The sequence below is a fragment of the Camelus dromedarius genome, chromosome 17, assembly GCF_036321535.1.
Source record: "Camelus dromedarius isolate mCamDro1 chromosome 17, mCamDro1.pat, whole genome shotgun sequence".
Classification (NCBI taxonomy): domain Eukaryota; kingdom Metazoa; phylum Chordata; class Mammalia; order Artiodactyla; family Camelidae; genus Camelus; species Camelus dromedarius.
This window is the reverse complement of record NC_087452.1, coordinates 42,584,153-42,652,422: the sequence shown is the minus strand read 5'-3', so window position 1 is coordinate 42,652,422 and position 68,270 is coordinate 42,584,153. Positions and strand designations below refer to the sequence as shown.

General features: G+C 44.3%; 1 protein-coding gene across 1 annotated transcript; it reads right to left on the bottom strand.

Annotated features, from left to right (window-relative positions):
* Positions 1-38,948: 38,948 nt before the first annotated feature.
* Positions 38,949-64,333, bottom strand: DCLK3 (doublecortin like kinase 3). The gene is made up of 4 exons (XM_031469900.2): positions 62,479-64,333; positions 45,649-45,781; positions 41,929-42,096; positions 38,949-39,542 (listed from the first exon to the last, which is right to left on the bottom strand). The coding sequence occupies exons 1-4, from the start codon at positions 63,913-63,915 to the stop codon at positions 39,349-39,351; spliced, it is 1,932 nt and encodes a 643-aa protein (XP_031325760.1). The 5' UTR covers positions 63,916-64,333; the 3' UTR covers positions 38,949-39,348.
* Positions 64,334-68,270: the final 3,937 nt, after the last annotated feature.

The window sequence follows — 68,270 nt, the reverse complement described above, 5'->3', positions numbered from 1 at the left end:
ATGATTTTAAATCTCAAGTTACGAGCGATGTTAAAAGTAGTATGTATTGAGTAAGTCTGTGTCTTGGATTAGCTGTAAGGCTTGCGTTGGCACCCAGAAGAAGGAACTGAGAACTTTTCTCCCAGATGTTCCCACAAACTCTCCGGTCCCCAGGCGGCACACTGATGGGTGGGAGCTCTGCACTCAGGCGAGCAGGGTTCCTGTCTGACTCGGTACTCACCAGCTGTGAAACTTACAGCACATTTCCTCAGCCACAAAATAAATACCACATAATGCCCATCTCTTGGGGTTGTTTGGAGAATTCAATAGAAAGATACCAGCATAGGTTTCGGGACATAGTAGGTACTCAATAAAACATATCTGTAAATATACATCATGCATGTGGCAAGAATAACCCTCTCTGAACCTACAACCCATCATAATTAATGTCTCTCTGGCTTTCTATGCCTTGCCAGGACTTCCAAGCTCATTCTGCTTTGTAAACCAGGTGATTGTTTGTTCTTACTAGATTACAAGCAATCTAGGGGAAGAGACGAATCTTTCTCATAATTTCAGCAGCACACTTTTCTGGACTGTTTAGCTGAATCTGTTTCCCTTGTACCCCGTCCAGTACTCTACGTGTAGTGAATATTTAATAACTGCTTTTTCAGATTTAACTAAATTTGTCTCCAAAACAGAGACACCATCTGGGGTCTTTTCAACCCTTGAAATCTAGGGAGAATAACTTGGGAGCCTTAAATCCACAGTCTGGAAAAGTCTAACGCCTTCATCACACAGATCATAAACTTGTGCAGCCACTATGGAAAGCAGTATCGAAGTTCCCCCAAAAAACGAAAAATAGAACTACTGTATCATCCAGCAATCCTACTTCTGGATATATACCAAAAGGAGATGAAAACAGGATACAGAAGAAAGATCTGCATTCCCATGTTCACTGAAGCATATTCGCAACAGTCAAGATTTGGCACCAACCCAAGTATACGTCAATGGCCGAATATATAAAAGAAGATAAGGTACCTCTGCACACACACGACGGACTATTGTTCAGCATGTGAAATGAAATATCTTGCCATTTGTGACAACATGGATGGAGCCTGAAGGCATGATGCTAAGTGAAATAAGACAGAGAAAGACAAATACTTTCACTTATAGGGGGTGGAATCTTAAAGAAGTCAAACTCATAGAAACAGAGGTCACCAGGGGCTGGGGTGGGGGCACTAGGGAGAGGTCAGTAAAAGGGTGCAAACTTACAGCTCTAAGATGAATAAATCTAAGGATCAATGTATAACACGGTGACTAGAGTGGGTAACACTGTATTATATAATTGAAATGTACTAAGAGAACTTAAATGTTCTCACGCACACAAAAAAAGATGAAAAGATATATATGTGAGGTAATGGATGTAATAACTAACTAGATAGGTAGAATCATTTCACCATGTACACCCATATCAAATCATCATGATGGACATTTTAAATATCTTACAATTTTGTAAATTATATCTCAATAAAGCTGGAAACAAAATTTAAGAATTTTTAAAAAGAGAATCATGTAGCCCGTCCTGGTTACTATGTTTTATTCATCTTATCCCATCTCACATTAATTAACTCTACCACACTACACTCTAGAAATTCCTTAAGACTTCTGATCTCCTGGACCCCCTTGGACTCCCTGTTTCTATCCTCTTTCAAGACACAGAAAGACAAAGAAAGGCTGTTTCTGTCTCTGCAAAACCTCACACTGGATGCAAAACTCAGTCTTTCCACCACTGTTTACAAGAATCCACTCCCATAAATCTTGTACTGAGTTTAGACCTCACCTGATGATGTCAGCAGGAGATCCAAGGAGGAGTCCCCGCACATAACTTTTCATCAGCTCCCTGTGCCCACCCCCGCCCCCTCCTTCTTCCCTGCTCCTCTCTGCTTTCTTCTGCCCCAGGAGCTCCAAATTCACCTCATTCCTCTAACTATTTCTCTCCAGCTCCTTTCCTCACTTTGCACAGCCAAATGCATCCCAATGCTCAACAGGGCAACGGGTCTTCCTTTTGACGAGACCTACTCTCTGTAGAAGGACTTAGATGACAGTTAAAATTGTAAACAATACAAATACCATCTTTAGTTACCAGGAAAGCCTCCATTTACAACACTATATTAGAGCAGCTGCATGCGTTTGTCCCCTCCAGGCCCCAGTACCTGACCTAGAGGACCAGGTCCACCCTCAGTATCTCAGATGGACACTTCAGACCCTCTCAGTCTGTGCAGTGGGGCCGAGCCAACCGGCCTTTCTCTCCACTGTTTGTGGCTTCATGTCACCTTCCTAACACCTACTTCTCAAAGTCTCACTATTTCAGCTCCTCTGCTGACTGTCGACGTGAGTGAAACACATGCTTATTTGTTTATCAATGTCTTCCCTTCATGCTGAACACAAAATGATTTTTCTTGGGTTTCTGATTTGAAATTTGGATAATTACAGCACGTAGACTACTTTCGGAAAGTCACCTTTCCAAACATACTGCAGACGAGAAACAATGAGGGATTCTTGGTGATGGTTTACTCTTGGAGAAACAGACATTACACCCCTGACCTAACAGCACAAGTGGGATGGCCTGAAATATCACTGCACAACAGTTCCTCCCCGGAACTGGATGTACTTGGCCTTCCCATCACAAGAATGCAGCTGGTACTAGTTCTCTACTTACACAATCTTTTTTCAAGGAGTATAATCTGTGTCACAAATGCACAGGAATAGTGACATGATTTGCCTTTGTATAAGTCTAAATGTACTAATAATCTAATTATATATTATACTGTTATTATTGATACTAGCATTAGACTAATAACTAATAATAATTGCATACTCTAAATTATAGTGGTAGTCCTTAAAAGATTGTTTTATCTTTACTTACAGTACCACCTCATCATGAAGAGAACAGAAACAGTAAATGCTTATCATTAATAGAGCTGCTGACCTAGAAGACAACTGTCAGTGTTTGATCAGATAGTAAGAAGAGCATGGATTTTTTTTTTTAAATATAGCCTAGATTGGAACCCTGATTTAGTTCCTTAGTAGCTTGTGGCCTTGGACAAATTAATTTTCTGAGCCTCAGAGATAATACTACTCACCTGGAAAACTATTGAGAGAATTAAAGGAAATATTTCTATGAACATGAATAGTGTAGTGACAAGCTCACAGAAGGCTCAAAAATATCGACTATTGTCCCCCAAGAGTGGTATCATCCTATTAAGAGGCTGCTGCCCAATTATAACCTGGTGACTAAAAAATAATATTCTATTCCATGGTAAATACTTTCCGAGTATCTTTGTTCCGTACATGAATGGTTAATAGTTAATAAACCAGCCAAGTATATACTGAGCCCCGATTCTCCACTTGTCCTGACACAGCATAAACAGAGCATACGGAGGACTGGCCCAGCCCCTGCTGATCGACCGCAGCCTCCTTCAAGAGCTATGGACAAAATTCTTTATGCTTATATGGTCCCTATGACTGATACACTCAGAGCATTTTTCTGGAGATTAAATCAGGGCTTTCATATGACCCTGGTTAATAAATGTCAGGTCTCCAGGGTGAAACCTCAGAATGCCCTTTTGAGGAAGGTGGCTGACAACCTTATCTTCCACACAAATAAACTGAGGGATGGAGAGGATAAATCAGAGGGCTTTTTACAGATTCTCCACCCTTGCTCACTTTTAGTTTACACATGAAGACCAGTGCTTCACAGAGAGGCGCTGAGTGTCAGCAGGGATCCAGAGAGCACGGTTGTGGTTTCTCGGAGGAAGACGGCCCCCATTCTCCTAGCATGGCTGGGAGGTCATGGGACCTGATGGGGCAGGGTGCTGCTGGGACAGGGGACGCTCTGACTGGGTAGAGAGTCTGAGTCAGTGACATCACACAAGCAGACCAGCCAGAACTCCAAAGGTGGCCAGTTGTGGCATCTGTTGTCCTAAAAACAAAGTTCCCACTTTGCACTGAGTTCCTGTGGCTACAGTCAGCCTCTTCTCAGGAGGAAAGAAGAGCTCAAGGGGAGCTAGGAAGGAGGAATTTTGTGCGTCTGGAGGGGGCAGAGTGCTCTGGGCAGCTGGAGAGGACGGAAGTCCCACCTGCCAGGTTGGGACAATGTCAGTAACTAAGAAGAAGAAAGCTATACTTCAATTTAAAAATAAAAATAATAATAGACCTCAAAAAGTGTATGAGACTCGGCACCTGATACAAAAACTCTGCTTCCCTTGCATCCCTGCAGAAGACAACAGTGTGGGCCCAGAGGAGAAATGTACACTCAGCAGAACATGGACGAAGGAAGACAAGGAAGACCAGACTGAACGACCAGAGAGAATATGCCTTTGAGAAAATCTAACTGGCCAAGGATTCAAACCAAAGTTTAAGTGGAAAAGCAACCAGAAATTAGTATATGAGCCTCATTACCAAGTACCCATAGTTGTTGCACTACTTAACTAATTCTTTCCAAAAGTCTATACGGTTTTTACTCTGTATGTGGCTTCAGTTGTTCTCCAAGGCTTTTTAATCTCTCCTAAAATCCATTAAATAACCCCTTCAGAGACCATTAAGGACGGATGTTAGCAGTACTATTACAATAGTCAAGACATGGAAACAACCTAAATGTCCATTGACAGATGACTGGATAAAGAAGCTGTGGTATATTTATACAGTGGAGTACTACTCAGCCATAAAAAAAGAATAAAATAATGCCATTTGCAGCAGCATGGATGGACCTGGAGATTGTCATTCTAAGTAAGCCAGAAAGAGAAAGAAAAATACCATATGATATCACTTATATGTGGAATCTATATAAAAAAAAAAAAGACACAATTTAACTTATTTCCAAAACAGTGACAAACTCACAGACACAGAAAACAAACTTATGGTTACCAAAGAAGGAGGGAGGAGGGATAAACTGGGAGTCAGATTAACAGATACAAACTACTACATACAGAATAGATGAACAACAAGGTCCTACTGTATAGCACAGGGAACTGTATTCAATACCTTGTAGTGACTTATGGTGAAAAAGAATATGAAAACGAGTATATGCATGCTCACATATAACGGAAGCACTGTGCTGTACACCAGAAACTGACAGAGCATTGTAAACTGACTATAAAATTTATGTATTTTTTTAAAGGATGGCTATTACAATAGGAAGGACCTTGCCAGCTATCGCATTCAAGATTCTGTGCCCAGAGTGGACCAAATGGGTGAGCAGTCTGTCTTACGTCAACGTCCCTAGAGGCAGAGTCTGAGACAAGAATCTGGATACACAAGGTTTCCTGGGAAAGCACCCTCAGAATTAATCTGTGAAGGGAGGAGGGTAGCTGGGTGGGGCAAGTGGAAGGAGCTGAGCAAGGATGTGGTCTCAGGCATAGTCTGGCCCTGTCCTGAACTACAGAGCAGCTATGAAGCAGAATCCATACCCCAGAGGTGTCGCTGCTTCAAGTAAAGGAGCTTGTACTCCCATATTCGTCACACCCGCAGCCCTTCAGGCCAGGGATCTTCCTTCATCCCAAGACAGTTTTCCAGCTGGGAAACACTAGCAGCCAACACAAAGCTCCGAGGATAGTACACCAGCTCAATATAGGAGATCCTGGAGAGATACCACAGCCCCTTTGCAGAGTATTGTTTTGCTTGACCTCATTTTTGTCCAACAAAACTCCATAAACAGCAATGCTGGCAAACCTTATTCCAGCACCTTCAGGCTTCTGTAAGGCCTTTGGGGAATAGTCCTTCTACGCGGAATGAGTCTCCAAAGCCCCAGTTCTGAAGTGCATGCCAACATAGAAACAAAACCTGTGATAGAGCAGTTTAGATTGCTGCTATCAGATCAGTCTTGATAAACTAGAGATTCACACTAGGACTTGTCCCTGGGCCCTGGGGATTAGGGAGAGGGAAGCCAAGGGATAGCAGGACAGGAGCACAGACCCTGGCAATTCCAAAATCAGAAAAATCGTATCTTCTGGAGTCTGACATATCCAGTTAGATTCCAAGGCCCGGAGAGTTTCTGATACTCTCAGACCCATAGTCTCCCCATCAGTTAAAATGCAGTAATAATTTGCACCGTGCATATTTGCTGGAGGAGGAGATGTTCCAGAAGGCCCCTAATGGAGTGCTCATTGGGTGCATAGCTCAATAAACAGAAATTTACTGCAATGACACGTATCTATGCTTTCCATTCCCACCCACTGAACTTCATTTCCCAACTCCAAACAGCCAGATTATATTTACCCACTGCAGAATCCAAATGAAAACCACAAACACTCAAATACTAACCAAAAAAGCCATGGGGCAGAGCACTGAGTTGTGTTCTTATAGAGCCATTTTCTCGGTCTGAAAGATAATATTAAAAGACACCAGGCACTGGAAAAAGTGGGGAGGAAAACAGCCCTGGTGGAATAGAGAGGGAGAAATGGGAGAGTTTGCAAAGCACAGCCTGAGTGTGAATCAGCTCAACACTGTAACACCAGTAATGAGTTTTGATTAAGCCAAGAAGGCACTAAGTTGTGGTCCTTTCCATTGCCTTTTGAGAAGGATCATGAACTGCCTGCAGCCAACCCATTACTCTTTGTCATCACCTGTGGAAATAATCCTGGAGATTCTGTCCAGCCCCCATCCAAACAACCCCACAAGGGCAACCACCATCTGATGACTGGGTCCCACCTAAGTCTTGCTCACATGGACAGTGAGGATGGGCACTGGGCACTATGAAGGCATGAAGAGAAAATATAAACCACCCTCCCCCCACAGGCTCTTCTGTTTTGCCTATGGTTGGTCCTTTTGACTTTCACAGTTACTCAACGAGACTCCAAGAAGCATCAGATGCTGTCTAAGGTTGCACAAGTCCACCACCCAGGGGGAACTCAGCCAAGGTGCCAATTCTATTCTGCCCACAGAGTCGTTTGGGAGAAAAGCCGTGGGCTGTGATAATTTACACTTTGATTTTTATTTGTTTAGAATTTGGTGTCCCCTTCCATGTCTCCTCCCTCTCTTTTCATCCCAGCTCCAATTAGAAAATTCCATTGTACAGAATTCTAGTCCACAGGAACCTATATCAAATTTAGGAAGCCATTGGTGTACACAAAAACCTTCATTTCAAGAGGGTAGGACAGAGTGTGCCATGTAATCAAAGGCAATTAAAGACATTCATGCAGTTGTGAGTATACATCCTTTGCATACACAATTATGAAGAATTGTTCAGAAAGCTTACACACTGTGGTGCTGGATGGTTTTCAAGGGCACTTAAGGCATAAGAAGCACTTATTTGGAGCTTGCAAACATGAGTTTTGTTTGTGCTCTTATGCATGTTTGGCAAACACAATGCAGGCTCTGCTTTCAGAATATTTGGCCCTAAATAAAAAGAAATGTGTCAGCAAATCCACCAAGAAGTACACTAAACCCAAAATGTCTTCTGTTGGATCCAGAAAGAGGCTGAGGTAGACCCTGTGCCCTAGCTAAAGGCAACATCTGGATGCAACTGCCAAGAGTTCTGGCTGCTTGGGCCACGTCTAGCAGAGATGCAGAAAGCCTTACCAAAGGCCCAGTGTGTTTTTCATGAAGCTACCCAAAGCTTTAGCACACCTGGAGCCAATCAGGAGGGCAAAATGTCCATGTAAGCAGGATGAGCTCACCCCATGCCTCGCAATGATCTCCAATATTTGCCATCTACTCCGGGACACGTGAAGTACCACCTACATGTGTATTAGATTTCTTGGATGGGGTGGGAGATGGGGAAGAGAATATGTTTCTACCATCTTTATTTAGTAAATAAGAAACAAGTCAAGACTTTACAGTCCATCTACCAGGCTGAAGTGCCAGCTCAGCTTGTTCTGTGACTAAGCATGGTACATAATATCGGCCTCACTCTTCTCCTTGGTAAAAGAAAAATAATAGTACCTGCCTCATGAAACTGTTGAGGACTAAGATGGTGGTCAGTGTCAAGTGACCACACCGAGTAATCTTGCAAAGAATGCAGGCTAAAAGTGTTCAATTTCTCTACTGCAGTCCCCCTGGGTCTTCTCTGACTTCTATGCAGAAAAGTCTCCTCCATTCAAAATGTTAAAACTTCATCTACGATTCCCCCTCACAATTCACCACATCTCCATTTCCTTAAATGCCAAGTCTCTTAAAAGAGGAGTCTGCGTGCGTGGTCCTGCCTCTTCCCTCCCCTCGGCGCTCACCACCTGCTCCCTCCCACACAATAAACGATGGAGATCACTTATCAACAGCCTGTACCACCTGACTCTGAGTGCTTCCCGGCTCCCCCACCGACACGCTGGACACGTGACTGGAGTGAGGGAGAAGAATGCGGACAAACACGATATTTGCCACCTGTGAGCAGAAACTTTGAATGTGTTCATTCCTTTCTCTCTGGCCTCTAGCATTCTCGCCTTCTTCCACGAGAACAGCATGGAAAAGAAAGGCTATTGCTTTAGCCTGAGTCCTGGAACGAGAAGATGCCTTGAGCCCTGGAAAGCCGTCCAAGAATCACAGCCAACTCGCAGGCTTCATTTAATTTCAGAACGCAATGAGTGTTTTATTCTGCCGAGAACTGGGTAGTCTGTTACTGCAGCTAAAGCTGACCAATATCTATTCTCTGCTCCTCTGCCTACCTAAGCATCCCCACGATAATGATCAATAAGGGATGATCTGCCAAGGACCTCCCCCCTTCTTCATCCAACTCCCCCACTTCCTCCACCCACCACTCTGATGCATGAGTCCCCAGGGTCTGCCATGTTTGTAACTGCCGGCTCCTCTGACTACCAATCGTTGGCTCCTAGGTGGTATCTGATCCAGTCTGCAGTGGGAGAAAAGCATGAAGCGACCACACACACAGAAGCAGAATGAGAGGCAACTTCCGACGGGGCTTGAGTCAACGGCTAAAGTTGTTGTTTCTGCTGCTAAATGCTTACACCTGGGAAAAAGACGTGCTGGCTGGCTGACGGGGGCATGGCCAGGGGGAACACACACAGGCAGGAGAGCGGTCCTCTGTTCGGACAGGAGGGGACTTACCGAAAGCCATCTGGTGGCTGGTGAACAGCAGCGTGAAGAGTCAGGTCCCGAGGGAACAGTCTGGTGTTGAAGTCGTTTCGAGCCACGTCTCCCCGTTCAGACACGGTCTTGACCGCCGCCGGGAGGAGCCGAGCAGATTCCTCCGCGTGGTGACGGGAGCCCTGAAGGGCGAACGCAAGGGCCTGAGCGAGGCTGACAGAACCTCGGGGCCGGGTAGACCGGGGCCACCAGACGGGCGGCGAGAGCTCGGGTCTGACAGGCCACCCCAGGAGGGTGACTGGAGGCTTCCACCCCCGCCAGCAGCCTCTCCCAGCCAGCCTGCAGCCCAGCTTGCAACTCATTTCCGGCGCAGCCTCACGTGCTGGGACCTCCCACGCTCAGAGGTCACAGGAGGAAGCTTCCAGAACAAGCAGACGTGTTTTCTGGGTTCAAGGGTAAGACACTCCTGCACTCCACACCTCAGCTGTGTTCTAAGTGAGGCGAGAAAGAGGAGTCTGCGCCAACGAAGGAAAGGACTCCGCAAACACCACCTTTGTCCTTTCACAGAGACAAGCGGAAGCGGGCAGAGCAGCCCCCACCAGGCGGACCCTTCGCAGGGGGTCCCGGCAGAAAGCGCCGGGCGCCGGGGTGCGCAGGGGCCGGGCCGTTCTCGCGTTGGCTCGGTCCCTGCTGCCTGACGCCGGGCCGCGGTGCACCCAGGGCGGTTCCCAACCCACAGTCCCTCCCAGGGCTCCGGGACACCCGGGCTCAGCGCGGAGCCGGCTGCGCGCCTACGGAAGCCGGCTTGCTGGGGGAGCAAGGAGCCCTGCCCAGCATTTACGGAGTAAAGGCAATAGTGACTACAGCTGAGTGGGTTACAGGTCCTAAAGCAGCCCAGAAAATAGTAATAGCCAACAGCGGCTGGGTGCTGCGTGCTAACCGATGATCTAAACACGCAAACAGATGGCTTATTTTAAGCCTCATAACATCCCCACCAGGCAGATGCTCTTAAAAGTCCCATTTTACAGATGAGAAAACTGAAGCATGAGACAGTTTAATTAACTTCTCTAAGATTAAGGGAGATTTGTTGCGGGAGCTTTAAATTAAGGGAGAGTTGTAATGGGAGAATGTAAACATTTAGACACAGGGATGTTCTTACAGCACGGTTTTTAATAACGGTAAGTTTTGCATAGTGACACTGTAGACAAACTTAAATGTCCAGCAATAAGGAATAGGTGAAATAAATTATAGTACACCCATACAACATTACAAATTATCCTCTAGCTGTGTGTGGATTGGAAATGAAAATTGGTTGATTAGGTGTTATTCAGCAAAAAAAATCAGGGCACAAAATAAATTAAGGCATAATACCATATGTTAGTAATTATACACATATACGCTTTTTTAAGCGCTGAAAGAATATGCATCCAGGTGTTAATAATCTGCAAATGATAAGGTTGTGGATGCTTTTGGTCACTCATCCATTTTTGTAAATCTTCTAATAAAAATTGTTTTTGCATAAAAGAAAAGTTAGATTACTTTTTAAAATAATGAAGCAGAACGGAGGATTATCTGAGCATCCTGATCAGGTGTGCGGAGGGTGTTCAGTTCCATGGACACTGACTACAAGGCCCCGGGGGCAAGGGGAATTAGTGTAATCAAGCATTTCCCAAAAGTATGTTGCTTTAAAAAAAAAAAAAAAGGTGCTTCTTGGTCAAATAAATTGGAAAATTCTGTCACTCCTCTCGAAGATTCACAATGCATACGTTCTGTTAAAAAGAAAAGAAACAGGAAAAGCCTGTTTTGCTTAGCGTCCGCCAGCTTCTCCCAGTCTTACTCCCAGAGCTCCTTCACATGTGATGCTTGTTTGTAGTTCAAGAAGCACTCACACGTTTTGGAGGCGGTGGTATTCTGTATCCCTCTGCCCACTGCTAATGCCCTCCCCTCTTCAGCAGGTGTTGTTCCCAAGAGAATCTCCCAGAAAACCTTCTACTTTCAAATCACCACCTCAGAGTCTGTTCCAAACAATGACGTTTGAAAGGATTAAATAAAAAGAAGAAAAGACAGATAACGGCAAGTTAGAAAAAATAAGAATCATGCTCGCTTATTCTCATGTGCTTTAAAATTTTTTAAGTAATGTTTTAGCAAGAGCGCTAACTTGTGAAATGCTATGGGGAGAAATGGCACAGACTGATTACAGAACTGGGTCGGGGCTATTTTCTTTAAGTCTCTTAAACACAGATCTCAGCCGCGCGACCCTTCAGTCTAATATCACCACGCTTCCCACAGCACGAATGAGGGATGCTACAGAGTCGGCAGCTTATCTTTTGTTTCTGATCTTCCAAATGTTAACTAGATGGTCGTTCACTTTATTCCATCCAGTTCATGTTCAATGTATATTTGGCTGGGTGACTTTTACTTACACTAGCTAATCTAGATTGTCCAAATGGCCCATTTCATGCTCCACCTAAACCAATGAGTGGCCCTGAACACCTCGCTTTCTTGGACTCTGTGACATATCATCTCTTAGGTTTCCCCCTACATAATAGGTTCCTTCTCTGCTTCTTCTTTTTCAGGTGAAAGCTTTTTTTTTCTTTAATTGAAATATAGTTGATTTACAATATTGGGAAATGAGAAATGCTGGAGAGGGTGTAGAGGAAAGGGCACACTCCTACACTGCTGGTGGGGATGCAGTGTGGTGCAGCTACTACGGAGGACAGTACAGAGGTTCCTTTTCTGCTTTTTTGTAACTCTTCCCCCTCTACCCAAAATCTAAATGTTGGCATTCTTCAGGATGGGGTCTTTACTTCGCTCTTTTTATCCTCGTTGGATAAACTCAACAGTCCTATAGTTTTAAATAAGACCCACATATAGGTGACAACCACCTTTACATCTCCAGTGGGTATTAAACTGGACGTGCTACCGAGGATTATCTGGGAGGTATCGCAGACTTCATACATCTGAAATGGAAGACTCAAATGACACAGCAGCCACCTAGCTGCTCATAGCGGACACCTGGGAGCCACCTTCCATCCACCTTTCCCCACTGCTCCCTATGTGACTCTGAGAAACAACAGTGAAAGAAGCTGCTGTGTGATGCAAAAGAAATTTTTATAATGAATGTAACTTACATTCTCATTAAAATACAAGAATATATCAGCTCTGTTTTTTAAATGTAAAATAATTAGAAAAGTGAAAGGCTAAAGGACAGACTCAGAACGAAAACTCACTGGGAAAAAAAATGAAGTCACTGAGAAACTGTGCCAGGAACTAAAAAACACAAAAATCAGAATTGAATTCTGTTTTGATGTGCATGAAAAACAGAATCAAAACTACAGATATGCAACAGAAGGAAAACTACCCAACAGTAATAATAGTCTAGATTTATAATCCCAAACGAGAGATCAAAGAACAGGAAACAGCATAGTGAGGGGGGAAAAGGTATCAATCCTAACCCCAAGAATGACTTAAGAAGGACCGTTAGTCATTAAATTGATCATAAATTTAAAAATTGGAGAAACAGAGATTAATGTTTCAGAAAAGTGGAACAATAAGAGCAAAATGGAAAGTGTGACGTACTTAGCAAGTGACTGGGGAAATAAAAAGGGAAATGTGAGGACAAGTAAGCAGTAAAGAAAGCAGTCCAAAGGCTAAATATTCCTATTAGAACACAAATGAGGTGAATTCCTCTGTGGAAAGGGGAGAATTCTCTGACTGGTTTAAAAAGTAAAGCCAACTAACTGTATCCTGCATAGAAGGACTTCTAAAAGAAAATGGTACAGAGAGATGAAAAGTTAAAGTAAAGAATATGAAAACAAATGCATGTATATAGATGCTTGATGGGACATTATGCTGTGCACCAGAAACTGCCACATTCTAACTGACTTAAAAAAAAAAAAGTTAAACTACGGACAAGAAAAAGATATTTAATCAAGAAAAAACCCATGGTGATAATATAAATATCAAATTAAACAGAATTAAAGGCATGAAAAAAATTTTTAATTGTGAAACATTATTTGTTACTAACTTCGAGGTTTAGAAGACAGAATTTCTGTTGCTGGTGGTGTGGCAATCAGGCGGCTGTACCAGCCACCCACGTAATTCCCACCTCCCTCGGGATCTTTCTTTCTACATCTAATTGCATCCTGCAACCCCAAGACAACAACCCTGGAAGAAGAGAGGGGGTACCAACAGTCTGCTGAGGCAAGGTCCCCAAAAAGGAAACCCCTGAAGGCTCTAATAGCAGTAAATAATGGACACTAGAGATTGTCACGAACTCCATTTGTTTAAGAAAGAAAAAGACAGTGGAGATTGAAAAAAAATTCCATTTTCCCCTGCCAAGGGACCCAGGATGAACTGGGCTAGGAATTATTCACATCCACCTCCAAAGGGAATTCAGGCAGAAACTGCACGGACTTAGAGCGGGCCCAAGGGCACAAGTCCCAGCCTCGACTCGCAGTAAAGACCAAACCAGAGACCTCCTGATTCCAGCAGCCAGAAGGAAAAAAGTGGGCAGCATCTTAGAAATACTGCAGACCTAGATCTACGAGAAAGGCATAAGTGAAAGCTTACCAAAGACAAAAACAAAATCCCATGATGTCTCCTGAAAAGGAAAAAGAAAGAAAAGCGTGTGTCTCTGTGTATGTGTGTGTGTTTATTTATCTTGAAACAAACAAAGTCCCAACCTCACTCTGCCAACACTGAAGGATAATCATCTTGGTAGTCTTTCGACTCTGCGGATGGAACTAAATTAAAAAGGCAGCCCTGGGGGCTGAAACTCAGCTCTCCAGCTCACGAGCACAAGGCAATGGGTCAGACGATTTGAGGACCGTGATGCAGATCCCGCCAATTCTCCCGTGGAGTGGGTGCCTGCTGGGAGCAGGGCGCAGGATTGGGAACGGGAGATGAAAGAGACAGTAGGTGAGTTAATAAAAGAGAGGCTGTGCGGGGAGTAGGGATAATCAGGTGCTATACACACTGAGGAGTAGGTATGATCAGTCCAATTCTCCATATGGTGGAGGAAGAAAAAATGCTTCATGGGAAGCCAGGATGATGTCTCTTTTCCTCCTCACAATACCCCGAAGGACACACACATTACCCTCATTTTACAAGGAAGCAGGACAGGCACTCAGTAGTGCCCAAGCTCACTCTGCTGACAAGAGGGATGGCCTTTAATAAAAAAAGAATATGAAAATGAATATATGCATGACTGGGACATTGCACTGTACACCAGAAATGGACACATGGTAACTGACAGTACTTCAATTTAAAAAAAAAAAAAAAAAAAGAGGGATTGAAACCCTCCGTTGCTTAATTCCTCAGCCTGTGTGTCTCAAATCACAATACACTTCCTATCTCTGACGTTTATGCTGGATGCGCTGACGTACTGATACATCCTTTGTTTAGATGTCCAAGACCACAGTTATGCTATTGTAAAGGGCTTTCCTCACAGGCTGTATACATTCCTGTATCTAGTTAAATTCCCTTCGTTCTAGAAGCAGACTGCACATAGGAGTCTTCAGGAGCTAGAGGAGTCTTCTTGGTTGAGGTGTTTTTGGTGGAGTCCATGTAAACATACAGAAATACATATATATATATATATAAAACTAAGGGTCACATCCCTCAAAAAGAATATCTAGATAATTTAAGTGACTGTATTAACTCCCCCATTCCACTTCGCCTTGGTGTGCACCAACAGCTGCAGACACCCAACATACAAAGTCTTTGTCAAAAATCGTTACTGTGTCTTCTTTCAACTCACCATGGCTCTCCCGAGACATCTGAAAAGTCTCTGGGAGAGCCACAACGAGCAAACCCCGCTCCGTCTCATAAATCATGCTATTGTTCACCGATACACCATCAACATGGCCCCATTTATCTCCCCAAAGCAAGCCCAGCAAGAGTACGTTCAGAAAATATTGGTCATGTTATCTTCCCAAAAGGTTAAGAGAAGGATTTGCTTATCTATAATGATTTATGGAACTGACAAGCGGGTGCACACACGTAGCCAGGAAATGCAAAAGAACAGACAGGATGGCTCAGAACAAAATGATGGTGTCAGGGCGGCCATTCTATAATGGGACAAAAGAACCGGGATTCATAAATCACATTTGTCAGGAATAAACAAAAAGAGAACCAGACGAGGCCAGTGCCCCTGGCTGTTTCTATCTCTGTCATAACTTGTTGGCCTGCCCTGCCCTGCCTCTGTCAGAGATAAGGGCTTCTATTGCTTTCTCGCTAATCTCCAGATTAGGTCTAAACACCAATAAATAAGACACACTGGCTTCTGATAGTGTGTCCTGTTCATATCTGACTTGCCCAGTGACTGTTCAATGATTTTCCGTGACTCGGTGATTTAAGCAGTGAACAGGAGCATCTGAGCAAGACCCCATGTCAGTGCCATCCAGGGAACCAGCCCGCCTGGACTTACCTGAGTGACTCTGGACAAGTTGTCTGTTTTCTCTTCATTCATTTACAAGACTATTTTAAAAAGCACATTGTCCATCTCAAACATAGAAACCAAACTTGTGGTTACCAAAGGGGAGGGGGGGGAGGAATTAATTAGGACTTTGAGATTAACAGCAGATGCACACGACTATATATAAAATAGATAAACAGCAAGGACCTACTGGGTAGCAGAGGGAATGCTATTCAATGTCTTGTAATAACCTATAATGGAAAAGCATCTGAAAAACAACAGCTATAGATGGATAACTGAATCACTTTGCTGTTCCCCTGAAACATTGTAAATCAACTACACTTCAAAAAAACAAAACTACTTTATCCATCAGTTTGAAAAGCTGACGTAAGAATCCAGTTGAACCAAAAGAAACAAAGAAACCACAAGAAGTCATTCCAGTGGCCCAGCTCCCACGGCTATTTCATTGGCAAGCATTTAGGGGGGTGGGGGCAGCAGGTAACTATTTATAAAATTGTCTTAAAAGACGTGCCTCATGTCTCCAAGTGAAGAAATGGAATGGATGGATACAAGATTTGTCGGTAGTCTTAATTCTGAAATTGTATCACTGAACTTGTGAAAAAGAATAGCTAACCATCTGCTGATTTCTTTGACATTTTAGGACCAACTAAACTATGCTCTGGAATAAAAAATACTTTTTAACTTCCCGGTTTTTGCAAAATACTCCCTCCTTGTGTTTTATTGTGACCCTAACTAGAATTCAAAGACAAACAAACTTCAGTAGATACCCCACTCCTGCCCCCAGCAGTTCCTGCACTATTTTAAGCTCCGACTGCACAGTGGGTAGCAGTTGGTATGAGCACCTTGCCAGAAAACCTTTATTTTCATTCCCTAGAGAAGACAGCTCACCTCCAGGTGTTCTATTCAGTGGATAATGGGCATGCTGTGATTCATATGCCTTTGTTTTCATCCATTTTGAAGCCTGAGCTTGGAACAAATCTCGTTCTAAGACTGCAGGATTAAAATAGGGAAGGTATTACTAGACCAGGTTCTTCTCCTGGTCCCTCTCGCCCACTCTTCTCCTTCGTTAATGGGCCGCACCCCCACAGGGAGGCAGCCCCGGGTGCCCCACTCCTCACCCTCAAGCTTCACTTGGGTCTGTGTCGGCAGCTCCAGCCCTGCTTGACCTACCCTGGCTCCTGACTTGCTGGCTCCATGTCCAGCCTAGGGCCCACCTCCTAGGCTTGATTCAACCTCTCCCACTTGCGCTTTCTTGCTTTTCCTGGTACAAAGCCTTGCACTTGCTCTCTGGGTCCATTTTATTTTCAATGAGGTCACCTGACCAAGGCCCAGCTCTCCGCTTAGGTTACGGTGATCCTCCCAGACCTCCCAGGAGAAGAGATGTGGCAGGAGATTTATATGTGACCGTAACATCCATGCTCAGCTACGTCAGAGTATGAACACAGACCCTCCCCTTCCTCAGTCCCTCAAATCACCCAATGAATAGTTCAAGGTAATGATCATAAAGATGCTCAATGTACTCTGAAGAAGAATGAACAAACACAGTGAGAATCTGAATAATAGGTTAGAAAACAGAGCTGGAGTACAGTGACTGAAATAAAAAATACACTAAAAGGATTCAACAGTAGATCAACATGTCATTAAATTAAAACACCTGTTGTGGTCAAGCCATCAATCCTTCCCAGATTAATACATAAACTGAATACAATCAAATCAAAATTGCAGCAAAATATTTTGGAAAATTTAACCAAATGATGCCATATGGATCTGGAGGATACTCAAGAACGAGTTTTCAAAGCAGAATAATGAGGGATGTTAACATATCTATAAAACAAGGGTAGACAGACATAATCACAACTCACATGTGAACATAACACAACAGTTTACCAGATGCATTTACAGTTACTATCTCATTTGATCCATGTAATAAACTTTATAAACCAGACAGGAATTATGTACAGGAAGAAACTGAAGCTCAGAAAGATTAACGCATGCAGTTACTCAGCTCAGACTCACTCCTGGTTGTGTGCTCTGGTCCATCTCATCTTGGAGGATGGCTACAATCATTGATCAGCTATATTTTTGGAATCAGTTCCCAATTTTACATATAAAAGAGCAGGTAAAATGGAGGTTCGAATGTGAGAAATGTCCTTGCTCTATTAAACAACTGCTTTCCTTTGAGCATAGACATAGCAAGGTGTTGACATCATGACAAAACAAACCACAATCTCACAGAGTTGAGACACCAAACACCTTTGGGTTTCTAAAATCTGATATTAATCAACTACTTAGCACAGGCTTAGCTTGAAGAGTTGGTTTTCCCCCAGACAGCACCATCATGCTATAATCTCTGCTACCTGCCTTAGAACCCCCAGGATTTTTTGCGTACTTTGCACCAGCCAAATTCTGCTTGGAGTACTTACAGATCTGCCTGACTTTTACCTTCCCAATAAGGATGGCAACTGCTTAAAACTGACTCTGAGGCTGTCCAATATCTAACACAGTACTACATCAATATATAAATATGTGAGTAAACAAATTTCCTGAGTCTTTAAAATTATGATGATGGTGGTGGTGGTGGTGGTGATGGTGATGATGGTGGTGGTGATGATGGTGGTGGTGGTGGTGATATGGTGGTGATGATGGTGATGATGGTGGTGGTGGTGGTGGTGGTGATGGTGGTGGTTGTGATGATGATGATGGTGATGATGCTGGTGTTGATGATGGTGATGGTGGTGGTGATGGTGATGATGGTGTGGTGGTGGTGATGATGGTGGTGATGATGGTGGTGGTGATGATGGTGGTGGTGGTGATAGTGGTGGTGGTGGTGGTTGTGGTGATGATGGTGGTGATGGTGGTGGTGATGATGGTGGTGGTGGTGGTGATGATGGTGGTGGTGGTGGTGGTTGTGGTGATGATGATGGTGGTGATGATGGTGGTGGTGATAGTGATGATTATATTGGTGGTGGTGGTGATGAAGCCCCCATCTGCATCAGAGAGTAGCAATTTATTCTACCAGCTTCCTACAGAGTGCAAACATGGGTAACTCTACAATGTGGACTTTCCTGAACATCTTCAGGAAGTATGCTTCCTGCTCTCCAAACTTCATCCAGCCCTGAAAGAGCTGAGATTGGGTGTCTGTATAGCCAGCAGACATCTCTTACAGAGGACAGAGTGCTAACCCTGCTTCAAGACCATCAGATATTTTGGCTCAATAGGTCCCTGAAAGGTTACAGTGTCCATCTTGGAATTAACTGTTAGATTTACAATGACTGGAAATGAGAATGAAGAAGATAATTATTCACTTAGACATTCTCAGTAAGCATCAAGAAACCTAGCTACATACAAATATTTTTCTCATGCTTGTCACAAAGAGATCCCATTTTTAATTAAATGAATCCTTTAAAAGACGGCAAGATGAGGGATATAGTCATTTTCACACAGTATTATACATAGTTCTTGAATATTTTGTTTTATACTCAAAAAAAACTTACTTGTATAGTCAGTTTCATTATGTAAAATTGATAGATGCAACTTCAAAGGAGTTTCATAAAGTCATAAATTCCTCAGCCTCTGCCTGCCTCTCATTTATCCCATTTTAGTTGTCTAACCATGTTTCATTTTTAAAATAATGACAATGAGAAGGGAACCAGGCTCCTGTACAAAAACAAATCCATATTTCTCTTCTCATAAAAAAAATAAGGAATTATCTATCTCCTCGGGAGACCAAGCCATTCTAATGAATTATGAAGCTCAGAAAAATCCTGGACCTCTTTTCAACCTCCAGCTGATCATCAGTGCGTGACTCATTCACCGTAAATCTAGGCCTGAACATTTTTAGTCTTAGCCAAATGTTGCCTCATTATCCCCAAGCTGAAACTACACTGAAAGAAAGCTCAGCCGACCTCTCGCTTTCCCTTGACAACACATGCTGCCAGGAACACAGTCAATTCTGAGTAATCCTCTGTTACTCCTTGGCTAGTGATGACTTTCAACCCTCTGCTTTGAGACTGGCTTCTTCTTTAAATATTTGTTCTCCCCTCCTCTTGCTCCCCTTTCTGCTTGCTCTCACTGGCCCTTGCACCCAGCAGCGGTCCACAGTCTCGGTCCCAGTGTCATCCTTGATGCCTCCTCTGAAAACCAGACGAGTCCAGGGGCTCCCAATGGAGTTGGGAGGCCATCTTTTCCAGCTTTTGATTGTAAAGAAGGAAGCCCCTGATTTTAGGCAAAGGCTGAATGGAATCCCCTCTCCCACCAAAGGCCAGCCTACTCACCTGTCCCCCTTTGCAAACGTATCTAGGTGCCTGAGTTGTTTTGTCTTATCTAGACGTCAGAAACTGAGAGGGAAGTTCTGTTCTGGCCCCAAGAGCCTGACATACTGAGCCCTGCTTTCCCACCTCCTCCAACACAGCCCAGTATCTAGACTAGGTCCTACATCTCCTTGTTTCTGCTGTGACTACAGCCAGAACACCTGACTGATCCTCACACATCGTCGGTGCTACCCCTTCCTCAGTCCCTGGAATCAGACCCTCTTCCTGGGTCCATGCCTGGCTGCAAGGAGAGTGGCCACGTTTTTCCTGAGACAAAGCTGTGTTGGCTGATCCCCTCCTGGACCAAGGTCACTTCCATGTCCAGGTTGTCTCCACGTGTCTCCTAAGGGCACCCCCACCATCCACCCTCTTCATCTGCTCTCTGGGGCTCCGCTTTGCTCCCGATACACTTTGTAGCTGGTGTTACTATGTCACTAAGAATTACAACTGCCTCCGGGACCATCGGAGCAGGCATTTCTAAGATAGCATGTCCGAGAATATGTCTAATAAAGGAGAAATTACACCCAACTTCAGGCTGTAAACTGGGGTCCCTGACCCTTGGCAGAAGGTCATGGGTTCTCAAAGCCCAGGATAAACAGCTTCGGGCACCAATGTTACTTAATAGCAATAACATCAAACTTCTTAAATGTTAATATAAATACTGTAGAGTAAAATACAGAATGTTATTACATGTTAACTATATGTTAATGTATGCTAATTTTTAAAGATAAAACCCAGGAAACATCAGCATGGTTCCTGACCACCCCCCAACACCTCCCACCCCATCATCCTCCAGGTGTGGCCGTTCACTCTTCTTACTTATTACTGAGAACACTGGGGAGACGGGGCTCTATGATTGGTTCCCACTGTTTAAGGCGGTTCCTGTTGACTGGAGTACATTTCGCGTCTTATAGAAATGGTCCTTTCCCCTCTGGCCCTGCCCCGACCATTTCCCTGAGGCCGTTCTAGATGTTGTGCTGGAGAAAGTTTGCAGGACTGAGGTGGCTTCAGAGGGTTTTCTCCTGGACTGACATTTGAAGAGGAATCACCTTTTGTGAAGGCTACAAACAAACGGATGACTCAGTAATTACCATGGATAACTACAATTTTTCTTCTGATTATACACAGAGCTGCAATGAACATCCTTATTGACATATCTATCGACATCCTTAATTACTTCTCTGAGGATAATGGGAGAGGTGACTCTTTCAAAAAATACAAATTGGTCTAATATTTCTATATTTCCATTTATATAAACCCCAGGACTAGGGTGTGAAGACGAGACAATTCTCTTACGCCAAAAAGAGATGTGTCTGAACAGGTGAGTTTCCGCCCTGGGGGAGTTTGTGTTCTCATGAAGAAGACTGATACTAATTAAGCTATCACAGAAATAAATAGAAAACGAGAGAAAAAGAGAGAGAGAGCTATGTATCTGTGAACACCAAGGTTGTATTGAGATTTGTAAAGTGTTATCTTCAGGTCACCTGGCCACATCCAACTACAGCCTAAATCACTCAAAACATACCAAATAAATGAGAGAAAAAAAAAAGTAGGGGGGAGACAGTTGTAGTGGAAAGCCAGAACCAGATTCCAGTGCCAAGTCACTCCCCCTATGAATTCTGGCTACTCACAGAAAGCATTTTTAGCACATACATCTCAGCTCTAATGCTGAAATCCAGTAGGATTGTGTAGATAAAATGTTACTGCAGAGAGCAGTGTACTTGAGGGCCGTAAGAGCAGCTGAAATTTAACAGGCAAAATTATACCTTTCTTCTTCAAAATGAGGGTTTTAAAGAATGTGGAATGGGGGACAGGAAAACATTAAGAGTTTGGGATTAACAGATGCACACTACTCTATGTAAAATAGACAAGCAACCAGGACCTTCTGTATAGCACAGGGAACTGTACTCAATTTCTTGTAATAAGCTATAATGGAAAAGAATCTGAAAAAAATATATATGTATGTATATGTATAACAGAATCGCTTTGCTGTACACCTGAAACTAACATTGTAAATCAACTACACTTCAATAAAAAATAAAATTAAAAAAAATAAAGAGTGGGAAATAGGAAAAAAAAATTACTTATCTGATTCTTTTGATGTTCAATCTGCAAGCTTACATTCTTGGTCTGATTAGCTCTAGGCATCACCCTATCCCCACTGAAGCCAAGAGATCATGTAGTTACAGTCCAGCACCGTTTCCTTCCCTGCCCTGGGAGAACCTGTTGAATATACAGTGCTGGGGGGAGCAAGGCACTCAAACGGACATTGCTTCATGCCTGCTGATCACTTCATCCCCATCACCTCCATGAAAATTAACATTATTATCATCACCTTTCAGATGGAGACACCAAAGGTCATATGAGGCCTGAATTTGCTGAATGTATATTAAATTTGACCTGCAGTCCCAAACACAACACAGGTATGGGACTGTGGAGGCTGACATGTGGGGCCTTTCTATGTTGGTCATAAAGGAATAAATAGTGCTGAGCACAGTTAATGACCCATTGAAATAGAGATCAGTGCGGCCAGGGTTCAGAGAGGGGTCGCACTGCATTATGGGAAATGATGAGAAACCCGAGTCCATGGGCATCTCACAGATGCTCTGTCTGCAGCCTTGTTGAGGACCAAATTGTGGCTCTCAATTTCTCTGAAGAATGGTAACTCAAGTAATTTTTCAAGGTCAGTACAAGCAGCACACTGTTGTTGCCCCTGAAATGCAATAGGAAACAATTGCACCAAATCTATAGCATCTTTAGAAAATTTTTAAAATTTATGATCAGCAAAACTGAAGAGAATGTTACCCCCTCTGCTTCCCAAATCCCTCAGAAAATGCTATGGATCAGAGGAACACAACATTGCACAGAACAGGGAAATAACTCAAAACATGACTTTTTCATATTCAGGTTGATTAAAGACGTCACCTTGCCTCAACAAGCTTCAAGAACTGCCCAGATGCATCCTTTTCACTCACGACTCATAAATTACACAGTTTGCTGAATCTGTAATTCCCAGAAACATATCACGGTGTCGGCCTTGCAAATGCCAATGCCAAGCTGCCAGTCCCTTTCATTATATGCCACGGTTATGGATGGAGTGATTTCATCAACATATTGGTTGTTTCACATTTGGCATGAGGCCGTCTTAGATCTCCTACAGTCTGTCGTCGCTGTTAATGAGATATCGACCTCCTTGTAACCCAAGAAAAAAAGTTCCCCTTTGAATGTCAGCCAAGAAGAAAACCCACTAGAACCTCTGCAAACTCTGAAAACACCTCGCAAACACTGTATCTGGAATGGCCGCGGAGGGGTCAGGCCAGCAGCAAGACCAGAAGACGAAGGGCATGTGGGTACAACGTACAATGTAGACATTAATGATGCTTGGGGTCCATTCTCTCCCCAGGGGTACAAGGACCACCTTAAACAGGTGAAGCCCTTGGAGCAGTTTTCTCAAGCGGTCACTGAACACTCCCTAAAAGCAGAAAACAGTGAACTCAACACCCAGTGGTCCTGGAGGCGTGGCTGCGGGCTCCTACCAAAATTCCAAAATTACCTAGAAGACTCGTGTGACAGCTTTAAATTTTTATTGCATATCTTGCATCCTATTCCACAGTAGGTCCGGGCTGCATTTAGCACTTAAGTGAAATTGATGTTTCAGGATGTGGAACCATGTCTGTCCCAGATGTTGAGCAGGCTGTGACCTTCACCCTACAAAAGCCTCACTTAAAGATCCTCAGTCTTAGGGAGCTTTCTAAACGGAGCTGGTCTCATTTACTATTGAAAACGCAGAAATTGATAAGATGGAACATAGTTTGCATTTACAGAATAGTCTAAATGTCTCCTCTCTTCTGATTGAATTACCATTGTAATTAGTACTGAAAACAAATATCAAAACAACAAAAACATATTGCTATTTTTGAAAAATAATTATTAAACATAAAAAAAATTTTATGGGAAACATCTCTTATTAATATTAATTTTTCATTAGATCCTATATCTATGGATAAATACTTACAAAAATAAAGCAGGATTCAGTATTAATTTCTTAATTTTTATTTTTACAGATAAAAGCATTGAGAAACTTTGTTCATATAAATATGTAGAAATAGATTTTTATAGTTATGTACTCAACTCTCTGAACTCTTTCTTTGTTATACGCCAAAAATCACATGATTCACTGTTAAAAACGAATTTTAATCACCCGTATGCTGACAGCTTGATTCAGTCTACCTTCAGTTTTGCTGAAAGCAAAGAATAGGAAACATGTGTTCTTCAAAAGGTCATATTACATAGTCATTCTGTTTATTCACTTTTTTCAATTTCTAGGATGTACATGTAAGAGACTCTACGAAGACCTATTGAGTAACTATTAATTATACTTGGTTATATCTGATTCTCTCATTCATGGCCACCTTATTTAACACAACATACTCCAAAAGGGATGGGAAGAGATTTCTAATATTTAGAAAGGGCTAAACTTTTCTAAATATTTCTGACTCATGTCCCCTGACCAGTAAGCCAGTTTCTCTGCCTTGCACCAAATCTGTTAGGCTTCCAAAGAAAGCCAAGCAAATGACTGTCTCAGCCAAAAGGGGGACGTGACAGAGGGGATCCACGCCCAGCAGGACAGGGAGGAAGCAAGCCCACCCGGTCAGCTCAAGGAGACCAGGCACCACTCAGTTCCTCGCAGGTGCGGAGGCTTCAGAAGGTTGGATCTGTCATAAGAGAAATAAGTTAACTTCTCTTTCCACATCAGAATATGGTGTGAGTAAATTCGGAAGCTTCTCATACAAAGGTTCCACAGTAGTTTGAAAAGAGGAAAGTGGGGGACGAATTGGGACATCCAGTGGCCCATGGCGGTAGACTCCTAATGAACTCAGAAGCCTGCATCTTAGGGTTAGGGCTAGTGCCTAGTTTGCACTGCGAGTCACCACGTTGTGTGATCCAGCTGGACCAGCTTCTCCTGGTTTGCCTGTGAATTTCTTGATTGTAGTCCTGGAAGTCCCACGTCCCAGGAAACCCCTGGGTCCTGCGTGAATCCTGTCTCTGTGCACAGCAGCTTGTAACCCATGCATTACAAGTAAGTATGGCAGTAAATTTAAGACAGAGAAATTTAACTGGATGAGATACCCATTTAAAGCAGACTTTTAAAATGTGGTATCACTAACCTTATCTTCAAGGGAACATAGAAAGAAGCTTAATATTTCCTAACAGACACCCATTAAAATGGCTTTTTGAGAACTGCTTACTGGTAGAGTTTTTTGGCATAAGGTCTGATTTTGTATAGTAGCAAAACAAAACAAAACAAAACAAAACAAAACAAAACCTCTTCAGTTGCCCTGGAATGTCCTGGACAAGTCCTTAGGAGAATAGCCATTCTGTCTGTATTAGAATTGCATCAAGGTAGCATGCACATATGCTGGCCTGTGTTTGCTTTAGCTGCTGCAGGACCCCTGCACATCCAGAACGGTGGGGACCGGGAAGCCGGAACACCACAATGGCAGTGGCTACAAATGCATCACTGACATAAACTGTGTTGGGCAGAAGGGGAGTGTGGGGTGACTGGATCAGCCCAGCCACCTCTGTCAGTGTCCTGTCTCCTTGCAGGCAGGAAGAGCAGACGCGGGGTGAGCATGGAAAGCCTGAGGTCCTCCCTCCTCCCCCTCATCACTCCGGACAGAAAAGGAGTCACGTGTCCAATGCCTTCAGCTACTAATTTTAGCTGCTGGAATGGATCAATAATACGCCTTTGCTCTCATCATTCAAAATCAATAAGGAACTTACCGATGACATCACTGCAAATTATGACTACTTTTAGGGAAATGTGTCCTGTTTAAATGAGTCACATTAATGCAAACACCATGTAAAAGGGGTCAACGTATAATAATAACTCTTACTAACCGAGCTCATTTGAATTTTAGGCCCATTGGAGTTTAAGCGTCTCTCTTTTCACCTCCCAGTCCCCTGAAGGATGTGATAATTAAAAGTTAAAGGGTATCAAACTGCATGGATAATCAAAAAAACTAAATCCTCACCTTCAGTAAAAGCATATTTTTTGTAAATATACTTTGTATCTATTTCCAGTAAATGAATATATACTGAAACAAAAACCATGCTCATCTGCTACAGTCTTGGGCTGGGGCACAGTGACAGGCAGCCTTATGACTTTGTAAATCAAGGAAGCAGTGGACTGATGGCCTCTCTCCTGAGGAACTGGACATTTACTATATAAAATAAATGTCTTTTTTATATCAGGTATGGGGAGGAGAGGGGCACAACCTCAGATCAGGAGTGAGAGATGAAAATGGGATAGAAAGGACTGTGACAGTGTTCATCTCTGCTCTAGGTGCCTCCAACCACCATGCACTCTCAACACAGAAGACCCTAAAGGAACATCGCTGTCAGTGCTCCACCCAGACCCCGAGCCTCTCACTGGTGAGTGTGCCCCTCCTCCATCCTCTGCACACCTCACTCCCAACAGCTCACATCTGCAGATCTCTTCGGAGAACTACTCTTGGGCTCCTGGAGTTGCCTTGCCACCTGCAAGTAGACCATCAGAGGCCCCAAGGGGTTTACATCCCCCGATGTGGCTCATAGTATAAAAGCCTAGTCCCCTGCCTTGAGGCTGGACACACTCTGCTGTGTGGCTCACACTCCAGAGCCCCACTCAGAATTAGGCCTGGGCAGGGAGTCGCCCTGAACTCATACCTTTGCTTGGCCTCCCACACTCCCTCTCTGACTTCTCCTCGGAGAAGTTCCTTCACAAATCACTTGCACGTGAATCCTTGTCTTGAAGTGTCTGTTGCTGGACATCCAAGACTCTATTCTAAAGTTTTCTGGAAAAAGGCCTCTGAGGTTAAGTGTTAACAAGCCCCTGTAAACCTCAGTGGCATTTCTAATGAAAAGCAGAACTGATTGAATTTTGTGTGCAAAATTTGGGGCCCGAGGAGAAAACTTAGACATAGCCAACCAGCCGGCTGCTACCTTCCATGATGAGCTAAAGTTCTGTGTCATTCATAAATATTAAGGGGAAAAGTATCTCTCCAAGTCCAGATCATAAGGTGTTAAAAGAACCAACACTCCAATAGCCACAAGCATACCTCGTGCCCAGATCTCGGTTTCTAAAACCATTCTCCACTGAAAGGAACCAGGACTTCCTGGAGAAACGATTGATTCTAGGACTGCGGTGGGAAATACACAAGACGAGCCTGGAGCATCTTATAGTGCCAATACTTCAAACAAACACACTCACAGTGATGGAGCGTCTGAAAGGCACACAGGAGCCAACTGAGAGAGTTCCCAGTAGCCAAAGCTGGAACAATTTGAGCAACGAAATTTAGTGGTGCTGGATTACAATCCAAGTATAAAATGTCCTTTGAAAACAATTTCTCTATCTTTTGAAAATGAAGGAGTAATAAAGACTTTCCCAGAAAAATAAAAGACAAGTGACGTCGTTACCACTAGATCTGCCTTAAAAGAAACGGTAAAGGATTCCTGCAAGTTGAAATGAAAGGACAGTATATAGCAGCATAAAAGTATGTGAAGATTAAAGCTCACTGGTGAGGTAAATACACAGACAAAAACAGAATGCTGTAATACTGTCATGGTGGGGCATAATTACTTTTAATTCTGGCATAGAATTTAAAAGACAAAGCATTAAAAATAACAATAATTATAGAGGGAGGGTGTAGCTCAGCAGTAGAGTGTATGCTTAGCATACACAAGGTCCTGGGTTCCATCCCCAGTACCTCCACTAAAAATATAAAATAAGATAAAAAATTAATTAAAAATACATAAAGAAACCTAATTACCTTCTGCCCCCCCCAAAAAACAAAAACAACTATAATTATAAAACTATGTTAAATGGATACACAGTATATAAAGATGTAACCTGTAATAAATATATAATATATATAATAATAATATAATATAATAATATATAATAATAATTATAATTAATAATAATAATATAAGGTAGGAGTGAGGAGATATAAAACAGAGTTTTTGTATGTGATTGGAGTCGTTATCAGATTAAAATAGATCATTATAACTGTAAAATGTTTTATGTAAGCCCCATAGTAACCACAAAGAAAATACTTGTAGAAGATATACACACACACACACACACACACACACCCCTTCCACACCTAAAGATTTCCAAGGCTTCACAGTATGCAGGAAGGAAAAACATGTTTTCACCATATAAAGAAAATTTCTTTTGTAACAAACTGATCTTCTTCAACATGTGAAAACTCAGGTTCCTAAAGCCACAGCCAGCAGTGTGTCCTGGGCGCATTTAGCACAATTCAATTCTCCAGTTTTAACATCCTGGCTGACTCTAACGATTCTAAGAGTAAAATGGTATAGAGCTCACAACTGTCAGCAACTGTGTTATTAGGGGCAGAATGTACAATGTGAGCATTTCAATCTGAGACCTTATCTCCTCTTCATGACAGCTGGTTCCCAGCAAGATTGGGCCAAGCAGCTCCAAGCATTTATTGCTTCTCTAAGCCAGGAATTAGGGCCATTAGCTGCTGAGAAAGAGAGTTAGCTGTCCCCAGGACTGCCATTCAAATCCTAACAAACTTTCTCGTGCACAAACAGAGATTTGGGCAGAAATGAACCGAGACGGCTTTCCACCCTCAAGTGTGGTCACAGCCCCCGAGCTGGCCCCAGCCCCACCCACGGTCTGTCAGAGACTCCATCCCAGCAGGTGCTGTTCACACTGAGTCCTGGTTTATCCTGGGAGAGATGTTCCTTGTAACTGAAGCCGCCCATCAAGTGAATCAGGACATCTCAAAGCAGCCATCTGCTTTAGGACATTTGTATCCAGTCTTTGACGGCACGCGTTGCAAAGTGCGAGCATAAGCCCCTCCCCCAGCCTCGCCGGGTCCTTCGGTACCATCTGAGCCTTTTCCCATTAACAAGCCTGTCCTCTGACCCCTCAATAGCCTCAGCCCATCCCTCTCCCCAGCCCTGGTCCAAGCGCCAGCACATCCCTGGGACTGGTCCATCCATGCTCTCTCACCCTGACCTCCGGGACAGGGCGGAGCTGAGCCAGAGAAACTAGACAAGGATCGGGGGCAGGACTGCTCACTTTAGAGCTTATCCGTGAAGCTTTTTATTGCCATGAGCAAGAACATCTTGTTACAGTGACACAGTCCTTATCTTGTCTGACAGAAATATCCCATTTTGAGAGACTAAACCTAGCAGGGCAGAAAATTGAGAAAGATACCAAGCCCAGATTGTGGAGGAAAGCATTTATCAGAAGCCAATACAACTCTAATCCCTCAGGTACAGGGTCAGGAAGCGGGAGGCAGGCCCAGGCACTGCTGCATCTTGTGAAAGATCAGGTCACTCAGGAATCCGAGCCAAACTAGCTCCCTGCGGTGCCCTGCAGACAAGGAGGGATCTCCTGATAATCCCTGCCTGAACGTGAGGTTGCTGACAGCGCCACCTGGTGGCTCCTTGATGATGTGCCAGCCCGTGGAGCCTCCAGACACCCGCAAAATCTCCTCCAAACTGTTCCAAAAAGGTCAAAGCTTCGCTCTGCCTTTAATTTTTCCTCCCACCGGCTCACTCTGGTTTAATTATCAAGATTTTTCTGACCCAGGAAATGAGCGTGATAAGGAAGAACTCTACCGGACCCCAGTTCAACGTGAAATAAAGCAATTCACTCGTATTCTTTGCTGCAGTGCATTAGACATCAAACAGCCAGAACCCGTGTTGGAATGTGCCAGCCCATCATGGAAAGCAATACTGTGTGTGGTCGCCCCCATCTTTCCTCCTCTCAGTGACTTTGCAAAGGCAGGAAATGAGGAGACGGGCAATGAGAGCCTCACCTGGATGCCCGCGCCCCACCCACCTGGACCCCCATGAGAGGGTCGCCTCACCTGTGAATGTGATCTCTGAGGACTGTTCTCAGCCCAGGAAGAATATCTACAACTGCCAAATTATTCCATGGGCAGTGGCACAACTCGGAGGCTTCTGATTGCCTTTTCCAATTCTCCTTCCAATATATCAGAGCGAACCTTGCCTTATAATTAGTGCTCAACTCAGTGTTTAAACGCCGTGAGATGTTTCCATATTCCAGCTCTCCCCCCAAATCTTCCTGCAAACACCAGAATAGGGGTGGGTAACTAAGTGAGAACACCTCTGAAGACAGATGCCTCCGACACGATAAATGGTGCTGTGAGAATGTGTTCTTTTCAGCTTCACCCAGTACAGGAAGTGACTGTTTCAAGGTAAAATTACTCACTAAGCGCCTGCCATGGTAATCCGGATTATGCCAGAGAAATCACAGTAGACAAAAGGGACACAGAGTGTTCTGGAAAGTGAGCAAGAGAGAGAACTCTCAAGTCATCATAAGCAAAATAGGCCACTAGGGTATTGTAGACACTGGGCAGAATACTTTTTTCTTTTGAGATATTAACCTTTGTTTTGCTAGGCACTGTTTTGATTATCTTGGGTTTCATGCAAGTAGTCTTTGTAATTCTTTGCCTCGGGGTATTTTTTTGCAGAGCAAGATGCAGAAGCAACTTGAGGTCGGAAGGTTGGCTTTGTCCTGTCCTCTGGGGAAAATACTAGATGTATCAGCGGCAGCGTGGAAAGAGGACCCCGTGCTGACAAGGACACAGTGCAGAACAGAGCCAGGAATATCCACCAGGTCCACATCTATGACGTTGGGAATGTCTGAGTCTATGAGTCATGGGGACAGCTCTCCAATGGGTCATAAAACCTCAAAGGGACCCTAGAGTCAGGGGGCTAGACCAATGACCCCAAGCTCCTGGCCTCACCAAAGATTCTGGTGCTTGAATAGACCCGATGAGCTGGGACAATGGGTGGTCTCAGCATTAACCATGTGGACCCAGGACTCAAGACTGGAGAGGCCTCCTCTTTGTTTTATCTCTATAAATGACCCCAGGACCTTGGCACAACCCCAGGGTGGAACAATGCCCACAGTAACAACTGACAAAATTTCCTGTCAGCCCAATAGAGTGGGGCTCTAGCATCAGAAAATAAAGAAAAGCTACCCTCCCTGCACACCTAGACTGCAGACTCAGATTCACACCACTCCAAACATATTAGTAGGAACAGACTTTGCAGAAACCTGCCACTTGAATTAGCAGGACCCAGGAGGAAACACAAAATGGAGACTGAGGACAAAGACCCAGAAGTAAGGAATTAAAATCCAAGCATTTAAAACCAGGAGCTACACACAGTCCCCACAGTGGACATAGATCTGGTGTTTGACCACGTTAGTGAAGGGTGACTCCCAGATCCATAGGAAGGGCCCTGGAAGTACAAATCAGAGCCTGTGACTCACAGTTACAGCTTTTGTGTGTGGTCATCTTGTCTTTTGAGATCTCAGTAAAACTAACCACGAGCTGGGGGAGGTCCAGGAAAGCTCCCGGGGAGGCACAGCCGTGGCTTCTGCCTCTAAAAAACCCAGGAGAACTGACAGAGTCTCTGGGAGGTCAAGGTTTCTCCCTTTCCAGACACGCCTGAAGAGAGCAATTTTCTTTCCCTCAGATACAGATTGTGTTACTCCATCCCCCTTAAGACTTCAGTTTCATTCTCAAAGAGCAATTACTCGATTGTCAAGACTCATCAAACTGAACACTTAAGATCAGTGTATTTTATTGTATGTTAAGTAGACCTCGACATTAAAAAAAAAAAAAGCAATTCTTGCTATGGGTGTCCCTAAAATCTGGACGCATAGATAAATACATATGTCATCAAAGACATCTTCAAATTGTAAACTGTGGTAGACCATTGGCTTTACTTCCATAAGGACACCCTAGATTTGGGTTAGGCTACCGAAGGCTGACTATATATAATATTCTCATTCTAGAGTGGGGGCTTCAGCATTCTTGATACTAGGAATCACCCGGACAGACAGACCCAGGTGAGCAGCCCCGACACAGTGCTGGTGTGTCAGTGTGAGCAGGGTTGGAGCTACGATGGAAAAACATATCCATTGCAGGGTTTTTTTTTTTAAAAAACTGGAATGAGAGAGAAAAGATTTCAGCTCTATACCCACCCGCTGTGCAACCTTGAGCAAGTTCTCTCTGGGCATTAAGCGTTCAGCTAAAAAAAGGAGTAAGCTGGACAAGGTGATTGCTACATCTTAAATTTTATGATTGATTTTGTGTTTCATCCATCCTGCAGAATTCAGGGTGACTCTTCTTATAAAGCCTTATAGGTGAGGCATCCTGTGAGGGACTATTCTTGAAGAAGATGCTGTTATTCCAAGTTTCCGAATGGAAAACCAAGGCTTAGAGTGGTGGAGGCCATCTGGCAAGTTGAAAGGAAAGTATCTTATGATCTCCCCCCACTGACAGGAATGCATTCTGGATTTCCATGCTGCTAGAGGTCCCAGGAGCAGAGCGGGAAGGACTCACCCCTCTGCCTTGGCACCCTGCAGGTGTGGGGCTCTGGAGTAGACCAGCTTGGAGAGGCCACCTGCCTGTGCCTTGGGAGGGTAGGAAAGTCTCCCAACAGCAAGCTAAGGCTGCTAGGCTGGGTCCAGCACCGCTCTCACAACTGAGAAAAAAACCAGAACGTAGCCCAAGGACCAAACAGCAGCCCAGTCACCAGCCTGTGCTGCACTAGGCTGAACTTGGCTGAATGAGCCCAGATGAGGTTGTGCAGGGGAAGATTAAAAAACAACAAACCCACTGCAAGGCAACACCTGCAAACTGTATCCCAAGCCGATGAACGCACCCAGTACTGCAGGCCCCCGTGTGATTCTAAATGTCGTGAGCGCCACCTGCTGCCCAGACTATGAAAAGTCCGCTTTGTCTCCCCGGCAGCGCGAACAGAAAGTGCTTTAACGCTATGGGTCTCAAGCTGCAGGGGTGCGCTCAGCATCCGAAGTTCTCTCCAAGATTTGTGAGCTGTGTGTCTGTGTTTTCCTTTCTGTGATGGCCTGACAGAGTTAAAGACTGCCAGATCATCAGGCTGATCAAGGAAAGGAAAACCATCAAACCAGATCCCAGGCCTTTATTTCACATGTGCTAGGATATTGCTAGCAGGTTGCATCTGGGGCTATTTTAATTGTTGCCTCTTAGTGAAACAGCACAGAGCTGGACTGACTTCCTAAGGGAGCATTTATACTGAGAAGTAAAAACCAACGGACTCAGTTGCTGTGAGCTCCGTAGCGATGGGAGAAGTGTGGGAATTGCGTCATCAGCGGGCTCACAAAGCTATCAGCACACCTGACCCAAAGAGTCTGAGCCAGAGCAGCGAGGAGCGCGTGTGAGGCGCAAAGACAACTCGGTGGAAGCATCGCCCACCCCAGGGAGCTGATGTTGGTAATTGTAGCTTTATTTGACGTTAACTTGTCATTTTGTTTTGCTTTTACAGTTCATTACGGTTCTTGGTATGAATTAGGATAAAAAGTACGTACTTAGTATTGTTTGAAATATTCAAGTCACGTGATACAAAATGATTTACTTCTAATTTCTTCTAACTGGTCTCCCTGCTTCTAACCCTTTCCCCCCAATACACACACACCCATACAGTGTTATTTGTTGAATGAATGAATAGGTTATGTCAACAAAGGGTTTGCTAGAATTTTTTTTCTCTAAAAGGGATCCAAATATGACTCAGTATTAGACAGGTTTCGGCTGCAATAGTTTTGTTCTGTGAAACAAACAACTCCCAAATTCCACTGGCTTACAAAAACCATTTGTTTTTCTTGTCCACCAGTCTTTGGGTCAGTTAGGGCCAGTCTGCTTTGGTCTGCAGGTTTCTCAGGAAAACTTTTTTGAGACCCTGCCCCACTCCACCATAACCTGGCAATACAGTCCCTTTCCACCTGCTCATCTTCTTTGTGATAAAAGATATTTTCACATATTGAGGTATAGGGAAGTCATTCTGGCTTATATGTGAGTTAACTTGAATTTGATGTCAACTAAAACAGCCCGTTTGTGGCCTATCAAACATACATTGCACATCTGCTTTAATTATTAAGAAAAGGGCACACTGACTGGAAGTAAAGAATGTCCATGTTAAAAAATAAAGATTAAATGCCCCCCTCTCTAGGATATCAATGCTGGTCCTCCTTCGAGGATAAAACTCCCTTCCCAGGTGCCAAGGCCATATGGACTCGCCATGTCTGTGCTGGTCTGTTTTGTTTTGTTGAAAGCTTGAAGGAATGTATGCCTGACTCATTTGATGTTCTCTGTTCTGACAACATATAACACTGTGCTGAAAACCCTGCTTCTCTGGAGCAGTCCCTCAGAGTTATCACAGAGGCCGTCTTCCTGGCTATAGTCCTCAGCTGGGCTCAAATAACACTCTGTGACGGTGACGGAGCAAGGAAAACACAACCTGGGAAACAAGACGAGGGAAAGCAGCGCCCAGTCACTCAGAGCCCACAGGAGGGAAACAGAAAACACTCAGAGTGGCGACTGTGGGACAGAAGTTCTTTTCAAAGCAGCTCACCAAGCGGAGGAAATGATGTTCTACCCTCGAACTTTTTATGAAGGCTGAGAGCTCCAAGCCAGGCAGCTTGAAAACGGCAGCCTCCTGGGGACAAAGGCTGGGCGCCTCTGATTCCAAGCAGGGGAACATCTCTGCAGACTTTCCACGACCTCACAATGTTCCACGACCTCACAATGTTTCCCCGGTACTGATTGTGACCCCTGAGGGCAAGTTTGAAGGAAGAAACATGACAAAAGGAACCACCCTTGGACTTAAAGACTCAGCTCCCTGCCTTAATAAGAGGGTTGTGCTGGAGCCCTCAGGCCAAAGTCAGGCCTTTTACAAAAATCGAATCAAACTTCAATCGAATGGAGACTCTTCCAGAAAGGAGTTGTTCTGGTTTTGGTTTTTTAATGAGTGCAGAAGTGCAGAGCAGCCCAGGGCCACAGCCAGCAAGTCAGCAGTGGAGCCTCAAAGAAACAGGAAAAGGAAGCTAAGAGACAGGTCGGAGACCACGGTCATCGCAGCAGTGATGTTTCTAGCCAGCGAGGCTGTCAGCTGGTCCAGAATCAGAGCCAAAAAGCACTTTTAATTGCTGCTGATGACAGGCGGGTGAGGGAGTGGGTGTCTTCTTTTTGGTACATCTACTCATGAACCATCGCCCCTGGGAGTGACGTTAGCACAGGCAGATAGCTAGATCTGAGCAGAGAAAGGGGGACACGGCCAAATGGCAAGAAACCACACACGTAAACAACAGGAGTCCTTGAGCAGACAAGAAAAGCAGGGACCTCAGGACTGATAAGAGATCACACATTTGGGGGTGACAAGTGTCCTGGAGGCTGGCAAAGGCAAAGAAAGGTGGGAAAAGACAGGAATCTACAGTGTCCAAATGTAACCTGCTCATCAGTTGACCAAGGATATAAGACTATGGACAGCTGTACAAAGGACTCCTAGGACCTAGAGTGACAAAGGGGCCCCAGAGAAGTGGGCTGGGACGGTAGATGTGTCAGCAGTGCCCCCATGAGAACTGATCAGTAAAGGATGCTTCCCAGGACTTCATTTCACAAGACCCCAGAACAGTAGTCCAGGGTGGAGCAGATGTCTGAGATCACTGCCCACCCACCAGCCAGCAGGATGGGGGTGCACACCCCAAACTTAATTCAATGGACCGAGAATAAAAGTATGCAGTAATTGTTGCACACCTCTGGTTTCAGACTAATATTACTAATACCTGCCAGACCCAGATGGGGAAACCAAAGTCAAAGGTTAATTACACAATTTGCATCAAGATTGGATTAGAAAAAAAAAAGAGTAGATCTACATTCGATAGAGAAACATATCCATTTCAATGTGTCAAATTTTTTTGGTGGGGGGAGGGGTAACTAGGTTTACTTATCTATGTACTTATTTTTTGGAGGAGGTACTGGGGATTGAACCCAGGACTTTGTGCATACTAAGCATGTGCTCTACCACTTGAGCTATACCCTGCCCCCGCAATGTGTCAGTTTAAAATGACATCCTGAGTTTTACGAAGAATGCTTATTAAAATCACATTTTCTGTTTCCAGAGTTACCTCCGCGAAGCGCCTGCATAACTCCCTCTCTGACAAATATCTGGCAGCCTTTGTTGATGGCTGATGAGAAGTCAGCCATCTGAGAGCCATCTGTCTTCACCGCCCCCTCCCCCTCCCACCAAAGTTCTTTTGGGAAGTTGGAGCCGAGAATTTATACCACATGCTTCCTTCTATCAGATCCGGAGCAGCGAGCCGGAGATCTCGCAAGTGAAATTTACTTCCTGATCATGTTGAAGTTATTGGCTTTCTGTTGACATAAATTACATGGGTACCACAGCAGATGAAGCATCATTTTCTCTGTGCTGCACAGTTTTTATAATAACAGCTGGATTTCTCAATGTAATTTTTCTTAGGGTCAAATTTTCTTCTCCAAGTATACTCGGTGATATGAAACGTGTCAGAACAAATCTAGCTATATCTTTATGTTCTTGCATTATTCAATTCCCAGATTCCATCAGGAAGATGGACAAGGAGAAAAACAATATACCATTAACGACAAAATAGGTATCTGATGCTACCCTGTATAGCATCAGTGCAAAACCGAAAGAATTCAACCCAAGGGAAAGGGGGAAGTTTCCACGATTTACTCCGAGCACCACTGCTCTCTGGGAAACAATACAGAGTTTCTACTGCTATTTATTTCTGGATTCTAGGACACCAGCGCCGCAAGAAACACCCTTGGTTTAACAAGAGCTTTCAAGGGGAAAAGGAAACTATATTAAATACTCATCAACTGTAAAACGCAGTCCAATTAAGGAAATGCTAAAATGTGGGAAAGTATCCATCTCAGAATGAAGGGAAAGCAGCCAAGGAGATTCTGTCTCCTAGCAACTCTTGTCATTAGCACCTGCCTTAGACCGTGGCCATGGTGATCCCACACAGGAACCAAACGCAAGGTCGTAAACCTTGGGATCAAGATACAGAACAGGAGGGAGGAGCCACGCCTTGGGTGATTATGGGGTCGATCCCAGCTCTGCCATTCACTCTCTATGTGACCTGGGTCCTCAGCTTCCTTATCCGTAAGTCAGGGATTTCTTCATTCATGCAAAAGATACTTATTATGAGTCTAAAATTTTCCATGCACTGTTCTAGACACTGATGCTACCTAAGAGAACAAGACAGAGAAGGTCCCTGCCTTCCTGGAGCTTAGATTCTGGCAATGGGAATGGAGAGGGTGGGGCACACAAAGAAGTAGACAAACAGAATAAGCAAGATCACCCCACACAGAGAGAAGTGCATAGAAGGAGACTGAACAGGGGCATGGAACAGCGTCTCAGGGAGGCAGCGTCACAGCTGAGACCACAAAGGGCTGGAGGCAAATCATTCAACAGAAAGGTGCCAGCCAGTAAAAGGCCTTCAAAGATGCTCAACATTGCTAATTAGTAAAGAAATACAAATCACACAGTGAAGTAATAAAAACCACAATGAAGTATCACCTCACACCAGTCAGGATGGCCATCATCGAAAAGTCTACAAATAATAAGTGCTGGAGAGGGTGTGCAGAAAAGGGAGCCCTCCTGCACTGTTAGTGCAGCTGCTATGGAGAACACTGTGGACGTTCCTTAAAAAACTAAAAATACTGTTACCATATCATTCAGCAGTCCCACTCTTGGGCAAATATCCAGAAAAGACAAAAACCCTTATTTGAAAAGATATATGTACCCCAGTGTTCACAGCAGCATTGTTTACAACAGCCAAGACATGGAAACAACCTAAATGTCCATTGACAGATGACTGGATAAAGAAAATGTGGTGTGTGTATATGTATGTATGTATGTATGTATGTATGTATGTATGTATGTATACACACACATACATACACTGGAATATTACTCAGCCATAAATAAACCAAAATAATGCCTTTTGCAGCATGTGGATGGACCTAGAGATTATCATACTAAGTCAGCCAAAGACAAATGTCATATGATATCACTGATATGTGGAATCTAAAAATAACACAAATGAACTTACTTACAAAACAGAAACAGACTCACAGACACATAAAACAAACTTATGGTTACCAAAGGGAAGACAGAGGGGGGGATAAATTAGGAGTTTGCACTAATAGGTACACACAACTATATATAAAATAAACAGCAAGGTCCTACTGTATAGCACAGGGAACCATATTCAATATCTTATAGTAACCAATAATGGAAAAGAATCTGCAAACATATACATGTGTAACTGAATCACTTTGCTGTATACCTGAAACCAACACAATACTGTAAATCAGCTATACTTCTATTTAAAAAAAAAAAAAAAGTCCCCCAAAGAAGCAGATATCCGTGCTTGGGAAGCCATGGAAATGTGTGTGGTGACAGCAGAGCTGGCTGTAGGGAGGGGCGGGTGATGAGCCAGTAAGGTGGGAGGGCCACAGCACCGTGAGTTCGCTGGGTTCTACGTGGGACGGGAAGTCATTTTAAACTAAGGTGACATGATCACATTTTTGTTCTAAAAATTCTCTCTGGCCGTGGTCATTCATGCAAGAGATGCGGGGGTGGGATAATGATATCTATATGGTGAGGCTGTCTGGGGACCAGCACTGTGCCTGGCCACGCACGTGTGCTCCTAAAAGGCCACTCATCATTATAATACATACGAAACTTTGTGCCCATTTCCTCTTTCCATTTAATACATGGCATTACCTGATCAGCTCCAGGGCCTGTCTCCTCCACTAGACTCTGAGAGGGAGCTCTGTGAGCAGGAAGTCTGCTGGGGACTGTTCTTGGTATCGACACCTGTTGGAGAAGGAAGTGTAAATTATGCAGGACTGGGTAGCAGGAGGAGTTCACCATGATATCACTGAAGCAAAGACCTCACGTGGTCCTCCTGGGAGACATGGGATGCACCTGCAGATCTGCCCCAAGCTGAAGCAAGGGGGCTGGAGCTTTGTAACCCACAGAATCAGTCATGCGATGTGAGCTGCCCAGGAGGATGTGAGTGAGGAGAAGCAATTCAGCCAAGGCCAAGTCCAGGAGAGCTGGGGCTTCGGTCCCAGAGCAGGGCCCTCCAAGTCCACCACAGCATCCATCACATTGACGTAAAGGAACCCTGCCAGTTATTTAAGTGTCCATCAGCACCTCTATAGGTCGTCCTGGTGGTTTCAGGAGGCACGTCTGAATTATAACCCCCTGGCTCTCAACACCAGTATTAAGAAGTGATCAGACTACAGCCCACCTCAGTCATCCAGAGCACATTTTATTAACACAGATGGACCACGAATCAGTTTATTAATTTCACAGGGGGACTTTAGGCCCTGGTAAGCACCACTCATGTAGTATACCGTGAACTCAATTACAAGGAAGAAGCAAAACGTGTGATTATGATCAAAAATTCCTCACTGAGAACAGTCTCCCCCCGCCCAAAAAAATGTATTAAAGGCTTCAGATATACAAATCTAAAAATATGTTACAACATTTAACATGAAGACCCAAGTTCATTTTTTTAAAATATGCTTTAAAATATACTGAGTGTCTCTCCTTCCCTGATTCTCCAATTATGAGAGGAAGGCTTTTTCAGTGTTTTTCTCTTCGAAGGCTATCCTCTTCTCTTGTCCTCAGGCAGAACCAGGGCTGGGACTATGATGTCTGCTCAGCAGCCCGCGCCTGCTGGCTCCGCAAGTGGCCCTCGCTGCTGGGGGCCACCTCCTTTGCGGGGTTCACCCTGCTGGTCTTCCCAGCAGTTTCAATCCAGGGGTGCTGGAGGACCTGGTGGGCCGTGTAGCGCTTTTTGGGGTCGACCACCAGCAACCGGCTCACCAGATCTTTGGCAGCTGTTGGAATGAGAGAAGGACGCGAAAATGAGATGAACACAGGCGGTTCCGAGTTTCTCTTCCCTGCACAGGAAGTAAGAGTACAGACATCCAGACTTGCACACGTGCTGTACCAGAGCCACACTGTCCCACAGGACTTCCTGCCACGATGGAAACCTTCCATATCTGCAGTACCCACTGGGGACTACTGAGCATTTGAAATAGGGCTGGTGCACCTGAGGAACTGAATTCTTCTTGTATTCACTTTTTTTTTTTAGCAACATTATGTACAATAGCCAAGACATGGAAGCAATGTAAATGGCCATCGACAGATGATAGATAAAGAAGATGTGGTATATTTATACCATGGAATATTACTCAGCCATAGAAAGAATGAAACAGTGCCATTTGAAGCAACATGGATGGACCTGGGAATCATCATACTAAGTGAAGTAAGTGAGACAGAGAAAGACAGATACCATATGTATTTACTTTTAATTCGTTTACACTTACATTTAAATAGCCACTTGCAGCTAGGGGCTACCATACTGGGCTGGAGTCAAGGGATCAGGCCCACCACTAACACCCATGGCGCCGCCCAGCCCAGGAGAACACGTGGAGGCCACATACCATATGTCTACATATTTTAAATTTGTAATTCAAACTATCAGGTTGTTAAATGAAATATGTCCAATCTTCCTCCCAAATTTGGTACATGTACCCTCAGATGGACAAAACTGAAAAACATGGGCAAAGAGACCAAAGTGGTGAACAGTGCAAATTCAGAATTGATTTCATTTTCTGCCCAAGACCATGACTGATTCTAGAGAGACATGGTAAGAGTTGGTGGGCCAGGCGGCGGACGCGGAGGAGAGACTGCTCCCCGGCTTGCTGGCTCTCCCAGGCCGGCTCCCTGGGCCTCTTCCCATCACTCAAGAATGCACAGGGGGAAAACACCCACTTTTCTTTATTTTACCGGGGGATGCCTCTTACTCAAGGTCCGTGGCTCACCCACCAATCACCCCTCCTCCACACCCACTGTCCAGGTACCTCTTGAGCATGGAGACCACAGGATTTCTTCTCCCCTACCCCATTCAAGTGAGCAAATTCTGCCCACAAAGTACCCCGTTCCCACTCGCCCCCAACGTCACTCCTTCAGGGTCCTCAGAGGACTCAGGAGGTTGAGGGCCAGGTTTAAATGGAATTCCCAGACCCACATGTATGTGTGTGGACACCTGGAGCCCCCTGCCAACATGTCCACGCTCTCCCTCTGCCCCCTAAACAGCCACTCCCTGGCACCCTTGCCACAGAGGGGAAAGGCAGGGGAAAGAGGTCTCAGAAACCTTGGAAGCGGGCTGAAGCCATCTGGGCAGGAAATCCTGGGGTCCCCAGTAAGTGGTCTAGAAGGGGGAGCCTGGGCTCTCAGAGCCACATCCTTTGGTCCCCCAGTCTCCTCACTTATGGGGTTTGTAGCCAGAACAGGGTCCTCTAAGGCATGGGCCCAGGGCAAGGGCCACTGTAAGGAAATCAAGGCACAGTGCTGCACAGAACTTTCTAAAACGATTTTTAGTCCTTCGATTCCCAACCTGCCGCTGCCTCGGTCAGCTCAAGACCCTCACTCCACGTGCAGCAAGCCACCCTCTCCCCGCCTTATTTACATGGAAAACAAGAAGCTCTTCCCTTCCCTCAACCCCTAACCCCAGGTGACGGCCCCAGGGCTGAGGACAAGGGCAGTTCAATATCTTAGATGACATGTTTAGGGGAAATTGAGGGGGAAAAAAGTTATCACTCCTATTCTATTTTTTAAGCTAAAGAGATTCAAAGACTCAAAAACTCCAATTTTCTAGCTTTCAATTTCACAAGGGCAGTGAGTAGTACAGACAAATCACTAGGGACAAGGGGAGAGATTCCACTTAACCGGGCCAAAACCAAGGAGGACCACATGTGCTCCTGCTCCAGTAAAATCTGAGACCTTCACCCCGTGCCTTCCGGAGTCCCTGTGCTCCAAGTATGCCCTGCAGAACCCTGACTATTCCCATGTGAAGTAAGCAACTCCAGTCTGTCTGAGTCACAAACACTTCTATATATGAGATGGCTTTGGTCTTCCCAAGTGAGGACTACACATTTCTGATCTTGTTCAGTTCTTTGGTTCTTTAATTGGCTTCAGAAAAAGTATTTGGCAATGAGAACTGATGGTTAGCCTCTTTCATTTCATCTCAAAGCAATTCATGTTTTCAGGATGCTACGGAAAGCTACACAAACCTAGCAAGAAATACAGGATGAAGCACAGCCCGGGTACCACATGGGATCCCTGTGTGCCGTTTTATACACCTGACCTGAAAACCCAGGCAGAGGGGCCCCAACTCTCCATGCCCTTCCCTCCTGCTCAGGAGGTCCCGAGCCTCACCGTCAGAGATGTTGTCCCAGTACGGGGCCAGGAACTCGAAGCGGCCCAGCTGGATGATGTTGAAGAGCTCATCCTGGTCCCTCTCAGGGCTGCGGAACGGGGGGAAGCCACACAGCAGAATGTAGAGGATCACGCCGGCTGCCCACATGTCCACCTCCAGCCCGTACCCTGTGCAACAAAGGAAGAGGCACAAGCGAACCTGAGACCAGGCTGGGTCAAACGTGAGGAGGTCAACAGCGGAGAACCGGAGCTCAAGGTCACAGAGGACGACCTCCGCTCTTGGTAAGCAAGAGCCACTTGCAAAGACACAGGTGTGCCCCACCGCCCAACCACACCTTCCCTTGATGCCGAAGCCTACAAGCACAGGGTCTACACCAGGGTTACTCAAGGTTTGGGCCAGGACTGGCTGCCCTTTATGATCCTTTATTATTAGTCTGGGATAAAATGAGCACAGAAATGGAAAGTAAGCAACTGGAAACTCAGAGCAATTTGACATGACCAGGACACCCCACAGCATGGTCAATGGATGCCTCTGGTTCAACACTGTACAGGTCAGTCCAGGGCTTGTCCCCCACACAAGGTAACTCAAACATGGTGTGAGCTGTGTTCTGGCACCCTGTGGCAGGACCACCTGCAGGTCCATCCACACGGCTCTGGAGATTTTCCCTGGTCCTTCACCGAAGATGTCCGAGATGCCCTGGTCGACACCAGCCATGTCTACTCCCTATCCGTTCATTTCCTGCCCTCATTCAAAACACAATCATTTACTGGGTTTTTTTTTTTTAAGGACTAGAAAAAGACTGATGCTATTAGCTGTATCCTCCGTGCATGTGTACATATACACATTTATACTGTCTTCAACAGATTTGGGGGGGAGGGTATAGCTCAGTGGTAGAGCACGCACCTAGTAGGTATGAGGTCCTGGGTTCAATCCCCAGTGCTTTCATTTAAAAATAAACAAACAAATAAACCTAATCACCCCCCCTCAAAAAAATTTAGAATCATGTTGTGCATATTCTGTAGCCTATGTTGTTCATTTAATATTACACCATGGCGTTTCCTATACAGGAATTTTCTATGAAGAACAGGAAAACTATTCTTCAAAAACATGATTTTTAAAACTGTTAGTGTTTCCTTTATATAATGAAACCCCTGTGTTATTTACAACTATAAGTAATTCTGTGATGGATTAAACATTAAACATGAATATGTAATATTAGTATATATTAATACAGATTAAATATTTGTGCTCTTCTCTGATTATATTCTATTTTTTTTTCCAAGCACAAATTGCCTTTATTGGCTCACAGATCCAAACGATGGGACAGGCTGGTGTGGACATGACCTCAGGGCTGTCTTTCTGCCTCTTCCTCAGCAGGTCAGCCTCATCCCTCTGATTATAGTCTTAAAGTAACTTTCTAATAATTAAATGTGCAAAACAATATTTTGATACCTATTGCCCAATTATCCTCCCAAAAGTTTATTAACAGAGGTATATACATTTCCAAACACTTTCTAATATTTTCCCTTTGGGAAAGGAAAATACTTGGCAATTTTAATTTGGAAGTTAGATATTCAGTATTAAGCCCTTGAGTAACGTTGTCAAGGCACAAATAAGCAGAAAAATATTAAGGGAATAACTCACTAACGACTGCTTTCGGGACAACTTTAACAGTCTTTTCTTAGTTCTGACCATCTTTCACTCACTCTTGGGAATGTCTCGCTCAGCTAGACTCCCCATCCTCTTGAAATTCACCCCTCAGCCTCATCACACTTTCCTGGTCCTCTTCCTGCCTCCGGGCTGCCCAGACCTTGGCCAACCCTCCTTCTCTCTCTCATCTCCTCACTCCTGGCCCCCCCTCAAGAATCTGTCTTTGCTTTCCCTATGATCCAGCAATCCCACTCCTGGGCATGTAGCTGGAGGAAACTCTAATTTGACAAGATACATGCACCCCAATGTTCACAGCAACACTATTTACAATAGCCAAGACTTGGAACCAACCTAAATGTCCACCTACAGATGACTGGATAAAGAAGTTGTGTTATATATACACAATGGAATACTACTCAGCGATAAAAAAGAATGAAATACTGCTATTTGCGGCAACATGGATGGACCTAGAGATTATCATACTAAGTGAAGTCAGTCAGACAGAGAAAGACAAATACCATATATCATTTATATATGGAATCTTAAAAAATGACACAAATGATTTATTTACAAAACAGAAGCAGACTCACAGACATAGAAATAAAACTTATGGTTACCAGAGGGGAAAGGGATGGGAGGGAGAAATTGTGACTTTGTGATTTACAGATAAAAACCAACATATATAAAATAGATAAATGACAAGTTTATATTGTATAGCACATGGAACTATATTCATAACTTGTAATAACCTATAACAAAAAAGATGCATATATATACATATATGCATATGTGTGTGTGTATAACTGAATCACTGTGCTGTACACCAGAAACTAACACAACATCGTAAATCGACTATACTTTAATTGAAAAAAAAAAAAAAGAATCTGTCTCTGGCTGCTCTTGCTGGCTCATTCTCCCACCAGTCTGGTTGCCATCCCTGTGTTGGACAGCTCCGTGTATCCATCCTGGTGTCTCTACAAAGTCAATGTGTCCAAAACTTCATTCACTCACCCCCATATCCCAAAGGAGTTTTCCTTTCCAATCTCCTGTGTTAGCTGGTGCTAGCACTCACGTTCTGGCTTCCCAGAGTCCACAAAGACGACCTGCTTCCATTCCTCTCTTACCGAGCTCAGTAATGCTTCCATTAAAATGTCTACAGTCACTCAGGATTCTCCTGTCCCACTGTCACCACATTAGCATGACTACTATGCTGGCCGCACTGGGTCCAAACTCATTTGTGGGGAATCCAGGCTCAACCTAATCATCCAACTGAATACCCCTCTGCTCCACTGAGCTTAATCTTCTCAACGTCTCCACCAGCCCAGCTCCGTGCATGTTCTAGTCTCTGCATCTTACCTTCCCTGATGCTCCTGCTACTGGGATAAAATCACTCCCTTCTCCCTACCACCAACCTGACAACACATCCAGACCTTTCCCACCTGTAGCCATCACAGGTGATTAACATGATTTCTCTAGGAGGGCCATGATAGCTAAACAGTTACTCACATACTGGAGCCATATAATAGTAACAATGATTTCCTTTTATATACTTTACAGAGTGGGTCACTGAAACAGTCCATTTGACCCCTGATACAATAGATGAGCAAGTAATAAATATTATTCATGGGGTCTGAAATGGGACGCCCTTTTCCTTTAAATGCAAGATTGGTGAAGGAATTTTTAAGCCAATTACGTAAGAACTGCTTCAACTCTCTCCCATGAGAGCTAGCCCTTGGTTGGTGGCACAAATGGCCTTGCTTGCTTGAGTTCCCCACCCAATTCTCCACCATTTTTCATCTCATTGTCCTGCCAATACACACACACACACATACACCCCCCACACAACTCCTTTTCTATAATAAGTGCAGCCCTGATGAGGAAAAGGTTCTCACGCTGTGGTCAAGGTGACCTACTTCAAATATTTCCACTAAAGTCCACATACAAGTTCAGTGCCAAATCTCTCAGATTTTTGACTGCTCCATATTGAAAAATATAAAATTTAAATATTAAAAATTAAACATCTGTCAGTAAGTGAACTAAAGTCGCACAGAGCAATGTGTAACGCTTACCTTTCTCGGAAAGAATTTCGGGAGCTACGTAAGTTGGAGTCCCACACACAGTGAATATAGGTCTCACCACATGCTTTGCAAGACCAAAATCGGCCAGTTTCAAGGTGGTAGATTTGTCTTCATTTCGCTGAACCTGTAAGAAACCAAAACCCCCAAAACTGTGATGAGAACAAAGAAGGAAAACTGAGACAGCATACACGGTCAGGATAAGCAAACAATAAACCACACAAGCTTATGGATTAGCCCGACATTGACAAACCCAACCTAATCTCAGTGACAAGTGTTCACTAAGGAACCAACGAGTTAGACTTACTCTGCTGTCCAATATGGTAGCACCATGTTGTCACAGATGGCTATTGATTTTAAATTAATTAAAATCAAATCAAATTAAAAAGTCAGTTGCCCAGATGCACTCACCACATTTCAAGTACTCAAGAGCCATCCATGGCTAATGGCTACCATATTGCACAGTGCAAATCTAACATTTCCATCATCACAGAAAGCTGCATTGAGCAGCACTGAGTCAGAACAAGGATCAATGATATTTTGAGCACAGGCTAGCTTTAACAAGAACTAGAAAATGCCTATGAGGGATGCAAAGTCTGGGCAGAGGAAAAACAGGAAGGAAAAGGAAGAAGGAATTAGAATGAAGAAGTAGACAAACAAGCAGTGGAAGGATGTTCATCATATACCCTAATTTGGGGAACTCAGGAAGTAAGACTCCAGCAGACCAGGAGTCTTTAAGTCTAATTCGAAGACTTGCAGCTAGATGGCCTTGAATAAATTTCTTTACTCATTTGAGCCTCCATTTTCTCATTTGTTAAATTAAAAAGAGGGAAGTGATAATTTCCAGCTAACAGACTTATGTCAGGTGTTCCATTCAACGACTGTAATCTAGCCTGTAAAGTCAGCCCCAAAGTGACCAACAGTTCCAGACTGCCTGGAACTGAGGGGTTCCCAGGATGTGGGACTTTCATTATTAAAACCAGAACAGTGTGAGGCAAACCAAGATGAGGTGGTTATCCAGTTTGCACGTAATACAAAAATAATCAATGCTATTGAACTGAGATATATTCCTATGTATTGGAATTGACAAAGTGGGTTCTGTTAACATTTTCATGAAGGTGAAAGAAATCATCTCTGATTCTTCCTTTAGATTCCTGCAGGTTTTAGAGCAGAGAAGAATTAGTCATTTTTTTAAAACAGAGAAAAGATACAACTACCCTCCTTCTAAAATTAACACAGAGCATCAACTGTTCCCCTTTGTCCTCTTCAAAACATATCCCATCCGGGTCTCATTTCCTCAAACAAGCCCAAGCGATTGGCTTTCAGATCTCTGGTCAACAGGTTCCCACTGCCAAGTTCCTGTGTCCTGCCCTCCCCGACCCTCAAGGTACGTATCTGCATGTCAGGTGATGATTGTTAGGAAAAGTTGGGTCTTAAAGAAATGAATCTCAAGAGGTGAGCTTAGCAAGAAATAATAAAACTAAAGATATGTTATATCTCACATCAAAAAAAAAAAAACAATGAGGGGGACAAACTTAGCAGGTCTTGCAGCAAGTAAAAGACGCATGGTACCCTCGTGTTCTGGAGGCAGGTCTCCACTTTGGGAAAAGGTTAAATAGTTGTGCACAAATCAACCTCCTTCAACCTGAACAAGTAAGGAGAAAGGCAACCCAAGAGGAGGTCTGGCCTCCAAACATCAGAGAATGTTAGAGCAGCTGCGTCCCCCACCCAACCCCACCGATGAGTGTCACCTTGACGGACATTTTAGAACAAGAAATAAAGGCACAAGCCAAAGGGTTCTCACCCTCCCTTGATTTCCAGGATGGAGGAAGCTAAACACACCTGGGCGATACCTGACTGATTCCAACTCAGCTGCAGCAGCCCTGGGCCCTGGGCTGGCCATGCTCTGCAGGCACCCCAGCCAGCCCCACCTCGCAGCTGGTCTGTGCACACCTGGAGGATGCTGGCTCCATTTCCGGCAAGTGTTCTGAGCCCTTTGAGCAGCCCTGCCACCCAATCATCACTCTGACCTCATCTGGGACCCAGAGTAAATTTCTCTTGGTGCTCCAACCGAACCACAGAAAGCAGCCAGCCCCATCTCTAAACAGAGAGCTTTGAATGAAAGATTCTGCAAGGGGGCATTTTTTCCTCCCTTAGTGTCGTCTGCTTCCTGGGAAAGATGCAGCCCGCCCAAGACCTGTTGTTACAGCCTGCCTCGCACCTTCCTCCTAATGTAAAGGACAAAGCTTGGGGCTGCCAAGGGTCTCAGGCCCAGAGGGGAACTGATCCATAAGATAACAGAGATAATAGTGGAATCTTAAAAAAAAAAATTGCACTCATAGAAACAGAGAACAGAAAAGTGTTTGCAGGTCTGGGAAAGTGGGGAGGTGCTGGTCATGGGGTACCAGCTCTCGGTTACAAGATAAGTAAGTTCTGGGGATCTGATGTCCAGCATGGTGACTGTAGTTAGTAATTTTGTATTTTTTATACTTGAAATTTGCTAAGAGCAGATTTTAAGTGTTATCATAAAAAAAAAGTAACTAAGAGGACACTTTAAATATATTAAATATGTATTTAAATATCTATTTTGCCAATTATACCTCAGTAAAGCTCGGGGCAGCGGGTGGAAGGAATTCATGCAGTTTTATTTAAAACATACTGTTAAATCTAAGAGTAAATAATGGTTGTTTTTTTTTTCAGGCAAGTTGTCAAATCTTTATTTTCTCCTTAAAACAAATAAACAAAAACCAAAGAAACAAAGCCAGTTCCAGCCCTTACTGCTGTCTATCTTGAAGCCTGTCAGCCAACAGGTGTTCTTGGGGACTCGGCCACACAGCAGTGCACCCAGCGACACAGCCACCCTCCACCAGGAGGGACCACTCCCCGGCCCTGCTCAGCCTGAGGGATTTACAGCAAAAGCCCTTTTTGTAACAACAACCTCTGGTCCACCTGCTTCTGGACCTTATTGGGGGGCTCTGGATGAGGCCTCCTCACCTCCTACAACAGAAAGAACCCTTTGCTGGATGATTCAGCGTCATACACCAGCTACAAGCATGGACTCTAAAGCCCACATGTCAGGACTCAGACTCCGGCTCGCCATTCACTACATACCATTCACTACGTAACCGTGTCTCCATCACCTCACTTGTCAAGTGGGGATGTGAGAGGCCTTACAGGACGGCGATGAGGATTAAATGAATTAATATTTGTAAGGTGTTACAAATAGTGCCTGGCACCGAAGAAGCACGACAGAAGTGTTTGTTAAGTAAACCGTATTATTTTAGCCTCCAAAACAGCTCACTTGAGAAGAGCAGGACTGACTTCAGGCAAAAACCAGTCCAGAAAGTCAGACTTGATCCCCCCCCTTCTCCCCTTTCAGGATCGCCTCGTCCAAACCAGGCCTGGCCCTCGTCCATCTCTGCCGTCAAGGCTCCACCCCTCCGCCACTCTTACTTGCCCCACATCTCATGGTAGAAGCTGATTACTCAGGTGCAGGTGAGCTGGGTGGCAAATTTGAGTGCTACCTGGGTGATCTCATCCAAGTGAGACTCACTGGAGCCACCAGGGCTGACGGAGAAATTTTCAACTTGTCTGCAGGTGCACACACTCACATTTCTACTGGAACCCCCATCAAGGTTCCCAAAGCTCCTCCCAGCACTGGGAGGGCGGGAGGGCCACGGGGAGGGCTCTGGTGCTCCCTGTGTCCCATCAGACCCACCGGCACAGCGACACCCAGAAACGCAGGGCGGGCAGCCACTCCCTGGGCTCCCCAGACATGGGTAAGTGCGCCCAACCTGCTCTGGTTGGGCGCACTCTCTGGTTTCTGCCAGAGAGCATACATCTCTGTAAGCAGACAGCGTCTTTATTACTGAGCCCCAGTCACCACTGGGCAGTCTAATCCACGTCTCCATAATGAACCTAACCAAATGGAAAACCCTAGATGCAGAACGAAAATGCACTTCTGCTCCAGTCTGTGCATCGAGACAGACACAGCCTGAGAGGAGACAAGGGAGGTAATTATTAGAATAATTCACACTAGAAAATTTAGTTTGGAAGGGAAAGAAAAAAAAATAGCATGCTGCCTTAAGTTTCCAGATGGACCGTCTACATGAATCACATTTGCTGGGTGACTGCTGAAAAAAATATGCCCCTCGCAAATATTTGTAAATAGGCTCAACCAAATGATCAGCATGAAAAGCATGTGGCTGACTGAATACACCAAAATAAAGTCTGTACTCCCATGCGAGGGAACAAACATCCCCTTCCTCACAGAAGCCCCCAACTCTAAAACCTGACTCCACTGGGATGGAAGACGATTAAACAAGGTGGACGTTTGGTCTTTAGAAATTTTTCTGAAATAAATTAAGGCTAAAATTTTTAAAAATAATAAAATTTAAAAATGAGTAAATTCTGAAAATGTATTATGTTTAACGTTCAGATGCTGATGGAGACACTTTCAAATGCCAAATCTGTTTTGTTTTAATTCTCTGATTCCCTTTCTAAAATAACTGCATGCTGTTTCTCACCTCCATAGCGTTTTCCTTTGAGTCTCAGCTTCATCCCTGTATGTTGCAGAGCCCGACGGGCGGTTAGGATCTGCAGAGTTGTGTGTCCCTTCCAGAAAGTGAGAATGCTCAATGTTTTTAATTCTTCCATCCCTAGCCTCTGACATTTTCCTGAGATGTCAGTGTGACTTGAGACTTCCCATTTATTTCACCCACAGGAGCAGCTTAATGAATTACATCTAATTCTCTGTCAGTGTGAGTTTTGCTTTTGTTTTTGTTTTGTTTTGTTTTCCAACAGGCACCTCATATTCTTGGCCTCAGGACAGTTCTTATCTGAATCCTTGAATTTGAATGAGTGACATCCTCAATGGAATAACTCTTCCTCCTAAAATCTGGGGAACTTCTGAAACCATCAAATTCTCCACCCAAACGGAAAACTTGTCTAAAACATCCTCCCCCAAAACTACTGTTCACCTCCGACTGAAATCTCAAGATGGAAAAGGTCCTATGCCGTCATGTGGACATCACGCGGCACTCCAGCCCACGTACAGTCAGCTTAACTTGTGAGGAGGTTCGCCCCATGTCCATTCAAAATTCCGCCCCCTCCTCTGTTTTCAAAATCTGCCTTCTGGGAAGGACACACTCCTTCCAAAGAAGGAAAACCAGTACCAGGACCCCCCAGGTTGCCTCTGGCTTCTCTAACAGACTCCCAAGTGGTACTGATGCTGCGTTTCTAAGCTCACATCCGAGCATCCTCAACCTGACCCCTATAGGACCTGGTCTCCTGACCTGCCACCCCTCTCTCACTCCTCCCTATGCTAAGTGCAGCTCCTGAATCAGCAGCATTGGCATCAGCTGGGAGCTTGTTAGAGCTCTCAGGCTGCCCCAGGTCTGCTGAACCAGAATCTGCATTTCTATGAGACCCCGGGTGATTCTTCTACACAGTAAAGTTCTAGATAATCCCTACTTCATTAATGCCTCTTTAAATAAAGGATGCCCAGAAATGAACACCACACACCAGGTATGATTTGAACAGAGCCATGAACCTCAGAACTCAGCTGACCAGGCACCGGGTGCCCATCAAGGCAAAGATCCCACTATAAATCTCCTATTTGGACATCCCTGCCTCAGAAATCTTTTGGAAGAGATCACAACATGCGTCCACAGTTTATGCCACTTTGACATAATTATTATTTTGAGCTGAAGACACTTGAGAAACAGCAGACAGGAAGCATTTTCTGACCCTTTCTACCTAAAAGCAGGACATAAAATCGCCCATAATAAGGGCCCCTCTTTGTACCAGGAAAGGTGGAACGCTCTAAATCCCCAGGGACTGGCCAACCCAGAGACACACTGAGAGGAATTTACATGATAAGCCTACAGAAGCAACTCACTCTCCACTAGGTTCCACCAGCATTTACCCTCCACAGTCTGCAGCCCCTAGAAGCCTAAATAAACCCTTTTCCTTTGTCACTTCTCTAAAACTACTGTTTTTGTTAAGATGCTATATAAGCCCTTTCCGTCACTCATCCGAGCTTCTCCCACGTGTATGCACACTACACACGTAAATGATTTCTGTTTTCCTCTTGTTCATGTCTTTCGTCAGGTTAATTTCCAGGGCCCAGTGACAGAATCTAAGAGGACAGAGGAAAAAGATTTCCTTCCTCCCTTCACCCTCCTGAGCCATGAGCCCTGATAGGTGAAGGGCCCACCCACAGCCCCAGTGCCCATATCTGACCTTGCCCTCAGCCCACATCTCCATCTCTCTGTCCGCAGGTCTATCTAAACTCACTGTTCTGGGGCTCATTTTCAATTGCCCTCTAGCCAAGAGGGTGTTAGAGATTAATTTCCAAGGCACTGTAATGACTCTTGATCCATCTGCATCCATCATTCTTTCTTCCTGCCACACCAAAGCACCCTGCCCTGAATCCAGGCAATCCCTATTATTTACATCAGCATCCAGATCACATCTGGACGGTTTCAAAGCTTCAAGAGGACTCTTCCTGAGCCATTAGCAACCTCCTCTCCCTCAAGAGCACAGCCATTTAAATGTGACCTTGCAATTAGCATCTTTGAACAGAAGAGGACAGCAGTGAACAAACCAAACGGCAAGTGGCTACTCTAAGACTAATCAATGCAGGTAAGGCTTGTTTTTGACGACTTCTTACTTGATTTCTCACTTGGTCCTGCAAGGTTCCTCTGGCCTTTTCCCTCCAAGGTTTCCTTTCCAATTGGCTGTGAGGCCTGAAATGATCTTAGAAACCAATTTACAATGAAACGCCAATGCCTAAAATCAATCTACATTTCAACAGCAAAAGATACTGTAAAACAAAAATGACAGAAAAAAATCACTGGGGACGGTTTTCCCTGGGACCCGTCACAGGACAGGTCACTGACATGCCTTTGGTGTTTACAAAGCATGCCAGGTTGGTTTTTTCTACTTAACATCTCACATTTATTCAACAAATATTAATAAGATGCCCACATGTGCCAGGCACTGTTCTAGGTACCTGGAATACAGCAGAGGATGAAATGGATAAAGTCTATGCTCTTGTGAAGCCTTCTTTCTATTAATAAATAATATTCAGGTGAATGTGTCCCTGGGATGTGTGTTAAGTGTTATAAAAAGTCAGGGAGTGATAAGTGATATAAAAAATAAAACATGGGATAAAGGCTGTGTTGTCTAGTACAGTATCCACAACCACATGTGACTATTTATTTTTAAACACAATTTAAAGTTCAGTTCTGCAGACCTCCAAGGTACATTTCGAGTGCTCACACAGCTGGTGGCTACCTACTGGGCAGTACAGATATGGGACCTTTTCAGCATCACAGAAAGTTCTGTTGGATAGTGCCAATGTAGGAATTTTATGTGCATGATTATACGCCCACAAATGGAATTTGGCAAAATTCCAAAGGTCAAGGCCCTACCCAGTAAAGCCAAAGTTATAACAAACAGAATGACTATTGCTGTGGTCAGCATTAACTATTCATGGGCCTCCAGTGGTCCCTGAGACCTAAGAAGGTCAAAATATCAGAGGTGTTTCCTAGAGGGGAAATTTACCGCCTCAAGCAGGCATCGTGGGCCCAGCGGAGCAGCCCGTGGAAGATCTCAGACAAATCGTCCTTTCCTCCGATTCTGTGTATCCCACCCAGCTGACTGAAAGGGATTTTAAGAATCTGCCTAAATATGGAAAAGTGGAGTATTACTGCCCAAAATAGTGCACTAGAAATTAGTTTAAGGAGGGATTTATACTATCTTTTCCCCTCTCTCTCTCTATACACACACACACACACACACACACTCCCTCTATATATATTCTCTGTGTATATATATATACACACATATATATACTCTCTATATTCTCTCTCTATATATTATACACTCTCCTCTCTCTATATTCATTCTCTCTATATATATATACTGTCTACATACACATACACACTCTTATATTCTCTCTATATATACTCTATATATTTATACTCTCTATGTATGTACACACTCTCTCTACATATATATACTCTCTCTCTATATGTATTGTCTATATATATGTACATATTCTCTATATATATACTTTATAAAGTACACACTGTATATATATACTGTATAATGTACACCTCTGTATATATACTGTCTATATACTCTCTATATATACTATCTATATATGTGTACACACTATATATATATTCTTTCTATATATATCTATATAGATATGTCTATATTCGCCTCTATAGCAATCCGTCCCTCCCTCTCCGCTCTTCCTTTTTTCCGTCCACCCTTCCTCTCCACACCCCGACAGAGCCCCTAACAGGCAGGACGTCTGAAGGAACTAGAACCAGGGGGTCTCATGTTACAGCATTTAGACAGCTAGACCTTAGACCTCAGACACTTGTTCAAGAGATTTACCGAGTTGCTTTCTCAGATTCAGGGCATTTTGAAAATAAAGGATTTCCAGAAACATCATCTTAGACCCTGACGTGGCTCAGAGAATCATTCTCTTAGAAAGGTGACAACACACTTGAACACCAGAGTTAGGAGGACAGGGGAGACTGCTGTTATTCACCAAGTGACCTGAACCTCAGGACTCTTTGGGGACAATGAAGTCACAACTGTAGAAGGTACTCAACAAATTCGATAAGTATGAATCATACTCTTAGGTAGCCCTTGTTGCAGACAGTAACTTATCAGACATCCACTGTCTTAGGTGACTATTTCGAAAGAAACTAAGAGAAGGAAGAAAACCCCAATTATCAAGATGACGCAGGATCTAGAATTTTGAAGACTTTAAGAAATTTCCTGAAACTGCTAACTATGCAGTCAAACCTGGACATATACAGGTTCACTGACTCTACGAACACTCTTTATTTTCCAGGAAACTGCTAAAATGGGTGCTGAGAGCCACTCCCACTGATAGAAAGCTAAAGTCAAAACTGATGCTTCCTGGTGGAATGCATCCCAAGGTTCTCCAGATGAGTTCTGTCTCTTATTGAGCTGTCTTCCTGTCAACATGATCGATATCGGCCAATGACCTAACGACTTGCATCACTGTATTTTTTCTGTAGGGATTTCATGTGGATTTGCTGAAATCCACATTTCTTGATTTTATTAAGCGTATCTTAACAAGATACGCTTCATGGTTGTTATTAACTTGTTAACTAATGTGACTGATGTATAAATGCATTCATGAATACTTGGACCGTCCATGAAGGGGCGTGGACCCCTCTGTCGGGAAAGCTAAGGGGAAAGGAGATGGACATTGGAACTGGTGGAAGAGAAGTCACGCTGATTCGGGAGAATTATGCATTACAGAACCACTAGCTAATAGAGCAAGGATCACTGAGTTGCTCTTGTACGTCAAAATAGATGGGAGGGAAACAGCTCAGTGGCAGAGCACGTGCTTAGCATGCATGGGCCCTGGTTGATTCCCCAGTACCTCCATTAAAAAAAAAAAAGTAGAAGTAGAAAAGGAACCTGGAATTAAGATGAATAAAATGAAAAAAGGCACAAATGAACTTATTTACAAAATAGAAACAGACTCACAGACAGAAAACAAACATGGTTACAGGGGGGAAGGGGGTAGGAAGAGATAAATTGGGAGTTTGAGATTTGCAGATACTACTATATAAAAAATAGATTAAACAACAGTTTCTTCTGTACAGCGCAGAGAACTATATCCAATATCTTATAGTAACCTATAATCAAAAAGAATATGAAGAGGAATATATGTATGTACATGTATGACTGAAATATTATGCTGTACACCAGCATAATTGTCACACATTATAAACTGACTACACTGCAGTAATAATGATTGGACAGGTTTATTTTAAAGGGAGAATGGTCATGGAGTGTGTTTGGCTATTTTTTAACCTTCCAGACTGTCCTTGCCATCCTTTGGGACAGCAGCCACGGTCCTGTCCTAGTCACATGCAGCAGTTAAATATCAAGAAAAGTCTGTTTCTTCTTAGAACCAACGAGAGGCCAGAAAGAGGGCACTGCCTTTGTCCTTGATCAAACTGTGACCCGTCCCCACAACACCCCACCACCATCTCTCCCGGATGCCACGGGCCTCAAGCTCTCCAGAGCTACAGTGCCAACCTACCCATCTCATTCCTTTCACTCTTGTTTCCAGAGCAGGAACCTGTCCCTTCTCTTCCTTATTCCAGGACAAATGTTCTCAAAGGACCTCACTCGTTTCTGCCTTCCCTTCAGTCTCTTCCCCTGCCCCACTCACACTAAGCTTTCTTTGCCAGATGTAGTATCTCGGCTGTCACCTGGCCTTCTCGTTCTGCGCTTCTCGTTCTGCGTGGGCTGTGCCGGTCATCATCACCTCCCCGGCTCCTATTTGCTTACTCCCCTCCTCCCAGGGCCCAGTCAACACCACACCGCACCTTCCAATCAGCCAAGGGAGCACACGCTGGCAGAAGAAGCAATTAACACTCATACTTCTGCAAGCTGGAGATTCTCATAATTAAAATTTCTTCTGCAAGATCTCAGGAGCCTAAATAACCCTAAGGGAAGAGAAGTATCTTATCAGGAAGTGTGATCAGAAGAAACAGCTCAGCTATATGGGCCTAAAATTTTACTCTTGGGCCCAATTATCAGATATAAATATTTCTGTTGATTAAAACCACATGATAAGCTTGCTAGATCCATTAAGTGCTCTGAGCACATTCTGAAAGTCTCTAGCAGCCTCAGTTACAATCAGCCATGTCACCAAAAGTTAGTTTTAACATAATTACTCCCCTAAGTTTAGCAAAGACAGGTCATAATACAGACAGTCGCCATCCATTAAGGGAAGACACAGCTACTTTTATAATACAAAGCTCACACCAAGTGTGGAACACTAAATTAAAGGCACCTGAAGAACATTAATTGATGGACAGTAGTCACCATGGTGATACTTACTAACATTAACTCTCAGAGGACCAGCCAAGTCTGCAATGTAATTACCGTGTCATCAAGTGTAGAGATGACAAAAAGATTATACATCATGACCAAGTGGGGTTCATCCCAGGGACACAAGGGTGGTTCAACATACGCAAATCAATCAATGTAATACATCACATCAACAAGAGAAAGGACAAAAACCACATGATCATCTCAATCGATGCAGAAAAAGCATTTGATAAAATTCAATGCCCATTTATGATAAAAACTCTCACCAAAGTGGGTACAGAGGGGACATATTGCAACATAATAAAAGCTATATATGACAAACCTACAGCCAGCATAGTACTCAATGGTGAAAAACTCAAAAGCTTCCCACTAAAATCTGGGACAAGACAAGGATGCCCACTATCACCACTCCTATTCAACATAGTGTTGGAAGTCCTAGCCACAGCAATCAGACAAGAGAGAGAAATAAAAGGGATCCAAATTGGAAAAGAAGAGGTGAAAGTGTCACTATATGCTGATGACATGTTACTATATATAGAAAACCCTAAAAAGTCCACACAAAAACTTCTAGAGCTGATCGAAGAATTCAGCAAGGTAGCAGGTTACAAAATTAACGTTCAAAAATCAGTGGCATTTCTTTACACTAACAACGAATCAACAGAAAAAGAAAATAAAGAAACAATCCCCTTTAAAATAGCACCCAAAGTAATAAAATACCTAGGAATAAACCTAACCAAAGAGGTGAAAGAATTATACACAGAAAACTATAAACCGTTGATGAGGGAAATTAAAGAAGACTTTAAAAAGTGAAAAGACATCCCATGCTCTTGGATTGGAAGAATCAATATTGTTAAAATGGTCACACTGCCCAAGGCAATCTACAGATTTAATGCAATCCCTATCAAATTACCCAGGACATATTTCACAGAACTAGAACAAATCATAATAAAAATTAATATGGAACCATCAAAGACCTAGAATTGCCAAAGCATTACTGAAGAGAAAGAAAGAGGCTGGAGGAATAACTCTCCCAGACTTCAGACAATACTATCAAGCTACAGTCATCAAGACAGCATGGTATTGGTACAAAAACAGACATATAGACCAATGGAACAGAATAGAGAGCCCAGAAATGAACCCACAAACTTTTGGTCAACTAATCTTCGACAAAGGAGGCAAGAATATACAATGGAATAAAGACAATCTCTTCAGCAAATGGTTTTGGGAAAACTGGACAGCAGCATGTAAAACAATGAAGCTAGAACACTCCCTTACACCATATACAAAAATCAACTCAAGATAGATCAAAGACTTAAACATAAAACAAGATACAATAAACCTCCTAGAGGAAAATAAAGGCAAAACATTATCTGACACACATCTCAAAAATTTTCTCATAGAAGAAATAAAAGCAAGAATAAACAAATGGGACCTAATGAAACTTACAAGCTTCTGCACAGCAAAGGAAACCATAAGTGAAGCAAAAAGACAACCTACAGAATGGGAGAAAATCTTTGCAAATGAAACCAACAAAGGCTTAATCTCCAGAATATATAAGCAGCTCATACGACTTAATAAGAAACCACTAGAGACAACCCAATCCAAAGATGGGCAAAAGATCTGAACAAGTAATTCTCCAAGGAAGACATACAAATGATCAATAAGCACATGAAAAAATGCTCAATATCACTAATTATCAGAGAATGCAAATCAAAACTATAATGAGGTATCACCTCACACCAGTCAGAATGGCCATCATTCAAAAATCCACAAATGACAAATGCTGGAGAGGCTGTGGAGAAAGGGGAACCCTCCTACACTGCTGGTGGGAATGCAGTTTCGTGCAGCCACTATGGAAAACAGTATGGAGATTCCTCAAAAGACTAGGAATAGATTAACCGTATGACCCAGGAATCCCACTCCTGGGCTTATATCCAGAAGGAATCCTACTTCAGGATGACACCTGCACCCCAATGTCCATAGTAGCAATATTTACAATAGCCAAGACAAGGAAACAGCCTAAATGTCCATCAGCGGATGACTGGATAAAGAAGATATGGTATATTTATACAATGGAATACTATTCAGCCATAAAACCCGACAACATAATGCCATTTGCAGCAACATGGATGCTCCTGGAGAATGTCATTCTAAGTGAAGTAAGCCAGAAAGAGAAAGAAAAATACCATATGAGATTGCTCATATGTGGAATCTAAAAAACAAAAACAAAAACAAACAAACAAACAAAAACAAAGCGTAAATACAGGACAGAAATAGACTCACAGACAAAGAATACAGACTTGTGGTTACCAGGGGGGTGGAGGGTGGGAAGGGATAGACTGAGATTTCAAAATTGTAGAATAGATAAACAAGATTACACTGTATAGCACAGGGAAATATACACAAAATGTTATGATAACTCACAGAGAAAAAAATGTGACAATGAGTGTGTATATGTCCATGAATGACTGAAAAATTGTGCTGAACACTGGAATTTGACACAACATTGTAAAATGATGATAAATCAATAAAAAATGTTAAATAAATAAATAAATAAAAAATAAAAACACTAAAAAAAAAAAAGGAGCCAGACCACCACGAAAAAAAAGGGTTTTTTTTTATTTTAAGAAAACAAAAAGTGAGGTTTCTTTGAAATCAGAAAAAGAGGTGCTAAATGTCCATTACAGTTAACGCCAATAAACAAGTTATGTATTTAGACTGAAAAATTATAGCTACTCTGCAGTTTTTCCTCTCTCTCAGTGCACACACACACACGCACACACACTTCACTGCCTTTAAGGACAATAAAACACACATGATGACATTTAAATCCATGCAGAGGTGCTAAATGACTTCCCAGAGGCAGTTAACTTGTCCACACTAATTGTATTCCTTGCAGTTTTTCTACGTCCTGAAGCAAACCTCTCCATGCAATCTGAAAGTGCTGACTGTCTCCATCCCAAGAATTGCTGACAAGTAAGTCCCTTAACACAAGTGACAGACTCTATTGCTCAAGAGATGGGCCAGCTCTACAGATTGGTTCCAGGACCTTGTTGAGAAAATGCAACCTCAGACGACTGTCCCCAAAAGAAAATGATCCTAAGGGATAAATGATCTCATTCCACATCCTTGAAAACTGGTATGACTGTCCTGATGCTTTATGAGGCACGTGCTCAACGTGTTCAGCATATGGGACCCACCTGGGCCTCAAGTCAATCTCTCTCCTGCTTAGACAACTCAGTGAAAAACATCAGAGATCAATAAAGAACACTGCTCTGTTGCAGTTCCAAAGTGCCCAACATTGACGGTGCCCAGCACGTTGCACATGGGGAAAACTTGGGCTCAGGTCCAAAAGACAGAAACAAAAAGCAAGTGAGGAAAGGATGAGGACACTCAGCTAACACAAAAAATGAAATGCTTCAAAGGGAGAGTCATCCAATGGTTCATTCAGAACACTCAGGCAACCAGCCAACGTTCTCAAATTCTGAGTTTGGGCAAAAAACAAAGTTGCTTGACTTAGCGGTCAATGTAAGACCTCATTTCACCAGATAATTAGCTTGATGCACTCGGAGCTTCATTCTGCTTGTGGGAGTAGTTCACAGGCAGATGAATGTACTGGGATGATGCTTACAGGCTGGGTCAACAGCCATGAAATTAAAGGAAACAGGCTAAATCCCCACAGGAAAAAATTAAAAAACAACTGTGGCTCATGGAGATCACTGTCTCCACTAATGGCTTTCTCTGTAGCAATCTGGCTTTGGATGCTTATCCATGATGGCCACCTTAATATCAGACTTGTTTGTAACGTGGTGATAATGCTAGTGGCTGCCATGGATTTCCCAGGCAGCAAAAGCTGGGGTCTGCATTCATTCATTCCTCCAACTGGTATTTCTTGAGTATCCACCAAGTGACAGAACTGTTCTAGGCTTCCAGGTATGGTCTACATAAAACAATGTTCCTGCTGTCATAGAACTTCCCAGCAGGAGGAAAAAGAAAACAGAAGAATGGAACATACCAGGTGGTGATGGGGGCTATGAAAAAGAAAGCAGGTTAAAGGGGGCCAGAGGGTGAGCATGTGAAGTGTGAGGTCCCAACAAAGACCACCAGGAACACGTCTAGAGTTCAAGAACACGCTGGGTTGATGGATTCATGGCAACAAGGGAGAAGGCACACCTTTGGGATCCAGGCATCTAAGTAAGAGGGTGTTTAATGAACCTGTTGTAAGAGCTGGGTGGTGCTAGGTGATTGGAGGAAGAGTTCAAGACACTATTGGGAATAACGGGAAGTCTCTGATTGGGCATCTTGGTCATTCTTATCTAGGAGGCGGAGGGAATGAAGTGGGGGCTGTAAATCACAGGAGCCAGAAAGGAATTACGTAGCCACACTTGTGATTTGGACCATCTTTGCTCTTGTCTGGTTTTGGACATGATTATAAGGAGGTCTTACTTTGGTCTTGACCCATCAGCCTCATGGTGTGGCCTCATCTGATGCTGGTGTTCTGTGACGTTCTGTATGTTCATGACAGAACAGTACAGCTGAGCTCTGAGTGCCAGGCCAGGTCCTGGTGGTCAGGGGCTGCTTTTCTCTTTCTCTTCCAAGATAAGTACTAGGCCTATTTCTCTCTTATAAACGAGGAAACAGAGGCTCAGAGAGGTGAAGGACTTCTGCTCGAGCAAGCAACCAAGAATGCCAGGATTCAGACTCAGGTTATCTGACTCCAGAGCCAGCCTCTTACCCACACCACACACGGGTCTCTTCAGTGCTGAACCTTTTGAACTCCTGTGGCAAGATGGCAACTTGGAGAGGGCCAGGGCAGGGGGCCGTCAGTAGGAGGGTGGACTCAAAGCCTGCAGGGGAAGCTACTAGCAGCAGACACCCCTAGCACCTAGGCCAGAGGTGCACATGCCCAAGAAATTAGGTCCACCTGGTCACTGTCAAGGTGAAAATATTTTTCTCTCAGGGATGAGGAAGTGTTTTCCTTTTTATTTCAATTGTAAGTTTTCTAGATAAACAACAAGATCTTACTGTATAGCATAGGGAACTATATTCAATATCTTGTAATAACCTATATCAAAAAAGAATATTAAAATGAATATATATGTATAACTGAATCATTTTGCTGTACACCAGAAAGTAACACAACACGGTAAATTGACTATACTTCAATTTTTAAAAATCAGAACATTTCTTTTTCAATAATTTAATCAAAACCCATTTATATCAGCAACTTATGAACTATAACCAAAATTTTAAATCTTGGAATATGTTATTTTAAAAAAGACCACAAAGGTAATGTTCTAGCACATAAGGCTAACAGAATAAGAGGCAATTAATATTTCCTGTGTCCTGCATGGAATACTACTCAGCCATAAAAAAGAATAATGTCAACTGCAGCAACATGGTTGGACCTGGAGATCATCATACTAAGTGAAGTAAGCCAGAAAGAGAAAGAAAAATACCGTATGCTATCACTCATATGTGGAATCTAAAAAAAAACAAAAAACAAAAAACACACTTATTTACAAAACAGAAACAGACTTAACAGACATACAAAACAAACCTAAGGGTACCAGGGAAGGAAGAGAGTGGGGAGGAATAAATTTGGAGTTCAGGATTTGCATATACTACTGTATATAAAATAGATAAACAACAAGGTCCCCCTGTATAGTACAGGGAACTATAGTCAATACCTTGTAATAGCCTATAATGAAAAAGTATGAAAAGGAATATATATATAACTGAATCACTATGCTGTACACCAGAAATTAACACATTGTAAATCGATATAGATATAGATATAAATATAGATATAGATATATAGATATAGATATATAGATATATAGATTTTTTTTTTTTCTTTTCCTCCCTGGATCCCGGACTTTATAACGCCCTCTCCCACGGCAGAAGGGCCGGCCTTACCAGCAGGTTTTCCGGCTTGAGATCGCGGTGGACGATGCGCCTGTCGTGCATGTGGACCAGCGCCTTGCACAAGTCCATGAGCATGAGGGCGGCGTCGCGCTCCGGGAACTTCACACTTTCTATGATGGCGTCGAAAAGGTCCCCTCCCTGCACGTACTCCATGATCAGGAAGATCTCCGTGTCGGTTTCGTACACTTCGTGCAGTTTCACGATGTTGGGGTGAGAGAGGCTCTGGATGATCAGGATCTCGCTGTCCACCATGTCCTCCTTCCCCTTGAGCTTGGACTTGTCGATAATCTTCATGGCGTAGGCCTGCCGGGTCCCGCGGTGCCTGCACTCCTTCACCACCGCGAAGTTCCCGTCCCCGATCACGCGGCCCGTCTCGTACTGCTTCCGCACGTCGGCCGCCAGGATGCCCGCGGGCCGCCGCCTCCTGCTGCCCGGCCGCTCGGCCTTGCTCTCCTCCGGCCTCGTCTTGGACTCCTTTTCTAGCCTGGCCGGCGGCTCGTCTCGGAGTACCATCTTTCTCCCTCTGGACATCCCTAGCTTCCTCTCCTTCTCCACCTCCTGCTCATCCCTCTGCGTCCTGGGGAGCTTCTCCAGGTCAAGGTCGGCCTGATGCTCCCTCAGAAGCCAACCTCCCTGCCTGCTCCTGCCTGCGCTCCTGCTGTCTTTCTTCCCATCTCTTGGCCCCTCCTCTCGGCCAGGCTGAACTTCCCCCAGGTCCTTCTTGGCCTTGGCTGATGCTGGGGGATGGCCCTCCTGGCCTCTGGGGTCTCTGTCTTCTTTCTTGTCTGTGTTTTTGCTGGGTCTCCCCAGCTCCTGAGGGGGGTGCCCGGGACTGCCCCTGTGGCCCTCCTTCCAGCCTTCCTCTGCACCCTGGGGCTTCTCCTCGGGGGACCTCCTGCAGCTCCTGGTCCTCACCAGCTTGTCCACATCATAGCGTGGACACCTGCCCAGGTCCAGCTCACTGGTGCCCAGGGAGAGCCGCTCCCTCTGCAGGCCCTGCTGGAGCTCTCTCTCCCTCTTGCACTTCTCACACCTGATAATTTCACCCGACGTCTTTTCAATCTCTACCCCCAGGTGCTTCTCTCCGCTGGCCTCCCTCTCCAGAGTGGCTTCCCTGGGCACCTTGCTATCAGGCTCAGGCTCCCACTTGCCTCTGACCCACATCTTCCGGGCCCTCAGCCTGTCCTCCCCGGGGGTCTTCCCCAGAGGTCTGACGGTGGCCTGGGATCTGGCAGCCTCACCACAGCTCTTGGTCTCCGTTTCCCCACCATGGTGACCCCCTTTCAGAGCCTTGCTATAAAGCCGGCTTCTCAGCCTTGGCGAGGGGGCCCGACCGTGCTGGGTCAAGGTCAGGGCCCGGGTTTTGCTGGGGTACAGTTCCTCGACAGCCACCTGAATGCTCTTCAGCGTGAGTGGTTCCTTGCCCATGGCGATGAAAGCATCCCCCTCCCTGAAGAACTCAGACACACTCCTGATTTCCCTGCCCTTGAGGGTGAACAGCTTCCTCACGCGGTCACTCTTCCATCGAGGAAAGCCCAGGGCCTCTGAGACGTCGGCCAAGAGCTGCTCGAAGGTCTGCACCGAGCGCCGGTTGAGAAGCAGCGTGATCTTGCGGAGGGGGTGCCCGCCCAGCTTGATCACGGTCACAACCCGGGGCTTCAGCGGGCTGCTCTCAGCGTGGACGGGGTGAAGGCCACACTGGGGGCTGAACACAGGCACCACGGAGCTGCGTGGCCCCAGTAATGGTTTCTCCAGGCTCCCTTGGCCAGCTGGCAGCCACGTGCCCTGCAGCTTCCGCTCCGTGATCCTCGAGCTTAAGTACTTTAGAGAATGGTCACATAGGCCTCGATGTCCTGTGGGAGGAAGGGACAACACAGTGTCGGTCAAATAGGTTCAAAGAGCCCTCTGACCTGCACCAAACCGTTACCAAAGATGGCTGATTCTGTTACAGGTTAGAAGTGCGCTCTTTAGGGGATCTGCTTGAAACGATGGTGCCTTTACATGTTAGGTCTAATCCCCAGTCTTCATGAGAGACCAGACGTGCAGAACAGTGTCCACTTCAGGCCTGATGTGGATAGCCTTCGGGCCTGGCTCCCCCAGGTCTCCCAGGGACCCCCCAGGATGGGCTATCTCCCAGTAGCCCCTTCTCAGCAAGGTCTGACCATGAACACAACTCCCACGACCCTGAAGTGAGCGGACCTTCGAGGATCTACAACCAAGATAAAAGGTCCAAGGTTTGCTGCCCAGGAAACACCAATGAAAGATCAGAACTTTCTGGACCTTTAAAGACCTCAAATCTTACCCACCTCTTTGCCAAGAACAGTTTTCTCAGCTTCATTTTTCAACCCACCCAAGGCGAGGCAATATGTGAAGAGGTTCTGATCAGAGTTTGACACAGGTCTGGATTTGAATCCTGGGGGGGCATTGACTCTTTGGGTGAACTTGGGCAAATCACATGAGTTCTGTTCTTTCATCTATGAATGATAACACCTGCCTCCCAGGATTTTTGTGAAGAGTAAATGAGAAAATGATTACAGTTCACTGAAAGGAGTGCTTGACACACAGTAAGGGCATGGCGATTGCCAGGCATTAATACTATCCTGACACTCTTAATATCTCTCTTGGATGCTCCTTTCACTTTGGTAGCAATGTAATCTGTCAATAAAGCAGAGGTCTACCGTGCACAGCTTCACCTGCTATCACAGGAACTCATGGGCCAACATGACATGGTGATCTTCTCCAAATGGTTTTTCCTCTCGTTTTTAAAAAAAGGAAAGAAAGAAACCAAGGTCATATTCATATTTGAGGGGAAGGTTATAGCTCAGTGGTAGAGTGCACGCTTACCATCCATGAGGTTCTGCTTCAATCCCCAGTACCTCCGTTAAACATATATATTCATGTTTAGAGCTTTAATAATGAGGTGTTCACTCTCATGGTGTTTCCTGATAAACAGAATAAATGAAGGAAAAAGGACTCTGTACTTCCTGATCAAATGTACCATGCCACAACTCATTTTCTTGTGCTTCACTTTCTTATGCTTTGAAGATAACACATTTTTTATAAATTGAAGATCTGTGCCATCAAGCAAGTCTATCGGCACCATTTTTCCAAAAGCATGTGCTCACTTCTTGTCTCTGTGTCACATTTTGGTAACTCTGACGATATTTCAAACTTTGTTATTATTATATTTTTTATGGTCATCTGTGATCTGTGATATTAGGTGTCACCACTCTGACTCCCTGAAGGCTCAGATGATGGCTAGCATTTTTTAGCAACAAAATATTTTTAAATTAAGGTATATACATTGTTATTCTTAAACATAATGCTATTGCACACCTAACAGACCACAGCAGAGTGTAAACATAACCTTTACATGCACTGCAAAGCCAAAAAATTTGTGTAACTGGCTTTTTTGGGATATTGGCTTCACTGCAGTTCTCTAGAACCAAACCCACAATAGCTCTGAGGTATGTCTGTAGTGGAGACAAAAGTGGTTCAATTTCCATTTCTGTCCAGGTCAGGAAAGGACAACAGAAAAACGACAGAATGTGTAACTCAGGTAAGCCCTGAGGGTGGGCTGCAAACTATTAAAATTACCCCCACAGGATCCCTAGGTCTTATCCTACATGCATGAATCTGCCGATTATGCTTCCTTTAAAAAGAAGTTAAAAATAATTATTTTTTTAGTGCATTTGAATTGTGGCAGGAACTCCGGTGGCGCCAGGATGGGCAACTTGGCCCAGCATATTTACACAAAATGTTTTTTTGTGTTTTTAATTATAACATACAATCTGTTCCAGGATGAATTTCCATCTAGACACAGGTGTCTGATTAGATGACAAGTAGTGACTGGGACAGCTCTTCCCACATGCCATAAATTTATGAGCTTAACAGCCACATTTACAGTTAAACTATTTATGGACATCTGCTATTCTCTCTGATCTGCCTCCATTTTTGGCTGAGACATTGATGCTAATAGAGAAGGAGAGAGGTCCCCAGCAGAAATACTAGTTTGTGTTTCCCTAAGAAACAGGAAAGGTGCCAAGGAAGGAGACTTTCAAATGCATGTGTACAAAGGGGCTAAGGGTTCTCACTTGTTTTCCTTACGGTGCTTCTCACACAGTGGGACCTTCGATACATATTCGTCAGGCTAAGTAAAGGGAAAAGACTTCTCTACTCCAAGGAAGTTTCAGGGGACAACCAGGAGGGCAAAGGGGTATTCTGTGACATTAGGGATGCAGGAGAATTTCATGTGGAAGGGGATTCTGAGGAGGTCCGGGATGGGATGTCAGGAGACACAACAGTACTCCAGGAACGGGACAGACACTGTGGGTCACATGTTGAGTGGTGACACAGGATGACAGAGAGGCAAGTCATGATGAGACAGACCTCAAGGTCCCAAACAGTGAAATTGTGGAGTTTGGGCGTAGTGACAGATGACTTGGCTTGCAGTCCCCAGAGCTGGGGTGGGGAGAGGGTGCACACTCTGTGCCCAGCTGGTTGCAGCAGACCCTAGCTCAGAATCTGTCCCGTCTCCAGGGGTTAGGAGAGCACTCCGGGCACGCTCCAGCCCTGAATCCAGGAGAGGCTCCACAGGAGTGGCCCCATCCCAGGGCGCGGACACAAAGGATATGAAGACAGTGCAGCTCAGCCTCCGTCCTACCACCATCAGGCATGCGCAGCCCACAGCCCAGGCATTCTCAAATTCACCTAAAGCCTCTGCAATTTGGGGCCAGAGTGAGAACTCAGTCCCCCTCCTCCCCGCCTCCCCAGCATAACTGGGAGCTACAGAAATGGCACGTCTGGTTCTGTCTGCATCATGCTACTGGGGAGTACTAGGAAAACACAGCCTTGAGATGCAATTATTTTTAACCTCTCTTCCACAAGCCTTCCTTCCTCCTTTAAAATTCTTGGTCCAGAGCAGATTTTCTTCTTTAAAGAAAAGAAGAAAAATCAGGAGCCTCTAAATATCTGGCCCATTGGCAGGGAGAGCAAACGTTAGGGAGAGGAAGAGCCTGGCACATCCCTTGGGCTCTGTCTCCAGGAACAGTCCCATTTCCCAAGGAAAACAACGCCCCAAGTACTTTCAGGCTGACTGTAAGTGGCATGATCCCAGGAGCCACCGCAGATAACCCAACCAGAAAGCCAAAGGCCAGGCTACGTCCGCCCGTCTCCAACAACTTACAAAATCAATTACGCGGAACCATATGAAATCGCCAGTAGTTCTTCCAATTACCAAAAAATGGAAACTTCACATGGCTCAGCCTAATGTGATCCAGGACAATAACCCCTGCTCTGTCCCCATATCAACAATAAATAGTTAACGAAGGTATAGACTGTAAAAATTAAGCATCCTAATTCCAGTCTTCAGCCACCCAGCCAGCACCACCCGGGAGGTGATGCCGGGAAAGGATGCTCTCGTAACTTTGGTTTTTCTGTTCACTTCCTACAGCAACACAAACTGACCTCCACTTGGCAATACTGCTGTTTTGGCCTGAAGCACCCCGAATACAAATATGGATGGGATTTCTCCCCGGCACCCATCAAGCCCATGCACGCATGTTCTGCTACAAGCCCTGCTTTCCCTGAGCCACTCTTCTGCTCAAGGACTTACGGTGCTCCTTATTACCATCCTTGTGGGTTAAACCCAAAGTCCTCAGCTTGGCATGTAAGGCGCTCCCTTGTCCAGGAGTGCCCCCTCGTCCTCATCCACTCACCCCCAACCCCACTCTCCCCTCACTCCTCCCACCCATCCAAGCCTCACCATCACGCAAGACGGAAGA

What these genes read in the sequence shown, in the direction of transcription:
- DCLK3 (XM_031469900.2), bottom strand. Translation starts at nt 63,915, where the DNA reads ATGGGCAAGGAACCACTCACGCTGAAGAGCATTCAGGTGGCTGTCGAG. An exon ending in TCAAGCCGGAAAACCTGCTG is followed by an intron (nt 45,782 to 62,478) that starts GTAAGGCCGGCC and finishes GGTTTCTTACAG; the next exon opens with GTTCAGCGAAATGAAGACAA. An exon ending in CTGGGACAACATCTCTGACG is followed by an intron (nt 39,543 to 41,928) that starts GTGAGGCTCGGG and finishes TCATTCCAACAG; the next exon opens with CTGCCAAAGATCTGGTGAGC.